The 72,089-nt window shown below is 40.6% G+C and overlaps 1 protein-coding gene across 1 annotated transcript; it reads left to right on the top strand.

Annotated features, from left to right (window-relative positions):
• The first annotated feature begins 18,126 nt into the window (after positions 1-18,126).
• Positions 18,127-49,409, top strand: LOC128076524 (maestro heat-like repeat-containing protein family member 2B). The gene is made up of 32 exons (XM_052674303.1): positions 18,127-18,169; positions 38,891-39,127; positions 39,429-39,550; positions 39,702-39,824; positions 39,963-40,128; positions 40,286-40,384; positions 40,551-40,702; positions 41,068-41,211; positions 41,699-41,791; positions 42,034-42,103; positions 42,219-42,332; positions 42,418-42,491; positions 42,810-42,929; positions 43,075-43,182; positions 43,355-43,514; positions 43,641-43,681; positions 43,917-44,058; positions 44,183-44,235; positions 44,572-44,679; positions 44,943-45,062; positions 45,186-45,308; positions 45,444-45,599; positions 45,820-45,942; positions 46,253-46,332; positions 46,749-46,884; positions 47,001-47,093; positions 47,478-47,573; positions 47,741-47,864; positions 48,065-48,174; positions 48,617-48,769; positions 49,026-49,180; positions 49,317-49,409. The coding sequence occupies exons 1-32, from the start codon at positions 18,142-18,144 to the stop codon at positions 49,366-49,368; spliced, it is 3,675 nt and encodes a 1,224-aa protein (XP_052530263.1). The 5' UTR covers positions 18,127-18,141; the 3' UTR covers positions 49,369-49,409.
• The last annotated feature ends 22,680 nt before the right edge of the window (positions 49,410-72,089 follow it).

The raw sequence follows: 72,089 nt of genomic DNA, 5'->3' as shown, positions 1-72,089 counted from the left end.
TGTTTATTCCCAGTGTGTTATGCTGCTGTTTGCTCATACATGGGGCAGTAACTTAGGGAGAACGAGCTCTCGGATAGCTACACTGTTTAAAAAAATTCTGTAGATATGCATTAAAGATTAAATTATGAACTCTTCTATATTATGAACGTGTTGTGAGACTATAATGCTTCATCTATGTCTTTATTGCAAAGGTTGAAGGACATACATTTTATTGCACCTGCTGGGCTAGTGTAGGAATCAATATAGATTAGCATTAGAAATAAAGGCTTGTATTGCAAGTAATTTAATTGAATCTGGGTGGAATCAAGTACTTGGCTTATGCATTTCATGAATTGGACTTGATGAGCTTTAATATTTCCAAAGCAGAAAACTGATCATGAAAATAAACTTTAAATCATAGATCTTGACCATTAGAATGAATATTTTGAATAAAGCTGCTACTTTTGCTTAACACTTCTCACCCCACTAAAATCCAAGTAGATTTGGATTATATATATATATATATAATATATATATGTATACGTATACATATATATAATATAATATGTATATACATATATATATATAACTGGTAAATCATTAGTAGTTTTTCAGGGTATATAATTCAAGTCTTTGAAACAAGCAGCCTTACAGTAAGCTAAAAAAAAATATTTTAAAAGGACAAATCAGGGGCATCTATTACAATATTTGATCTGTTTAAGATGAATAGTACTCTTGGATGAGCTACAGAAAACTAGATCTTCAATTACGAAAGAATAAGAAGTATTTAGGTGACATGCAATATTAACATCTTAATGAAAAGACCACACTACTATAGCAATTCAGGAGAAATAATTCAAGGATTTGGGAAGCAGACTGAGCATTGACAAATCAGATTAAACGCTCCTAAGCTATGGCAAGAATAATGTTTTTCTGAGAACTGACCACAGTTACTCTAAATGGGACCAGAATCAGCCACATATAGCTAGCAGCGATGGTCATCCTTATCATTTTCATCATTTCTGTTTGCCTTGGATAAACAGCTGAAAGCTTAGATATCTGTGAGAAGACCATCCAAGTCATTTCAATGAGGAATGAGCAGGAAATCTTTCATAAACAGATTTTTCTCACAAGATTTCTTGCACTCGTAGGCCTGACCCTAGGAAAAATGCTGTTATGTGCATTGTTTCAGAGTACTGTTTGTCTCATCAGCAAAGTATATGTAGATACACACAGATCTACCAGAAGCCAGATGTTTAAGACATCATAAATATTTATGGCATAGAAAAAAAAGTCACTTCTCAACTCAGAATCATTGAAAAGGCCATTTTATATTTCACTTTCACGACATTTGTTTATCCAGTACTTTCAATCATCATTTACTAATCTGGCAGCATAGGGAACTTAGGGGTAGCCAGTGTTGCTTAATATTCATTTCAGTAACTGGGAGCCAGGTGACAAGATTTCTGTACCTGGCTATGCTGAGGATTCAGTGTCTCTGCACAAAAGTTCACTGCTCTGTAACAATTTCTCTATACCTTATATTTGTCTATATAAACTGAAAATCCTAAGTCTGGGACATTACAGTTTTTAGTTAAATAGGTATGTTTGCTAAGCTTAAAAGTAAGAAAGGAAGCAGTATTACCAAAACTTAGCATAATACCAGTCATGAGTAACAGGAATGGCTTTCGAGGTAAGAGCTATGCAGTTTCCAAACAGGCCACCAATAATTAAAACAGTTTAAACATCTGAAAATTGATCTACTAAACAGTGAAAAAGAGATGCATTGACAATAGCAGGACCTAAGTCGCTTCTTAAGGGCAATCAGTGGGACTCAAAATTGATGAGAAGAGCTGAGAAAGTTTGTAGGCTAGCTAGAAAATGAAAAAATTAGGCACTTCTCATGTGAACACAGGAATATCATATTATCAGAACAGAAATTTTCCTTGGAGAACTGCAGAAACAAATTAGATTTTTGTATTCAAAAGCTATGCAATGTGACTTTTTCTAAGATGTCCAGAAGAGTTAATGTGTTAGCAATTTTATATTTCATAAATATATTTTTATATATCCCTCCATCTTATACACTACCTCTATCTCTGACATTTCCTTTCAGTTTCTCTCTCTTTTTCCCTTCTTCTTCTAATGATTCAGGGGTTACTCCTCTTCCAATCGTTCTTTAGTAGAATTTTGTTATAAAATTTCCATGCTCTAAAATTTGGGAATTTGTAATTTATTTCTGAATTTCCGTAAATAGACCACATTTTCATAGACCACACTTATCACTTTGCATAGCTTCTTTAACCTTTATTATCTATATTGAAAATACTGGTTATTTTTTGGACTTTTTTTTTTTTTTTTTTTTTTTTTTTTTTTTTTTTCCATCATCAATATGTAGACCCAATTGTATTGGGTTTCCAATAGTTTTTTTCCCAATAATATTTTCTGGAAACAAAAATTTTATTCCCTATAACTTAATGAAAACTGTCTATCTTCTGGTAACGTGGATTATACTCTTCCTCTTCCAACACAAGTCCAGCAGTCGCTAAACTCTGCTAGTTAAAAGAGACTTACAGAGACATGATACCACTTTGAATATTTATTTTCTTCTCCAGGAGTATCTTAATCAATTTATTATGATTGATAGGCTAATATTGCTAATATTTATGCTTTTCATCGCAATTTGTGTTCAGCATCAGTATGCATTCTCCATTATACTTGGGATTCTAAAATCCAGAGCTGCTATGGAGGCCATAACTTTCTTATATAGTCCTTGACCAAAAACCTAGGGAAAGTTATAAATAAGAGGTTTTTTGTCCACCTGAATGAGAAATAATGATTAGCCAAAACCTAACCAACAAATGTGTAACATGGGTAAGGACTGTTTTATATTAAAGTGCAGTAAAGTTAGAGTAGAAGTGTAACAGAGGTGAGAATGAATGGAAGACTGCTAAAAGTACTCTTATTTATTATTTTCCTGAAATGAAAAGAGTTGGACTTGCTTGGATTTTGCTTCTATAAGAAAACTGTTTCAGTGTAAATATGGCTTTTTGTAGGTTTGGAAATAAATCTTGGATCTGAGAAAATAAGGAAAACATAAAAATATAGCAGAGGAGAAGAAATAGTTGGAAAGGATAAAGAGTAAGCTGAGGAGTGTGCAATATACATGCTATTGCATGTACAATTTGACACATTGAATTGGTTAGTTCTAGAATTTTAACTGTATTCCTGTGGGAAGGTTTACCAGTTTTTTCAAAGGAAATGAAACTCTAATTTGTGTGCCACAGCAAGACCTAGGAAACCTGATTTCTGTTTTTTGTATTTCTGTTTTCTTTTATTTTCTTTTTTTTTTCAGTACTGTATGCTGCAGAAAACCAGTGTGATAGATATATATTTTGATTTAATGATGCTCAAAGATTGCAGAGAAGCCAGTGAAACCCTTAGCTTGCCATCATAACCCAGAATAAATAGCAGGCAAATCAGTGAAAAAGCACTACTTGTGTTAGGTAGTACAGATGCCTAATAGAATAGAAGGCCTGATAAATGCATTAAAAGCTATTCCTCTCATGTAAGAGTTAGTTTTGGAAAAAACACCAGCAGCATATTCCACCAGAACAAATAATAAATTTGTGGAAATATTCCACATTTCCAGTTTATTAAACGTGTCTGGTTTTTATATTGATTTATGATGCTTGCTTTCCTAATTATTTTGTGGGGAGGGAAGGGGGGGGTAAAATATATATATATATTTTAATTATTACGTATTTTTTTCTTTATTTATTCCTTCTAGATGACTTTCTTTTGTTATGATTCAGTCAACCACTGAAGGATTTAAAGGACTAAATAGATAGCCTCTCTCAGCATTGCCATTGAAGTGGAGTCAGGAGGAGGGAAGGGAACGGATATAGAAGTATTGTTGGGCCAGGAAACAGAGAGCAGGTAGGTAGCACAGGGGAGATAAAGGGCATTTGCAAGATACAATGTCGATATTTGTGCCCAGTAATCTTAATATTGTTTGCTACTTCATTAATCTAGAATGTTAATAAGTGAATGGTCTGTAGAGCTCTCACTATTAATCAAAACTAATTAGTACTTCTAAATCTCTTTTGCAACAGGGTAATTCTTCTGTTTTCAGAATATGGGATTTTACACTACAGTTACCATTCTCATAGAAAAATGCAAAAGCATGTTGCAATTACATTGCAAATTCAGTGCACAGGAGCTTTAAAGATAGACTAGCTGGAGATGAAAGAAATAGTGGAAACTATGGCTATAATTCTGTATAAATGGTAATTTGTCCCAACTTTAATTCAACAAGGGTGCCAGCAGAAGTGGAAAGTGCTGCCTTAGACAAAAGAAAGAATTATCAGGTTCAAAGGACATGTAACATAAATAAAAATTCATAGGGTTACATTTCAATTTCCTTGATAAGGCAGTAGATCATTTAGACAGGTTTTTAGACATTTAGATAAATTTAGACAGGTTTTCCTGTTTCCTGCAGCCAAAAGGAAGACGGAAACTTTTTATGAAGAATCAGGAAGATGGGTTGAAGAAGGAATGCCAAAAACAGCGAAGACTGAAGGGAGAGTATGAACTGTTGTTGAACATTCTTTTCTGTGTTAGTAGAGGCAGTATGTGTAATGTCAACAGTGTTTGCAGGGCGAGCTGATAATTGTAAAGAAAAGAATCATTATGATTTCCATGAATATATGGGGAATCATGCACATGTATTAGCTAAAGCAAGCCCTAAAATTTCATAGGATTTATGAGATTTATTATTTATTTAATAATTTATATATTTATTATTTATGAGATTAGAAGAATATGGGTTATAGATCAAGTTCTTGAGAAGTAATCTTGAGCAGAAGAGAAAGAAGGGATAAAGCTATTATAATACTGACATACCAGCTCTCTAAAGGAAGGAACTGAGAAAGAGGATGGCTGCCAACACAAGGATCAGTAGGAACAGCATATAGGCATACGTGATATTTTAAAATATCAAGGATTCTGATCTAACTTGTATTTATTGCAATATTTATCACTGAAAAACATGCCTACAAAATTACTCGACAAATTTAACTTTCCCCAAATACGTCACAAGTGAAGCTAACTAAAATCACAGAGGAATCACATGCACCTAAATAAGAAACGCTGCTCAGAGATCAAGAGCTGCTCTAAGACCAATAAGCTTTATGACAGTGGTTTGAGGCTCTAAAAGAGATAACTCTTGTTCTGGAAAGAGTGCTCATAGATACCAATAAACAGGTAACATTGGCCCCAAGCAGAAAAATGGTCTGCTGTAAATATGTTAGTGCCCCATTCACAACACTTTTTGTCTATGGAGAGATTCAAGCTGGAGTAAGAGAACCTCACTGAGTGATGCTATGGAACTTCATGCATTTAGTCTGTATATCTCAGAAACTATGATGTTTATTGAGCATGATTTAAAACAAATTAGAGATTTTCTTCTTATGATTTCAAAAGGCAAACTGACTGTTGACTATGCACCAGCAGACAGGTATATAAAATACAGTTTTAAACTGAAATTTAAATCTATCTGCATTATCTGGCCAAAAGGACAAGTGAAGTTTCTTCTGTCTCTTACGTTTATTTTGCAAAATATACTATTTTATTTCAGTAAAACTCTAGAATTCTGATATTGGCCTCCAGAGTTAATGTCGTGTGAAATTTGATTTATTGTATTTTTGCATCATGGTAATCCCAGAGAACCCCAGCGAAGAAATGTAGCTGATTTACTGTGTTTCTCTGCTTGTTAAAAGGCAGCAATATAGGTATTAATGAATACTGATGACTTCTGATTAAATTTGACTCAATGAGAACTTCTATGGACTGAATATGTGAAGGGAAAATGTCAAGTACAAACAATTGAAAACTTGATAGTAAGACTTTTATTTCTGAAATTCTTGTACTGGTTTTACAGATAAATCCCTGTCAGTTTTTGCAGTCATGCAGACTACAAGACAAAGCATGTAGTCAGAAACAGGTGGTCATATGCATGAAATAATCCTTTCTTCCCCTCATCCTTTCTTTCCCTCTTTCAGTTCCCTTCTCACAGCCATTTGATACAGCCACAGCTGAGGTGAATGGAGCTTAATTTGGTTTCATTTTGAATCTGGAAAAAAACATACACACAAAATATATTTTTCCCACTTACATACAAGAAACAGTTTCAGAGCGTCTTGTCAAACAGGAGACAGTTTAAGTTTGAAAATGGAAATTCTTAAGAATGTAGTTTTTTGCAATCTCGACAAAAACCAGGATATCCACACTAAAACACTCCAGAACTCATCAAAACAATGGGCCACATTGATAAAATAGATAACTTAATGGGCTTCTTGAGCTTTCGTCTGATCTGTTCTCTGAGAAAAGACTACATCATTTCTCTTGTGTATAACAAAGTTTCTTCTTGTGTAGTACAAATATGTGTGTACCATGTGCTCATAGGATTTACTGCACTGAGTTGGATTCAACCTGGCTTATTTCTGGACAGATGGAAACAAGTTCAAATAGGTCCACAAAAGCCTGTGCAGATGTCTCCTCAGCATTGGTGGGGCCACATCTGTAGTATTGTATCCAGTTCCAGGCTTCCCAGCACAAGAGAGATGTGAACATACTGGAGAGTACACCACAGAGTATCCCTCCTATGAGGAAAGACAGAAATATGGAACTGAGAAAGAAGAAAGTTTGATAGGGATCTCATACAAATATCCAAAAGGAGAGGGCAGTGAAGACAGTCAGGCTCTTTTCAGTGGTGCTCATTGCCAGGACAAGTGGCAATGGGCACAAACTGTAATACAGGAAGTTGCATATAGACATCAATGTCCTGGTTTCAACTGGGATAGAACTGGTTTTCTTCGTAGTGCCTGATTTGATGCTTTATTTTGACTCTGGGAGAAAACCAAATGCTATAGCATACTGATGTTTTACTTGTTGCTGAGTAGTGCTGCACAGAGCCAAAGATGTTTCAACTTCTTATGTCCTGCCAGCAGGGGGGCTGCGGGGGCACAGGAAGCTGAGAGAGGGAAGAATTAGGACAGCTCACCTAAACTGGCCAAAGGGACATTCCATACTATATAACATCATGCAAAAAAGCTTTAAAAATGGTAGAGAGTTGGTAAGAGGTTGCTGCTGTTGGGAGACTGGCTGAACATCAGTTGGTGCATGGTGAGCCTTTGTATCATGCATCAATCGTTTTGTAAATATGTATTATATTATTATCATTACTGTTATCATTTTCTTTTTGCCTTCTTTTTCTGTCTTAGTGAAAAGTTTTTATCTCAATGCACAAGTTCTACTGTGTTCTTTTATTCCCAGTTCTTTCACCTCTCCCATTGGAGAGGGACAGTGAGCAAACAGCGGAGTGGTGCTGATTTACTGCCAGGATAAACCACAAAATCAGGTAATACTTCTGTGCTGTGTTGGTGACAGAGCACTGGCACAGGTTGCTCAGAGATGTGGTTGAGTCTCCTTGGAGATATTCAACTGTCACCCAGACATGGACTGGGGCACTCAGCTCTGGGTGTCCCTGCTTGAGGTTGGACAAGATTGTATGCAGAGGTCTCTTTCCACCTCAATTATTCTGTGATTTATTTAAAAAATTCTATGAAATTCTATGAATTTCACACAGATACTCAGTATTTGGAGGTCTTCATTACAATTGATACAGTAGTTGAAAAAATACTCATTCACAGTGCAGAGAATGAAATATGGGCCAAAGAAGCACAGTCAAGACAAAAATGTCTTCATGATCTCCTATTCATCTCAATTAGAGTGACAAAGAAAAAGAGAAAAATGCAAGTATACAGCTTTCTCTTTAATTTAAGAAAAGACTGTTTCTTGTTATGAAATGTTATGATATATTACTACTTCCAATAATAAAATCACATTTTAAAGCTTATGTCTAGGAGAATTAAGGGAATGGAGATAAGGCTTTTTATATCTGAATGATTAAAAATATTTCAAGTGTCTTGCATATTCTGACAATATGTTTAGTAGCGGATTTGATGTACAGACACACAGAGACAGAAAGACATTTTGGAGCCTAGGTCTCAAGGGATTCAGTGATCCTTAAACTCCTAACGTCTTTCTGATTCTCAGTCCTACATCAAATGTAATGTGGATTTTTTCCAGTTTTAATCTTTAAATTACAGAATTGCGTACTTGCAAGAGTGACAACATGAAAATAATTGTGGTGCTTTTTTAAACAAAAATGAAAAAGCATAACAAATGAAATTTAGAGATTTATATGGTTTAAAGAGTTCCAAAATTAAGGCTTTACAGCCTTTGTTTGCCTGACATATCGTACAAGTACCTTAAGTACATTTAGAACCTTAACTCTCAATATTGAAGCCTGACAGTTTTCCCCACCTCTATCAATAATTCCCCATATTTCACCACCCACACATAATGGATGAGATCCTCCTGCTCCTGGCAGCTGAGCACCTCTGGCTGTTTGCTGCTTTGATCTTTGTTTCATCAGTGTATCGCTTTTGTCCCAGAGCTTTGTTTGAGCTTCTTAACAGATTTACCTAGGATAATTCGTTTTCTTCTGCTCATTTGCAAAATAAAGAATCACCTGAGTGTCAGATGGTGCTTGCTAAACACCTGTTGCCTACAGACTTCTAGTTGAGTATCCTGTGAGTTATTATGCCTTTAATTTTCATCTTTGTTTAAGCTTCAGGGTGGATGTTGGCTTTGAATTAAAGAATTGTTACATCCACGCAGGCATTTTCGTACAAGAGTACCTTTTTTCTATGTGTCAGAAACAAACTTGGACATATTCTCTCTGCTATTTGTGATCATGCATGCAGACCCTGGAACTACACCCCAGCTGTTTGGATAATGCTGGCTCATAGCCTGCAGCCTCCCTAGATGCAGACAGCTGACAGGCACTTCAGCAAGTCTATACTTAAAGCACTTTGATTCAGGAACCTTCAGTACTGGCATTTTTACCTTCAGCTACTGGGAGCCAAAAGGATGCAGCAACTAAAAAGAGGATTGCATGGTTTCTTCTGGGAGTCTGAAGTCAGCTGGTGTGGTACAGTTAAGTACAGGAGGAGTTAGTTGAGCCAATTTGTCTATTTCAGCAGTCTCAAAATCTTATTACAGGTGTAGCTCTCAGTAGTTTACAGCCCAAGAAAGACTTGGGAGGGGCCTAATGCATTGCAGATTGAGTCCTGTGGATGGCTGGTCCCCAAGCAAAATGGCAAAAACATTTCAACACATTAAATCTTTAGATCTCATTATGTCAGTACTTCACAACAACAATATAGCTGATTCACTGTTTCCTGACAATTGATGCTCCTTTGCTTGCAATGACAAACAAAAAAATCTTTTTATTTCTGTATGCAATTGCAAGACTTGCTTGTGGTCTTATGGCAGTCATTTATACCTGTGATCAAGCATCAAATGAAAACTTTAAACAGTGGTTCTATGTGTAAATTAATGGAAAATTAGATTCATGTTTGCACTTACAAGAACCAGTGGCCTTAAAGTACACTATTATAAAGATGTAGGAGTAGATTAGTTTCCTTTTCTATAAATAACAGTGGAAAATACTCACCAACACCTGCAGTCTGAATCAAGAAGTGTGACCCAGTTCTGGAAGCTGCTTTTATGTTCACACTTAGTTCATTACAATTTAAACCTATACCTGAGCCTCAGTGTGCAGATGGGTTTTAATTTATTTATAAATTGAGATGTTTTATGTATATGCATATTCATGCATATATGCACATGTATGTGTGCATGTATGTGTGTATCTATCCATGGATTAAAAATGTAGACTATGAGAGCAGTAAGCGTGAAGAGCACATTGCATCACTGATACTGAAACACTATTTGATTTGGAGTGGAACTTAATATACCACCTTGAGGGCAGCTCCATATACTCAGCTATGCCAGAAACTGAAAACTATCGGTGAAGGAGTTTGCCTGTAACTGGAGCATTGCTTTTCCAAGAGTTGTGCCTCTGAGCCTAATGTCATCATCTGTGATTACTCAGTTATTTAGGAAGCATCTCAAGGGCACTGCAAAGGCCAGGACTAATCATTTTCTATCTGTTTAATCTTTACCAAGTCAAACTTCCGAAGTGAAGGAAATGCATGTAAGCCCCATTACCCAGAGTCTCCTCTTTGTCTCCATTTGCCTCTACACATATTGACCCAGTGCAATGATAGATTAATGGTGACATTAAATGAGGTATTAAATTTAATCTTCTTTACTTGATGTAGCAAAAGTTCCCTTTCGAAATCGCCTTTCTTTAATTTTGCTTCATGATTGCCATTTTTCATTCGCTAATTTTATTCATGCTAGACTAGGCCAGTGACCTAAAACTGCCAGTTGAGAAGTGAAATGCTAATCACATTTCTGCAATTGGAAGCATCAGTGTAAAAGCTTCACATGCATTATTTACATTAATTATTTTCTGTCTTGAGTATTCTCCTGCTTCCTCCCAAATCAGTTCAAACAAAACCAATAAAAAGGCTTATTTTAACTCTAAGTGTTTATTATAGTTCTTCCTATTGACAAAATTCATCTTAAAATTGTTTACTCTGAGTAGTCTTACAAGAGCCTTTCTGGCTTTAGAGGACTTCTTCCCATTTTTTACCAGAGGGACTTATAAGCCATTTAAGAGCTATTTCCTAGGATGTTCATGTAGCCTTTTCTCTCCTTATAATGTATCAGTATTCCTAGGATAATTTCTGAGCTCTAGGACAAGTATTATGTGACAGTCTGATTCTGCTGCATATTTTGTGTACTAAGTTCCTACTGACATAAATGTTTATTGAAAGTATTAAATTTATCATAGCAATTGCCAAAACTCCAGAGGCTCCAGTCCAGGGTATATACACTGTCCTTATTGTATAAACTCTCTAACACTGCATGTGCCCTTTGCATTCAAATGCATTTTAATACCAATATAATTTTGTAAATTTTCAGAGCCTTGCTATAGCATGAAACCCTATCCGCAGGAACTCAGCATAGCTATTAGAATATTTTTATTTAACACATCACAAGCTGAATGCAATACTTTTAGCTTTTAGTCACCCCATCTCATTTTATGTACAAGCATAGTGCTAAATCATTCTTTATGGAAGCACACAATTTATTTTAAATGAACCATATTTTAATAGATCTACATTTATTTTATCAAATACCAGTGAAAGGCAACAGATTATATGTGCTAGAAGTAAAATAAACCTAGCTGCTGAAGTAAAATAAACCAAAGGATTAAATAATGGAAAGATTTTTTAAGGAGGATATAAAGCAGGTCTTGGAAGCATCAGTCATTCAGTACTGTAAACATGAAAAGGTTTACACTTCAGTTGCGTAAATCCAGAAATTATTATTGTGCACTCGCTCTGTTTATTCTCTCAGGGGTCCTTCACATACACAAGAGCTTCTACAGAGCACAGAACACAGTTAGTAAACTCCAGCGCATTTCAATCAGAAGGGAGCAAACATCAGGGGTAAGCCAGGAGGCGCTTTTGCCCATGGCACAAGGAGTCACATCTTGTTCTCTGGCCAAACTGTCCGTTGAGAGGAGAACAGGAGGTGCCCCATTATCCCCAAAGAGAAAAAAAGCTGCTGAGGAGACATGGAACTTGTAGGAGTGGTGTTGTGAGGGAGATTTGCTAGGGAGATTTTAAAGAGGAGATGAGATCTAAAAAGCTTATGGTAAAGGAGACTTTAAGTATTTCAATGAGCAAAATCTTCTAGCCTGCAGTACTAAAATATTTACTACCATGTCTTTGTTGCTGGTATTTTTCCCATCTCATCTTTGTCCCTCACTGCAACAAGATCTGAATCTGTAGCCATTAATGACAGCTTTGTCCTCATGGTATTGCTGTTAAAACCTATTTTGTCTGAAATAAACATATACAGGAGGCCAGATGAATGTTTTAAATATGAAAACATAACTCTTGTGTTTACAGTGTTGATGGTTACAGCATTCTCTCTGTGGCTAAATGCAGTATTGTAATAAATGTTGTGGCTGCTCCTTCACAGCAGCATTGTTACCTTTTGTTTTGGAAAGTTGACTGTAGGTAGAAGTCAGTAAGAGATTACAATATTCTCCTTAATTAAATATTCTATTACTGAAGCATGACTACATGAGGTTTATAGCAGATCCCTTTGCAAACACTTATTTCCTCAGACACAAGATAGTCAGTTTACATAATCACTTATCTGGCATTTTTCAATACATTAGATCCATCCTGAGAATTTGAATTACCATCTCTTCAACACAAAACTGCTAAAACAAAAATGTTAGTGAAGAGAGGCTGGTAACTGCATGGATATGTTCTCATCTATCAGCATTCTTTTCCCCCTAAATTTTCATCCATGAATAAACTCTTTCTTAATTAATCTTCAGGATTAAGCCTAAAAATCTTCCTGAAAACAGTAGAACAATTAATTAAGAACATGCACAAAGTGCATGAGTTACAGGGAATAAGATAAGTCACAGACTGAGTAGTAATCAACAGTGACACATTGCTTCCCAAAAAAATGTATATAGATTATGCTGTCTACAGAGTGTGTAAAACTCAGAGTATTTCCATTTTAATAAGGCCACAGCTGAATTACTATGTTCAGGTTACACATGACCTTTTCACAAATCCAGAGCAAAGGAAAGGAATGTGTTAGAGGCCTGTATAAAGAAAAATAGAACTGAAGCTGTTTAATGTAGAGGACAATGAACAGAGAAAAGCTGTAATAACAGTTGTCAATTATAAATACAGTGAGCGTTACAAGTTAAAAGGCAATGCATTCCTTCCAAAGGACAAAACACCAAGTAACTTAATTTGTGGCAAAGAGGATGCAGATTAGGTGGTAGATGAGAATGTGCTCAGTGTAAGGGTGAGAATAAATGGAATTAACTGCCTCCTGAAAAGGAAATGGAGTCCACATCACAGGAGATTTTAAAGAAATGATTAAACAATTATCCATCAGAAATATCTTATACTTAGTTGGTTAAATGTCTTTTAAAGACCTTTCTGATTTTACTCACCCAGCATTTCTGATTTGGAAATCTTAGGTTTAGGGAAACTGCCTAGAAAACATGCACTGTAGGAAGAACAGTATAACACTTCTCAAATTTTGTCCTCTGTGTTGATTGGATAAAAACTTTACAACGTGGATTTTTCACCTGAAAGGCAAAGTAGTGCAGGCTACTCTGTTGTGAGCAGTGACAGATTTTGTCCAGCAGACATCAAGAATTTAGTTAAAGCAGATGTGAAATGTAAAGACAACTATCTTTACAGTTAATATTCTAATATACAGCTAATACAATAATACAATACTGTAATACAGCTATACAATACAGCTAATATTCCAATGAAGAAAAAAACAGATTTTAAGTCTCAATCCTTAAGATTAATTAAGACTGGATTTATTCATGGATGAAAATTTTATTCTGGGAGAAGAATGTCAATAGATGAGAACCTTTCCATGCAGTTACTAGCTCTTCTTTAATAACATTTTTGTTTTAGCAGTTTTGTGTTATAGAGCTGTTTATCCAAGACTCCCACTATTCTCAGTTTCTCGAGCTGATCCTCATAAAACATCCTTAAAATCCTTTTTTTTTTTTTTTTCCTTTTAAAGGAAATTACCCTACCTTCACAGGAACTTTATTATAGGGGATATAGTAGAGAATCTTCTTTAGATGTAAGATATCAGATACTAAACAGGCCAGCTGTCCTCCTGAGTAAGGCAAGTTTAAGAATGAGAATGAAAAAAATAACAATAATAGAAATGTTAGTAACATAAAATAAAATACAGGTTTTTCCCTATAATTTTTGACATGGTAAGAATACTTAGCTTTTTATAGATGGTTTAGAACTGAAATTTTGTATTCAGACAGAAGTAATGAAATAAAAGATGAAAAAGGTATTTTCTACCAGCATTATGTAACATTCAATCAGAAAAATTATTCTGTTTTGGTTCTCAGTGTTCAAGTTCATTTTGTGATCAAGTTTATTGAAATTATTTTTTCTTCAGATTTTATAATTTTATTATAGTAGAATTTAACCTAAAATTTTGTCTAGGTAATAGGCAAAAAGGGAATTAAGCAGATAGTAAATTGTTAGTTTTTCCTAAGGTTTTGTTCATTCGCTACAGGTGTGTGAGTAAAACACAGCATTATGTGGTGTGGTAATGGATGGTGGATGCTGTTGACTGTTTCCAGTGAAATACCCATATTTAGAAGTATCTGTGGATTAATAAGTTCAGTGAAAACCTTCTTGCTTTTTCCTTTTTACTATCTGGACAGTAGTAACAGGTTTCTTAATTGTTCAATTGAAGAATGTGTGTTCCAGGTTTTGGGTTTTGTTGCTGTTTTTGGTTATTTCTTTCTTTTAGTTTACTTCTGACAAGAACCTTGTCACACTGAATTTTCTATTTCCTATTATACTTTGCCTAAAAATAGAATATTCTTATATTTTTATATCTATTGTATTCTAAAGCTCATTATATTACTTTTTCTACTCTCAGGATAAACTGTAGTACTTGTTTGATTCAATGCTTGTTATAGAAAGAAAAGCTATATATTCTGGAGTGCCTCTAAGAAGGGATGAAGAAAGGATGAAGAAGTCCTGTTTGTAGGCCCTGAGCTATAGTTTCACCACTAAAAACGATTATCTTATTCTAAGCCCAGTGAGAACAAGTTCTTTTTTTTTTTTTTATACCTATCTGTTTTTAAAAGGATATGTAATGTCTGATTAACATGTAACAGAACAGTGTTTATTCACCTAGGATAATCCCTGTGGTTCCGAAAATCAGCTGGGAGTGCCAGCACACTGTCCATTATTTGCTAAACTGGTGGCACTAAAAAGACCAGCCACAGTGATTACAACTAATAAGTAGAAACTTCTGCTCTGGGACTTGCAGAGTCTCCCTTGTAAGACATGGAACATGTTACTTTTTTTCCTTTTTTTTTTAGCCAGAATGAAAAATACCACAGGGCAACTAAAAATGTCTGTTTGCCGGGTAAGTGAATTGCAGAAATCTTTTAGGAAAGGCCCATTTACTTTGCTGACAGACCATGTGATACTGAAAGAGACATTAGCTGAGAATCAATAGCTTATGCTATTGATGCAGTGGCTGGGAGCTCTGGGCTTTCACAGCGCATTATCAACCCAATACCATCCAGATAAAGTACAGCTTTCCTACTGAGGTGAAAGGTATTAGGACTTTCCCATCAGGTTGCTGACACAAGTGAGGTGAAGGGAGGCACGCCACAGTATCTACAGAGACTTTTGGAGGCTGTGGGAGGTAGCTACACTAGTTCTGCTGAGAAATTTTATGCATTGGCTCTGGCTCCCAGGTCTTAGAGTAAGTGGCCTAGTGTAGGTCTTGGGTCCTGTTTATGAAGATATCCAGTGTTGGATGGTAATTGGATGGTAGCCCTTGTGTGCTGGGTCTTCCTTCTAGAAGAAAAACTTCTCCAAAGAGTCTGGAGGACTTGGTTGCTCTTGGCATCTTGAAAGCTTCTTTCTCTATCTGCACTACCTTTTTTACTTTAATGTTTTTCAAAATAAAAAAAAAAAGAAAGTGCCAATGCTGGAACAATTTATTTGCATAGCTTAGGGAATGAAGAACCTATAATATGTAATTTAATCTATGCTAGGTTCTCTTTTGCTGATAGAAAATGTGAGCTGCTTATAGTAATGGCTGCTTATTCCCTATAGGTATCAATGAACCAAATGAGGAGTTTAATGATATCATCTTGTTACTCTGTTGCCTATAGAATGTAAGCCTTAGATTCATAATTGCATTAAAAACCATAGCTTATGCTGATCATTAACAAGGAAAATTTCACACTAGAGATTCACTGTTCTAAAGACCAGTTAAATTACAGTATGTATTCACAATACAGATATTATGATTCACTTCTGGAAGACCTTCACTGGAAAAAAACTGTCTTGCATATTTCTCTCTGTGTAAAACTAGAGCCTGCAAAAAGATTGCTTGCTGTTTCTAGTATTGACGTTTTTTTCTCTGTAAAAATTTATCATTTTGCTGTCACTCCCAGATTCAATTACTCTGCCAGTTTTCCAGTGACCGACAGTATGGAGATAGACTTATTAATACTTTTTTGCTCAGTGAAGCAGTATCCCTCCTTGACTATTTAAGCAAAATAAAAAGAACCAATGTCAAAGGTGGATTCAGCGTTATGGAAAGTGGCTAGAGAAGAACAGAAAATGTAAAATAGGCAAATGAACTATTCTACACAGGTCTGCCATTCCAGTTCACTTTATTTAGCACTTCTACTCTAGAAAACTTAGAGAAAAAAAAAGTACAATGAATAGTGGATAGCAGCTTTCAAGTAACTGCATATACACTCCTCTCTTTTAGACTCTGAATAGATTGAATGGTTGATAAGATGTAATTAGGAACCCATCTTGCAGTTATTCATTTGTATGAGAAAGAACTACAGATGAAGGATCTACTAAATAATTAGTTTTTCTTAAACATTTGCCTAATTAAATTGCAAGATACAGCAACTCTGTTTCTCTCCCTAATGTGCTTCTTAAAGGGTCAAGGAATAGGGCTTCAGATATATCCTCCTTCTGGGAAATTAACACATTCCTCTTTTCCTGAATGTTGCGCAATGAATTTACTAATTAGTCAGGGCTCTCGTTCATTTTAAGATAGCCCATTATTGCAGGTGTTTTCAGGGGAGTTGCTTTTGTGTGTGTGTGTGTGTGTGTGTGTAATGTTTTGTGGATTTTTGTTTGTTTGCTTCTTTCTTAAATTGATTTATTACCCACTGTAACAGGTTTTGCCTGTTAATGATTCTTGCTTGGGTGGCAGCTGCTAACAGTTTTTAAACTCCAACCTTAGCACTGCAGTAAAAGAACTGAAAGTGCAATCCATGAGAATCAAGATGGCGTGTGATCCAGATTTTCTTATAAATACTTATAAATACTATAATATAAGTACTTATAAAATACTCCTGGTTCTCACTCTCTCTGAATCCAGGAGAAGATGCCTCTATTGTGTGCTGAAATTTAGTCTAAAAAGCAGAGGCAGCCTGAGATGAAGACAGAAAAGAAGCACTGGTTGTTGTGTCTCCAGATGTTGATACAGATGATACAGACGTAAGAAAATCTTACAACAAAAGATAATGAATTTTCTAATTCTAGAAGTAAGTGGGTCAGCTCTAGACTGCCTTCAGAGAAATGTATAGCCTTATTATCTCCTGGAGTGTTTTAGCACTCTATAACAATTTGTAGGAGGTTCAGACAAGCATATAAATCAGAACTAACATTTGCTTCCTGACCCCTGTATTGATTTGAGCCCAGCAAATTAGCAATCATAGTCAGCTAATAATGTGGATGTAGTTAATTTTGCTATGCTCTTATTTTAACAGTAAAGATATACGTAAATTGCAGAAAAAATAAAACGATTTTTACCTGCCCTTTACTACAAGATGAAGTAATTTGTCTCAATAGCAATACTCGGAAAGCTGCTGAGTCATAATCTTGGAACTGAATTTGTCTACACTTAAATATGTAGATAAAAAATTTATGGGAGCCACCAAACTGAGCACAATGTTTGAGGGTCAAATTTACAGTTCACACTATTTTTTTCGATTTATGGTAATATACACAGCTGTTTTCCTAGAATTCTTAGTGTACATCCAAGCTGGTTTCTGTTACAAAGTCAGCCCCAATACTTAGCCAAAACTATGGGACATGTTTTGAATTGCATTGGAGGAAAGGTTCTCTCTCTCCCTCTCTCAATCTTTTTCTCTTTTTTTTTTCTTTTTTTTTTTTTTTCCCCCAGTGGATATCTCTCATAAAGAACTACCATTTTGGGTGTGCTGGGAACCCTGCAGCAATTTCAGTTACTAAGTCTTTGCTCACATTTTCTGTTAGAACGAAGTCCTGCCAGTAAGACTGTCTTGAATCAGTCAACTTGGTACCATGAGTACTTTTGCTCAGTGCAGTAGTTTCTAGGTAGTGGGAGAAGAGCATGGAGCACAATTATGTCTTAATCACCAATTTACAGTTTATTTTTGGTCTTGTACTGACAATTTCTTTTTCTTCCTGCATGCTTATCGGCTCTCACTGGTGTCTTGCCTCATCCCTCGTGTACCTGCTGTGGTTGTTCAGTATCTGGACGTTAGTCAACTGGATGATGTATTTCCTCTTCCTCAAGAAATGTAGGTATATATAATATTGATATAACAATATAACTACATATATTTTTTCACTTCTCCATGCTGAACTAACTCCCATGGATAAAGTAGATGAACAGCACATAGAATAGGATAATTTTGCTCCTTGTCATTGCTAATTATTTATAAGCAGAGAGCTGCTCTGCTAGGCAAAGTTCATAGCGTAAGATGTGAAAGTTGAAGGTATGGAAATTAAGAGGAAAAAAGAAGAAAAAGATGTAAACTGTTATGGAATATCACCACTTACCACCAGATATAGTAAGTTCATGCTTCAATATGTTTGGAGTTAGACTGCGCTTACTTATAAAATCATTCATTTTTCATTGAAAACTCATTGCGATTTTCATTTAAACATAATTTCATTTAAATATATGGAGAAATCCAGCAGATTATTCACAGTTTTGTTGTCATCTATTTTCTACATAAGAAATCAATTTTCTCAACATTTGCACGTTTATGTGTTGGTCTTAGTTAAAATTAATAAAAAGATGATTTTGAAGATATTTGAAGATATTCAGTATCTGGATTACTCAATTATTTGACCTAACCGAATAATTCTGACACCTTACATATTTTTAAAGAGAGAGTTGATGTCAAAATTTTGTGAAGATTATTTTGACAATATTAAGATCCCATTAATATACATTATTTATAATTGCATATTGCCACTCATATACATGATAAGTAGACTCATTAACAAAACTGATAAAACAGGCATGAGATCACTGTGGCAGAGGGACAGGATACCGTTCAGAGGGACCTAGACAGGCTTCAGCAATGGGCCCAGGTGAATCTCATGAGGTTCCATATCTTGCACCCCCCATTACTGATAAAAATTGGGAGATGAAAGTATTGAGTGTAGTCCTGCCAAAAATGACCTAGGGGTTCTGGCAGATGGGAAGTTGGACAGAAGCCAGCAATGTGCCCTCACAGCCCACAGAGCCAACCATATGCTGGGCTGTATCCAAAGAAGCGTGGCCAGCAGGGTGAGGGAGGTGATCCTGTTCCTCTGCTCTGCACTGGTGAGGCCTTACCTGGAGTACTGTGTCCAGATGGGGAGTCCTCAGTACAGAGACATGGACCTGTTGGAGTGCATCCAGAGAAGGACCACAAAAATAATCAATGGAATGAAACACCTCTCCTATGAGAACAGGCTGAGAGAGCTGGGGCTCTTCAGCTTGGAGAAGAGAAAGCTCCAAGGTGACCTGATAGCCTTTCAATATCTAAAGGGGAGCTACAGACTCTTTAACAGGGTCTGCGTTGATAGAACAAGGTTCTAGTTTAAACAAAGTAGATTTAGGTTGGATATAAGGAAAAAGTCTTTTACAGTGAGGGTGATGAAACACTGGAATGGGTTGTCTGGAGATGTGGTTGATGCCCCGTCCCTTGAGACTTTCAAAGAGGCTGTCAGGCCCTGGCCAACCTGATCTAGCTGTGGTAGCCCTGTTCATTGCAGGGGAGCTGGACTAGATGACATTTAAAGGTCCCTTCCAACTCTAAGGACTCTATGATACTATGATTTTACAATTCTATACAAAGGGCCTCAGTGATACTTGAGAAGGAGGCTAAAATAGAGACCCAAAATCACGAGAACTCAAGTATTGCACCTTCCTTGAGGCATCCATTATGTGTGATGCCGATCCTCTTAACAAAGCTCTCTAAATGCATGAGTTGATACAGAATGGTAACAAAACCCCTGCAATCTGTCCCTTTATCAAGCAATCATTAAGAATTTCCATGGTGTGTTTTTACTGCACTTCTCTAGCTGCTGCTGAGGCTGGACAGTACCACTGCATGTACCCTTACAACAACAACTGATGATAGGCAGATGGTTGGACTAGACGATCTAAAAAGTCTTTTTCAACCTTCGTAATTCTATGATTCTATATACATATATATTTTTACGTTTTATGCATGTGAGATTACTGTCAAATTATTTCTAGCTGCATGAAGCTTTCAACATGCTGTCAGGCACACTTACTAGGACCAGCTCTACTGTCCCCTGAAATAAAATGTTGGTTTAGATGGATATAAACCTATAGCAGAGGTACAAAAGAAATGAAGTTGAAGTAGTAGGATGCTTTTTAGGTAGCAAAAGGAAGTGTGCTGAGAACAATTGTTTACATACTACAGATTGTGAGAAGTATTAAATAGGTAGAAAATCTTCACTCTTCTAGGGAGTCAAATGCAAAATAGCTGGAACAAACTATCGGTATGATCAGCAGAATCTGTACAGTGAAATCAATTCCCTTCTCTCAGTCTTCTCAGCTGCGTGTACAGACTGAACTTCATTCCAAATCCGGCTGCACAGATATGGTAACATGATACCACAATCTACAGCTATTTTTAAGAATGCTTCATAAAAGAAAATCAGAAGGTAGATCCTAGTGTTCCAGATCTCACTTCTGGATGTTTCCTCTTTCCTGCTCAGCAGTAATCCCAGCAATGAGACTTTTTTCTAATGTGAAACACAAGGCAGAGTACAAAGTAAAATATTGCTGTAGCCCTTCCTTTAAGTGAGACAACTTTGCAAGAATTATCCCACCTTCATACTGAAAGAGATAGTTCCATTAAAATCACTATCATCTTGAGCTAATTAACAAAGCAGAAGGCTGATATGTCTGATCTGTACACAGTGATATTCCAGAGCCAAACAATCTTTTTTTGTTTTCCCCCACCTCCTACAATGTTGTTGATTCATTTGCTTTTTAAATGCAATATAACTTACTTTCCAAGATTTCCTGATTTATGCTTGGGCAAACTACCAAAGCAGTGTTACTCATCTTGTCTTTTATAGGAATTCAAGATGACCTGTGAAACTGTGACAGCTAAAAAAGCAAAACAAAATAAAAATGCAATGTGTGCATATGGGTGAGGTCTCTCTTTTCCTTTCCTCATGCAACTTGTAAGGAACACTTGCTAACATATTTGGGAGCTGTCTTGTGACTGCTCCTGTCAACACCAGCTGCTGGGCTCAGGATCACATTCCTTTGTTTAATTGTTTAGGGTGGAAAATTTGTAAGCCTACGGGTAAAATTATGGTCTACTAAAACAGTAGCATTTTTTGTTTATTCAAAAGCAAAGTGATTTATCATTCTATCCTAATGCAAATCAGTACCAGGTAGAAACTGGTTAATAGGTTTGTTTTGTACTGGAATGATGCTGTTTGCTTTTTAATACAATGATCTTTTGTTACACAAAAACGAAACAAAAAATAAACATTAAGAAGAACATAGAAAAGGAACAGCCTGCATAGAATTCTGTGTCTGAAATCAGTTAGTTCTTTGCAAGGATAAGAAGTCTTCCATAGCCTTATAAAGAAATGTAGATTTAAAAAATAATTATGTTAAAGTGATGTAGACATCTTACTTTCATACCAGTTAATATGTATTCCTGTTACGAGATGGAGAAAATAATTTTTTACAGTTCATTTCTATTGTCAGTGCTAGAAACATGGGACAGTAAGCTCAGATTGCAACAGGAAACTTAAAAACACAATTTTCACCTGTTTTGAAGTCTGTTCCATTCACATTCCTATTTTCATCCTGAAAAGGCAATTTCAGTACAACAGACCCACATATGGCAGGGAAAGAGGTCATAAAGAGAGCCTTTGATTTCTAAACACTCTGCTCAGTGCTTAAGCCCCGTCAAATGAAAATAAGCTGGAGTATCTCATTTCAACCCCTGTTTATGGATATTGCAGATTTGTTATATAGTTCAACAGTTTGGCAAAAGCAGTTGTCCATGCTTCAAAGAAGCATAGAGAATGAAATAATGTTCAGACAGAAACTTTCTAGTAGACTATAAGCAGATTTTTACTGAGGCTCATCTCTGCTGGGTTGAGTGCTGACATTGGTTTCCTGCACTCCTGGACATGACGTCCTTGCACACTACAGGGAGTCTGCAGAAATGAAAGTGAGACCAGCCAAGATGGAGCTTCCTGAAGTCCAGTTGTATTCTGCTCCCATCCATCTCCCCAAAGCAGTGCTTGTTTGTTCAAACAGGATTGATAATACTGTTGTAGTTCACGCTGCACCACAAAAATGAACTCTTGGTATCACCTCATTTATTGGTCTGCAAAATGAGATTGAGAAAGGATTTCTTATTTGTTTCTGATTAAATTTTACTTCATGAGAAATTTGCTATTTCACAGGTTCATCTTGTGTACAAAGTTTGCATGGGAAAGGGAAAAGACAAAAAGGAAAATAATTAGCTGCTCCTTTCTGAAGTAATTTGGGATATTTATTAGCCTTCTTCTACTCTGGCTAAAGTAGAACTTTATCTTTCATGTAAAATAACTGAGCTTGTCATTTGTGACAGTAAACCATGTATAACCTTTCTAGTGCACTATTTTCTTCAGCTGCACTAGTTCAGATAGTTTACCTTCATTTCCAACACTATAGGCTGTACTACAGTACCAAGTTATTTTTCTTAAGCCTGAGACTCTACAGTGAAAAAGGGAAAATCACTCCCATTTTTAAGACAGGGAGAAAGGAAGACCTGGGAACTACAGGCCAGTGAGCTTCGTGTTTGTGCCTCTGAAGATCATGGAGCAGATCCTACTGAAAGAGATCTTAAGGCATGTGAAAGATGAGGAAGCGATCCAAGACAGCCAGCACACCTTACAAAGGGCAGATCATGTCTCACCAATCTGGTAGCCTTCTATGATGGGGTGAAGATATTGATGGACAATGGAAAAGCAGCTGATGACATCTACCTGGACTTCTGCAAGACGTCTGACATGGTCTCACATCACATCCTTATCTCTAAGCTGGAGAGATAATGGTTTGACGACTGAACTGTTTGATGGATCAAGAATTGATTGGATGGTCACAGCAAGAGGGTTGTTGTCAATGGCTCTATGTCCAGATGGAGGCCAGTCATGAGTGGTATACCCAGAGGTATGTCTTGAGACCAGTGCTCACCAGTGACAGACAAATTTGCTGATGATACCCAGCTGAGTTGTGCAGTTTACACAAAAGAAGGAAACTGTGACATCCAAATGGACCTGGACAGGCTTGAAAAGTGGGCCCACAGGAACCAAATGAAGCTCAACAAAGCCAAATCTAAGGTCACAAGCAGCCTGGACTGTTGTTTCAGGTCATCTGTGAGATCTAGAAGCAAACAAGCATCATGTTGTCAACCTTGCCTTGACATCCCTGAAGAACAAAAAACTAGAAACTGATTGAAGCCTAGACCTGTGTAATTTTTATTTGTTTCAATAATTCTTCACAGCACATGAACTTCATGTTACCCTACGACATCTTCAGATTGTTCAGTTCATTTGGTGTGGCATCTGCTCTCAGCTAGGAATCTGTGAAGACCTGCAGTCAGCCAGTAATACACACTGTAGAAACAGTCTCCTAGAGAGACTAGAGAAGAATTTAGACCTTCTGAATATGGCTACAAGGGCTGATACCATAATCCGGACTCCTCAGGCATGTTCATTGTTCAGGCTCTCATTTTATTATTCCATGAAGTTCCAGAATATCTCAGTAAATCTCTTTCATGTTTTCTCTTTAAACCTCTTAAAAAGTAAAATGCTTTTTTTTCTGTCAGACCTCAGCCTTCTGTTAGGAAAAAAAAATCCTCTTAAATATATGCTTCAGTTCAAGGTTTGTGTTGTGAGAATTTTGAAACTTAAATACCAAGTTCAAAGATGTAACCTATGGACTCCTTCTCATGTTTCCTGAGGCACAGAAATGATTCTTTGCTATGTATGCAAGAGCAAAACCTTCTGAATGTGGAAAAGAAGCATAGGGGAAAAAAAGGATGTTTTCCTCTGTGAATGAACACGGTGTATTCATTGTTAAATACTTTCTCTCATACAAATTCTGAATATTTTTCACATTGAAATTTATATTTAAATTACTTTTTTCTATAGAAAGAATACTCCACTCTCTTTCTGTGTTGGAATAGTACTTGCAACTAGTTGTTAAATTTTAACATTAAGCAGGTCATGACTATCTGTTATTAATATTTCCTATCCTATTAAATTACATGTAGCGGACCAATTAGATCCTACAGTAACATTCACAGATCTGGACTTGAACCCTGTGATGTCATATGTTTAAATTCTGACTATACTGATTTACTGCTAGGCATGTGGAAAATTTTGGATGGTCAATTTAGTGCTGTGCAATTAGTTTGATTATTAGATTAGCAGAGATTTTATGTTTTGCTACTATAAGCTCATTTAAAGTAAATAAAAATACTTTTTTCTCCATAACCCAGAATACGTCTGTACAAAAACTTTGTCAAAAAACAAGATCTTTGAAACCTGACTCAACCTGCTGGTCTGTTCACCATTACAGTGAACACTGGGTGGATCTATTTGACTTTTCAGTGAAATATGTGTTAGGTTATTAACAACATTCTCTGGAGATTGTCCTGTATTTTTTTACTTCAGCTTCTGCCTGCAGTTGCCAAAGCATATAAATGAGAGAATATCCAAAGGATTATTTCCTGTAGATAACCCTTTCAAAGAAAAGTTAAAATGAAGCCAAAAAATACAGGAGAAGAAATGCTGCACAAGAAAGCACAAGAAAACTCACCTAGTAGGGATGTAAATTCTTCTGAAAATATCCAGGTCATGTGCCTTTGTGTTTCTTTTTAAATTATTTTAAATACTGATTGAACTCTGTGTAGAACAAGAAGAAATGAAATCTCTAATTCATTTTGTTTTCTTCTCTTTCAAAATATTAAAATATCCTAGAGCAAAAAAAAAAAAAACAAAACACACCAGACACTCTGCTTGTGCACAGACTGGGATCAGCAAAGTTGAGGATCTTTCAGAATAATAATTTTCCTGATATTAAGCATTATTTACTAAATTGGTTTGGTTTTGACCATCTTTATTTCTGAACAAATACTTTTGTTCCATTTTCCAAAAGAAATCAGAGTTAAAGATTTGTATTATTGGTCACTGGCATTTCCTTCCCTTTCTTACCCAGATTTCAAGCACTGACAAGTCTGCAATATGTTTGACCTGATGGTATAGGTGAGAAAGAATTTACGTTTTATATTGTGAGGCTGCATCATAAAAAAAGGAGAGAAATCTCATGAGAGACTTCAGCAGTGGTAAGAGAGTGTTGCAGTGGGAGCTCACCACCAAAAGACAGAGAAGTAGCCAGGCTCAGAGTGTAACTACTCGTAGTATTTTTATTTTTACCCAGTGAATTAAATAGGTCAATATTCCCCAATGAAGATGAAGTAGATACGAAATTAGTTGATGATGAAATATATGAACCTAGAAACCACTCGAGTTACTCAACTCTTCTGCTGAATTTTTACTTTCCCTCACCCTCTGCCTTGCCTTTAGTACCACTGATCTTTGTAAACCTGTCAGATCAAAGATGTGCAGACAGTGTGACATTGATGTACAGTGAAATCATTTTTACAACAAAGAGTTTAGAAGTTGACATTTTTGTGGGCAGTACTTCTCAAAATTGGTCAAAATAACAGGAGTTGATTTACAGTCATATTGGATCCATCTTACTCAGTAGTACTGGAAGTCAACTTTCACGATAAAACATATGAGATGATTTCTTAGGATGCATAAGTTTATAAATACACAAATTGCAATTAGTTCTTGTTTATCTGCTTCACTTGTCTCCACCGGCATTCTCAATTAGTGATTCATTTTTGTTGTGACATACTATACCACTACCTACTCTCTTACAATGTACTTCTAGATATGAATTAACAGAACACTGAATGCTGAGAAGATATTTGCAAAGATCTGTTAACTTAAAACAAAAAGAGATGTTCTATTTTTAAAATTTCTCCAAAATCCTAATTGAGGTCACACCTTAACAGGTCCCTCCTAACCAAAGTTGCATCACAGATTTTTGGACCACTTTAAAGGAACTATTTTTACTAATGCAGCTTTAGTAGTAAGTGAAACAAGAATTTTAATCTGTTGGGCACATATAGTAATAGTTCCATACAATTTTTTGAGCTACTAAAGAGACCCACCAACTCCAGAGTTCAGGTAATGCAAATTCTTCAGTTTAGATGTGCAAAATAGCTCATGTTTAATTCCCCATGAAATAAAATTTTACTATTATGGTTGGCTGGGATGAGATGACAAACAGAAATAGGGAGCGAAATGAATGAAATTGAATTTATTCCCCCGAATGCTGCAATACATCATACCTTCTATTTGTTTTACACGACCTAGAGGAAAATAATTTCATGACAGCCAAATCAGGAAGACTCTGAAAAATTCTTCACATCAGACAACAATTAGGGAAAAATAGCATATGTGTATGAGTAGTTGATAGCTCAGAATATATGATTCTCTTTGTGTCTGAGAACAGACCCTAAAACTTACAGTGTCTGTTTAGAAGGGGGCTGGACAAAATGCTTTGTCACGAACTGTATCTATATTGTTGAGCTGTAGCTTTTACAGAAAACTGAAAAATGTACTGAAGATGCTAAGCTTCATAAAATATATATGTAATCATAATCATGATTCATATTACCAAGGATGTGTTGGTAACAAAAGGAAAGAATATAGGCAGGCAGGGTAGAATTTTGCTTAAACTATGGAGAAATGTATGTCACTAACAGCATTTGCAGCAGCCTTTTTGTTATACTTACCCTGCAGATCAAGTACATTAGGAGGAACATATATTAAATATTAATCTGTAAAAGAATTGATTTTGAAAAAGAATCATAGGGACATCTACATTTATACTCTATTCTGTGATCACTGTATCTCAGGGCAAAGAAAAGAGCTGTAAAGCTGAAGACATCTTAAGGAAAGAGTACAGGCTACGTAGCTGAGTATTTCCTTCTCTAGTGGCTTCTTACAACCTCAATTATGCAAACAGTACTGTTAAACTGAGGTGAAGAGTGCTTTTATGTATTTCATAGAATCACAGAATGGCTTGGGTTGGAAGGGACCTCAAGGATCATGAAGGTCCAACCTCCCACCCCCCTGCAGGCAGGGCCACCAACCTCCCCATTTAATACTAGACCAGGCAGCCTAGGGTCCCATCCAACCTGGCTTTGAACACCTCCAGGGACGGGACATCCAAAACCTCTCTGGGCAGCCTCTGCCAGTACCTTACCACTCTGTAAGAAAAGAACTTCCCCCTGAAATCCAACCTAAATCTTCCCCCGTTTCTAGTCCTTAGCCAAATGTTTGACCTTACATTTTGTTGAATACATGTTATTCTTCCTTTACTATTAAACCCTGGCACTTGTTAAAAAAGGTGGGCTGTGATGCAGGCACACTTCTCACTTCAATTATCTGAGATGGATACCTTAAAGAAAGCACTGCGTGCTTTTTGGGAGGGATTTCCATCTGAAATATGTTAAAGGGTAGCAGAGGCTTGTAGATGTTTTCCATCAAGAGCCATTGATGTGATGGTTAGCATCCACTAGTGCTACAGCTCCCACTTCCTGTCGCACAGTAGTGCCAACATAAGAAGACAGAAAGAAGTATAATGACTTCCAACTACCTTTTGCCCTTTGTATATTTTATTGCCTTGTTTGTACTGTCACCATGTATAATGCAAAGCTTTTGTGGTTGACAGTTTAAACTGCTTCTTTTATTAGCCTTTTTAATCAGTAATGCCTTTGTTCTTTCCAGAAATGTAATGCTTTGAGGCCTTATTACTCTGCATGAGCGGACTTGACTTATATGATTGTGTGCAGTCTTATAGTGGTTTCATCTTACAATTAGAGCAAATCTGCTTATTAACTCTGTCTTAGGAGGAATGCACATATCTATATAAGCATGTGAAACACCAGCTTATGTGTAAGAGACTTTTGATTCTGGTGGAAACAAAGACTAAATATTGTTACTTTAGAATATATGAAGCCTTAGGAGAAAGATGAATTTTGGATACAAAGCAGAGAACTTTGAAGCACTGGGCTAATTCTTTTAATAGCAATATGTTGTCCTAATGTAGCGTTATCAAACCTTCCAATTCAGGCTCTACTACTTGGAGGATATTTATTTAGATTCATGTGATTTTTTTACTTAGGGAGAAAGAAAGCTAAAGAGTATCTTGCTGATTTTATAGATGCATTGATATGTTTTATGTCTCAGATGTAGACTGTTAGGTCTACAGCAAGTTAGGTCAGGGCAAAAATAAGGATTTTAGAAATATGGAATATATTGTGTGGAAATAAAGAACCAAGATTGAATTCTACAATATTATCTTTATAACTTTTTTTTATGACATAACATCAGCTGCATTTTAATAGTTAACTTTATTCTGAAACTGCTTAGCTTATGTAGTCATAGCATTGGAATGCAGAAATTGGAATCAGCAGTGGACAATTCAGATGCTGATACAGATAGGAGATAATAATCCACTGCACGTCTCCTGGGAAATATAAAAATACAATAAACATAGCTTGACGCAGCTCAGTAAGTAGAAAGCATTTTATGGTTCTATAGTTTTTAAATATCATTATTAAAGATCTGAGTGCTACTGAAAATAATTTGAAGGGAGAAGTGTAATTATGTATTATATTCCCAGTTTGACTTTACTTCCAAAATGAAAAAAAGAAAAAAAAAAGAAAAGAAAAAGAAAAAAAGAGCTTACCTGCATAATGCTTGTGCTGAGTCTACTCATTGCAAATGTGCATTCAAACAAATCATGTAGCAGAAGAAGTAATGAACCCTGGTTTGTGCTAATTCTCCTCTTTATCCAGTATCTGGGCTTTCAACCCACTGATCAATGACTATTGACCTCATGGTGCTGCATTCATTTTCATGGGAAAGCCAATTTGGCCATGTCTCTTCTGTTCAGCCCCCAGCTTTCATAAAAGTACACAAAATGAAAGGGAATTATTCTTCATAAACTTAAAACAACTACAGTGCTCTGTGTGCATCTGAAGTTGTCATCCTCAGTTCCCTTTTTAGTCAGTAACTATGTAATCAGTAGAATGTTGTAAATCATACCCTGAAAGATCCTCTTTCTCTTCATTGTCACTCTAGTCTGTTTTTGTAGTTAATATCAGATGCAGACGTCTGCATTCTGTTTCTATCTCTCTACAAGCTGTGTCACACTGTCAAGAGCAGACTTCAAACTGCACTTTGGAGGAAATAGGTTTCATACATTTCCCTAAGAGGCTTCTAACATGCCTATGTGTTTCTTGGAAGTGAGAGCTACAAGATGCCATGTCTATACCTATAGCTGAAGGCATGGTACTTGAGGCACACCTGTTTCACATGCACATCACCTGATACTTAAGACTCTGATGTATCACTGTATAGCTTCACAGACCACTAGATAAGAGAGTAAGAGTGAAGCTGTAGTCCAGTTCCAGTGACTGGATAGGCCTGTCCCTCTGAGAGGACAAAGGAGGACAAAGATAAGCCAATAAGTAGTTAAAGCAGCTTTCTTGTTGACGAAGCAGGTATTGTATCTCCATGCAGAACCTCTTTGACTGTTTTCACCTAGGCAATGTGATTTTATAAAAGTGTACATGGAGAAACCTTGGTGTGATACACAGGAGCTTATCTCAGTCCTACTTAGCTTTCATCATTTTTTTTTCTTCCCTGGTGTCAGAGGGAATAGGCTTGTCCCATGCTTACATAGATTATGTTAAACCCAGGCTGACTGACTGCAGTAGAGAGAGAAGTTGTACCTGTTTAGAATATGTTTGTGAGAGTCAGGTGGATGCCTATATCAAAATAAATTAAATAAAAGGAGAAAGAGAGTTTCTGAAACTGAAGTTCTTACTCTCATATTGTAAGCAAGACAGCCAAGGAGCAAAGAGAGAGGTCTTGTGACTCCCAGTCAATTTTATATTTCCCTCTGAATGGAAAATGGAAACAGAAGATGAACAGAAAAATGAAGTCTTCTGGGAGTTGCAGTTCATTCTTCCCTTCTGAAACCAAGAGACCAAAAATGTTTATAATCGATGGAAGTGCATCATTAACTCTTTAACTCCTAGTGCACTGCGTAATGTCATGATGTGGAATACCAATGAGAAACCATCAAACCATGACATTCTGAAAGACTGATTGGTAGAAGCATGCAAGTGAAACTGCTCTTTCTAGAGAAATGAAATAAGGCTTAGTTCATAGTTTGAGAATTCAGATTTGCAGAATCTGACAAATCAAAATCAACATTCAGTGCTTAGTAGCAGAGGAAACCATAAACTGTTATTTTAGTGCCTCTTACAGTAAACAGCTTATGGGGATATAGTCTGTTAATCATAATGCTTTCCCTTTGTGCTCAAAGATTGTGGCCTAACGCAGAAGTGTAAAATGATGGAATGGGGCTCTACGTCTCAACTGCATAATATATAATTCTTTGAGTGCACAATAACAGATGGAAATGTAAGCTGTAGTATCAAGAAAGGATATTCCTTCATTTTAATGTGGGCAGGCATGATGAACAAGTGCATCTCATTCAAAATATGTCACAGAATACTTCGAAAGCCAAAAATATTCTGCAGAAGACCGCTTGTTCCACAATCTCTGTTTAAGAGGTAGGTTTAGGCTGATTTAGAAATGGCATTTTTCTGTAACAAAATATTCACACCATGTTTCCCTTACTGGTAGGGCTCTCTATCGAACCACTTACTGAAGTGATACACAGCAATAGACTTTGCTATAGTGATACACATATATGAGAAATAATTCACTACCCTTTCTAAAAATTACCATCAGACACAGTGGGCAAGTGAAGTTCTAAAGCCCCTAAAAAACAAATTGAAAAAAAAAAAAGGAAAAAAAGAAAAACAAGAACGAACTTTAAAACCAGCTGCAGGTGGTAAATGCAATCAGATGCTCTGTGTAGATTCACCGTATAATTCCCCCAAGGAAACAGATGAAATCATTACACTGAGCGGCTGCATGCTTGGAAAGTACTGTTTGTAACAGCTATTCTAAACACTGCCACTAAAAATGCATCCTTCAGATGTCAAAATCTACTCTGCCAAGGAGTGTACGTGATCCTCTGGAACAAGCCATGGCAGAGCTTGGAAGTAACTGAATGAGACATTTGATCAAAGTGTTTTTCAGTGAATAGTGTGTGAGCATTTATTTGCTACCTAACACTACTCATAATGTTCAGAAATACAATACACCCTGTTCTGCTCCCAGTGAATAGGAAGGAAAAAATACCAGGCCCAAAACCTTGTACCTTTTTTGAGAATAATGGGGGAAAATATGGTATATGGTGAGGAGAGTCCCTAACTTGAGCTCAGTGACTGTCCTATTCACAAATAAGTGTTTTTGTTTGTTCGTTTCCTGTAAAATGATGTTTTGGTAGGATGGCTATCAGAACAAGGGTTCTGTGACCACAGCAGTCACTTCCATACTATTCAGAGGAGTGCCTATCTGTCATTGATGTCTGCCAATTATTTGGAGTGTTTGAGTGGTTAGAAACACTGCTTGTCAGCACTGTTGGCTAACCTCAGTCCAGCTACTAAGAATTTTATTTGGCTGAGATACTCCATCCCTGTGTTTGTCCTAGAAAAACATTGTGTGCCAGCAGCTCTTCTGCTCTGTGACTGTGGATGCTGAGGCTGCCATCAGCTTTTGGACAGTCTTTGTTTTCCCAAAGCAAATGTGTTCTGATTATTAAAGCTGAATTACTGAAGCATTTTGGAAGGCAAAGCTTCTTCAAGTTTCTTTTCTTTCCTTGTAAAATAAATATTGTCTGTCTACTCCAGTCTGCCAGTCTGCCAGAGTCTCTCAGCTCTGCTACGAAAGTCATCATGTCTGATCCTTTAATTTTTCCTCTGGAAATAACTCTTTTTTGATAGATTATCCTCAGGCTTCTAGCTGTTCTGAACATGGGTCTTCATGTAGTTTTACTTTGCAACACCAAAGTATAAAGGCTTGCTATAGAATTCTTTAGTATTTATATAACTCTCCAACAGGACATTTCTTTGTAGTGAGACAGTTTAGAAGGAAATAGAACATGGATGGTAAAGTAGCAGTGCATTTTATGGATTTAGAATGGCAAAATTAAAATCTATAATTTAGTCACAAGGTCAAACTATTTCCACGAGAGAGCTGGGGAAAGACTTAAATCGAGCTACTTCCATTTGACACCAGTTTCTAATTAGACAATTTTTCAGGGGAGAATTTTAATTTGTAGGTTTAGTGAAACTTTTGCCTTTTTTTCTCCTTCAAAACGGCAGCAGTTTAAGGCAGGATCTTTGGAAAGGAAAAATATTTAAGGATGACAATGGATAGAAGTGCAATTTTAGCAATACAAAAGAGAACAAAAGAGTTTGAGTCAGGAGAAAAAGAAAATGTATATTTACTTATATATAGGGGGTAGAAGGGAACACAGATCTCTAACCTTCAGAAAATAACTATAATAAGTTCTTACTTAGTAGCTGAGAACAGAAGTAGGAGAAACAGAAGTGTGACAGGTAAAATCTGTATCAGTGTAGAACTGTTTCTGTTACCATCCCTTTTTGCTCCTGCTAATCTTAGAAGCCATCACAGGCCATGCAGCTCCCTCGTGTGTTCATTCCTTTCTCAGAAGCTGCAGCCTTCACAGCGCACTGAAGAGTATATTTACGGACCTTGCAGCTTGGACTGATTCCATGTACACCTTTATATGGTCAAACTGGAATTATAATTAATTTGCAATGAACAGTGAACATGAATGATGGGCAGAAGTGACAAAAGGAATGTCTTTTCTTACTGCTGAAGATAAAAGGCTCTATTTATTTAAATTCTAGGAAGAAGATTAAGAATGTGATTGTTCTGATGCTGTAAATACAAGTCTGGTATCGGTTGGTCTCACACTGCTTTTCCATCATGAACTTGCTTTGCAACCTTTATTGAGGCACTCCCTTTTGTATCCATTCACAAATAGTAAAAGGGGAACAATTTCTACAGATGCAAGTCAAAATGTATAGCCCATCCCCTCTGTTGTAAATAGGCGGTTAATGAATCTGCTGCCTGTCCTACTGCCTCCAGTGAGTCGGATGTCAGCAGGAGATCATCAATATAATGATATAGGTTAACATCATCAGGTTTTGTCCAATCAGCCAGGTCACACGCCACTAGATTGTGACAATATGTTGGTGAATGCATGTACTTGTGGCAGGACCTGAAAGCTCTACTGCCTGCCTCCCCACGTAAATGCAAACTGATCTTGCTATTCCTCAGCAATTGGGATACTGAAGAATGCATTTGCTAGATCTAGGACACAATTATAGGTTTTTATCTCCCTACTCAATATGTCCATTAGGGAGGCAATATTGGGTACGGCCGCACGAATAGGAGGTGTGACCTTATTTAATTCTCTGTAATCTACTGTCATCCTCCATGTGCCATCCGACTTTCGCACTGGCCATATGGGGGAGTTATATGGGCTGTGTGCAGGTCTTATAATACCTACTTTTTCTAATTCCTGCACCATTCTCGATATTTCATCTTGTCCACTCAGGAGTCTATACTGTCTAAAGTTAGTAATCCGGCGCGGTTTCGGCAGGCAAACAGGCTCATGATTCGCATGGCCTCTTAATATTGCCTGCACCGCCCAGATACTGATACATCTCTGTCGAAGTCTGAACTCTCCCACATTTGTTTGGAGAGCCAGACCCCATAGAATATCTATGCTCAGGATGTATTCTTGGACTGGGGCAATAGACACCTTGTACTCCCGGGGTGGGAGACGCCCAACCCCCAGTTTTAAACTTGTTTGGGTGACAGGAAAATAGTCTGTCCCCTAAATCCACCAATCATCACTCTGTCGCCATCAAATTTCCCTGGATCTCCATAGATAACTGATGTTTCTGCTCCCGTGTCTACCAATGCCATTACTCTCTGAATATTTTTTCAGGACCAATAAATCGTTAATTCTACATAGGGCCTCCGGTCCCATCTGGAGGCCCTACAGGGACTAACATCCCTTGTCACTCCATGAATTGTGCTAGGGCCAATTATTTTGCTTCCGACGGCTCAGGCATTGTGGCCGGAGACACCTGAGGTGGCTTTTTTTTCCTATTTGGAACAATAAAATCTTCTAGGTTCCATGTTGTTGTTGGAACCCTCTCTATAGCTCTTACCCTTGATTTCTTAGGGTAGCTCTGGAATTTTTGATTGTCCTTTAGTTGTCTCCAGAGCTGGAGAAGGACATGGTTGGGCTGGCAGTCGATCTTAGCAAATTGGACCCCAGCCCGAATTAAATCATTAAACATTTGTTTTTGGGATACCCTTATGGGTCCCGATGGAGGAGCTCGAGTAGCCGGCATTTTGGTTTTATTTACTGGCAGGACCTCTGCTTCCTCCAAAAACCGAATATTGCGCCTAGTCTGCAGGCGTTCTGTTTCTCTCAAGTCGGCAACTAACTGGGCAGCCTGCTGGACTACGGCTTCTGACGCTACAAGGGGATTTAATATGGAGACTCGGGTGCCGTAGAGATGGGAGGGAGCTTGCTGTAAAATTAAATCTCTCATCCCTGCTGAAAATTTAACTATATCAGGGCCATCAAATGTGTCTTCATAAATAGCCTCTCTTATACCTAGTTCGCGGATATAATTTTGAAGGTCCTCCATGAAGGACCACATGCCCGATTTATTCGGCCATACCATACGTCAGGCTGCCATTAACCATTCTAGTATGGAATGGTTTTCATCACGATATTGATGACCCACATATAACCTCTATCTGAGAGCAGGATGGACAGCCATGGTGGCCAACTTAGCTATTTCTGGGCCATTCACCAAGACACTTTCTGCCCCAGAATCCCACAGTCTTAATAACCAAGCCGGCACACTTTCTCTAGGCTTCTGCCGAAATCGCTGTACCAAGTCCATCAATTCTGTTGCTGTGTATGGCCGGGCCGTTACATGTAAATGAGTCTGGGCAGGGGACCACTGATCAGGCGGCACCCCTGCCAGTCTGCCCTGTACTTTTTTTGTTTTCTGGGTTACAACAGGACAGACTTCTACTGGATTGGTCAGAATTGGATATTCAAGGTCTGATTTGGATTTCTTGTTTGCCTGATCAACAAAGTCTGTTGATTCAGGAGTCTGGTCATCATTTATTGAAGTGTTACGAATTTGGCCTACGGGAAGATGTAGAATTGGCTTCTTCCCTGTTAAAATGCCAAGTTTTTGCTCCAGTTTTTCAATGCGGTCTTTCAAAAGCTGACTTTCAGTTTCTAAAGTATTATTTCTTATATCCGCATGATTTAAGGCACTTAAAAATGGCCACGCCACCATGGAGGCAGCCAGTTGCCTTTCTTTAGTGATGAGGACATCCTTGCCAAGTCCTAGAAAATAGTCCACCATGCGATATGGGGAGATATTGCCCATAACGAGTAAGGGACCCCATTTTTCAATGATAGCAGCTAACTCATAATAGGGCGATCCCTCAAATCTTGGGATCTGCCCTGGAATCATTTTCTCTAGAGGAGTATTGTTCCCCCCCTTGACCCATTTATAGAAATTCCAAAGAAAAGACATAATGTTAATTTTAGTATATTTGGCCTTCCTGGCTCACCAAGTGTATAATCAATGGATATCAAGATGTTGTAATCACAATATAATCAAGAGAGTTAGGCAAAGTGGACAATGATAACAAAAGAGAATAAAAGGGAAGGCTTACCCTTCAGCTGGGCTCACCACAAAACAGCAATAGAGGCGATCTCCAAAAGTATGTGTGTGTGTTGTACTCTGTAGTTGAGGCTTTCTGCTTTTGGGAGCCTCCTGCCCAGAAACAGACTTGGTAAACTTAGATGATTTTCATCTGCAGACTTCCAAACAGACAGCTGGGCTTTCCTAGCCCGTTACTGTGAAATGCAGTATCCTTGGTGCAAATCCGGTGGTTTAATGGAGCACTTTTCTGTTGCAATGCCAAAGGAAACAAATTTTCATAAACATTCACAGTCAGTTTTGTGAAAGAACATTTTATTTTGCATCCCAGCCCTCTGGTAGTATATATTGCTGTCAACTGTTACATTTCACTTGGGAAGTTGCCCTTTCAAACTTAGGGCTAGCAAAACGACAGACTTCTCCAACAAACTAAGAGGGAAGCAGTGTCATGCACTTAAAACATGTTAGAAAAAGGATTTGATCCTAAGTATTTGGAAAAAAAAAAACAAAAACAAAACCAGAAACCCACAGCATTTTTACTACATAAAGGAAAAAATTCACCCATTATATATTGCTGTACAATCAGATACTGTATCTGAATTTGGAAGCTAAGGAAAAAAGAAGTGTTTTTCTTCCTATTACTTGTGATTTTACCAAATTCACTATAGAGAATCACTGAGTCATAGAATGATAGAATCGCTCTGGTTGGAAAAGACCTTAAAGATCATCGAGTCCAACCACAGCCTGACCATACTGCCCGAACTCGAACAACCCTCTGCTAAATGGTGTCCCTGAGCACCACATCCAAACGGTTTGTGAACACGTCCAGGGATGCTGACTCAACCACCTCCCTGGGGAGCCTATTCCAGTGCTTAACACCATTTATGCAAATAAATGTTTCCTGATATCCAACCCTGGCACAACTTGAGGCCATTTCCCCTCGTCCCGTCACCTGTCCAAATGAAGATCGTATCTGATGCTATACTTCCAGAATTTTATAAGAAGCCTCAATCAAAAGAAGTAAACAGACATTCGAATGTTTCCATAGCTGCAGTTTTGTTGCACTGTCTCTTATTTGTCAGCAATAATGCAGTACATAAGGACAAATTCCAGTTTGACTGGAGCAATGAATGTTTTGTACTGCTTTCTTAAGTGGTATATATAGAATCTCAATTAAACAGAAACTGTAAAGATAAATTTCATTCCATGATTTCATATAGTATAGTTGGAAGATGGCTGGAAGATAGCCAACGTCACCCCGGTCTTCAAAAAAGGCAAGAAGGAAGACCCAGGCAATTATAGGCCAGTCAGCCTCACCTCTGTCCCTGGAAAGGTGATGGAACAGCTGGTGCTGGATGTCATCTCCAGACAACTGGAAGAAGAGGAGATTATCAAGAGTAGTCAGCACGGGTTCACCAGGGGGAGGTCATGCTTGACCAACCTGGTAGCCTTCTATGATGTTGTCTCTGGCTGGGTGGATGGGAGGAGAGCAGTGGATGTAGTCTACCTTGATTTCAGCAAGGCATTTGATACTGTTCCCCACGACATCCTTTTAACAAAGCTGAGGAAGTGTGGGATAGGTGAGTGGACAGTGAGGTGGGTTGAGAACTGGCTGACTGGCAGAGCGCAGAGGGTCGTTGTTGGTGGTGCAGAGTCTGGTTGGAGGCCTGTAACCAGCGGTGTTCCTCAGGGTTGGTGCTGGGTCCGGTCTTGTTCAACATCTTCATCAATGACCTTGATGAGGGGATAATGGCCACCCTCAGCAAGTTTGCTGATGATACGAAGTTGGGAGGATTGGCTGACACGCCTGAAGGCCGTGCTGCCATTCAGCGAGACCTGGACAGGCTGGAGAGCTGGGCAGAAAAAAAACGGATGAGGTTTAACAAAAGCAAGTGTAGAGTCTTGCATCTGGGGAGGAATAATTGCATGCACCAGTACAGGTTGGGGGATGAGCTGCTGGAGGGGAGCTCTGCGGAGATAGAAGGACCTGGGTGTCCTGGTGAATGACAGGTTGGCCATGAGCCAGCAGTGTGCCCTTGTGGCCAAAAAGGCCAATGGCATCCTGGGGTGCATTAAAAAGAGCGTGGCCAGCAGGTCGAAGGAGGTGATCCTCCCCCTCTACTCTGCCCTGGTAAGACCTCACCTGGAGTACTGCATCCAGTTCTGGGCTCCCCAGTACAAAAAAGACAGGGATCTCTTCGAAAGAGTCCAGCGGAGGGCCGCAAAGATGGTGAAGGGCCTGGAGCATCTCTCCTGTGAGGAAAGGCTGAGTGAACTGGGTCTGTTCAGCCTTGAGAAAAGAAGGCTGAGAGGGGACCTGATCCAGGTCTATAAATATCTGAGGTGTGGGGGGCAGAATGGCGAGGCTGGACTCTTTTCAGTGGTGAGTGGAGACAGGACAAGGGGAAACGGCTGGAAACTGCAGCATAGGAAGTTCTGCACAAACATGCACAAGAACTTCCTTACAGTGAGGTGACGGAGCACTGGAACAGGCTGCCCAGGGAGGTGGTGGAGTCTCCTTCTCTGGAGATGTTCAAGACCTGCCTGGATGCCTACCTGTGCGACCTGCTGTAGGGAACCTGCTTTGGCAGGGGGGTTGGACTCCATGATCTCTGGAGGTCCCTTCCAACCCCTATAATTCTGTGATTCTGTGATTCTGTGATAGTTCCTATTACTGCTACGTGTTATTGCTTTCCTCTGAGTAATCATACCTATGCTGATTGTTAAATGCAAGATTGAAAACACGTCAATAGCTAGCGATTTTTTTGCAACTGAAGAGTGATCTAAAATCATGACATTTGTTCCTGAGTTGGATTCTTTCCAAATACGAGGTATTCCTGAGAGCATTTGCATGAAATGTTTAAGACAATATAAAACATACTGGAATTCATCTGAGAACTATCTTCATAAATTCATACCACAGCTGCAGTTGCCTAATGGTTTCCGTTTCAGTCACACAAATCACGACTTTTGAATAATCACTTAAAGGTTGTGACTGATATCAATTTAATATTCATATGTTTCACGGGGGACTTCTGAAGATACTGTAATGTAAGACATGAAAAATGTTTCCACTGTTCATCCTAGATTCACTTTGTGCCACACAACGAATATAAACAAACTGATCTGTTTATTCTAAGCTGCCTTTAGCCTTTACACGAACAGGTACCAACACAGAAAACAGGCACCATCACAGGATCCCAGGACCCAGCCCAGGGCATGTCATGCTCTGTGAGGTGACACTCCTTGCTGTGATGTCACAGTTGTGGCTTTCACCCCTGTGGCAGCGGTGGGGGCGGTGGCTCAGTCCACTTGTGGGACGCGCAGGAAGCGAACCCAGAGAGAGCGTTGTGTCTGTCTGGAGGCATCCTGTTGTGATGGAGCGGCTGAGAGCCCTTCGAGGTGAGGTCCCTCCACCTCTCTGGACACCGTGGTGCTGCCCGAGCACGTGTGTGCCTCCAATGCCTGTTTAGGACGTGCCAGCAGCACTGTCCTTGCTCTGCTGAGTGCAGCCGCCCACTGTGCTTTCCCCAGTACCCCAGCCAGGGGAAGGCTCTCTCCCCTCTCCCCACTGGCCACACGCGTGCCAGCTCAGCCCACCCCGCGCTGTGCGGCTGGAGGAGCGTTCCTCCCAGAGCTGGCTGCATGCTTGGCCCTGGCTCCAAGCAACACCGGCGGCAGCTGCTCTGCTCTTTCCTTCCAGGTCTCTTTGCCTGTGTGGGCTGCATGCCCAGACGCACACGTCGCGGGGAGAGAGGCAGGGTGGAAAGCCCTGTCCCCACCTGTGCCGTGACTTTACTGCTGCAGCGCCTGCAAGACCAGGAGGTGAGCTGGGGACATCCAAGCATCGGTCCTTGCCCTGGTTCTTGTCCCGTGGCTGCCAGGCCCCGGCAGCACATCGGCATAGCGATGGGCGGCAGCGGGCGGCTCCCCGGGAACAAGGGCAAAGCAAAACGTGACCTATCCCTGTCCCCAGGGTGACCGAGAGCAGGCGTACTGCGAGCTGGAGCACGTCCTGGGGGAAGAGGACAGCCGCCCGCCGTGCGGAGTGGTGAACCGGCTGCTGGCTGAGGTGTCCCAGGACCTGACAGCAGCCCAGGTGAGGGCTCACTCCCGAAGGCAAAGGGAGCTGCCTGCCCGTGCTGCTGTTCTGCTGGCAGACGGCGCTGGCTCAGCCCTTCCAAGGGAAGGCTCGGGCAGCCTCCTGTGCCGTGTGTCACCAGTGCCTCTTTTTCAGGGCGTGACGGACAGCGTGAGGATGGCTGCCAGCAATGTCCTGGTGGCTCTGGCCCGGACTCACTTCTCCATGGTGATGGCCGAGCTCCAGGGCCACCTGAAGGCCACACGGGAGATGTGCAAGGAGTTTGTGCTCGTCACCCTGAGCAAACTCTTCAGCATCTATGGTAGAGTGCCCTCAGCCTCCTGACATCTATAACAACTAGGGAGAGGGGTCTCTCCCCTTGCGCATGATCTGCATAGAGCTGGGGGGTGCAGGGCTCTGCAGCCTCTCCTCCCTCCCTGCTGAGGCTCTGACCGTGCCCTTCTCCTTCCTCTCTGCAGCTCCGCAGTGCATCTCTTTTGTGTGGCTGACGCTGGCCGGCCTGTGCAGTGTGGTGGGCCGGGTGAGGAGTGGCCGGACCCTGCGCACTGCTTGTGCTGGTGAGTGCCGGCCCCAAGGCAGGGGGGCTGGGGACAGCCCTTGCACCTCACCCTGCTGCAGACTCTCACAGGCTCCCTTTTCTCTTCTTTTGTTTTGTTGTGTTCTTGTTGTTGTTTTCTATAATTAATTACTTGTTTGTTTGTTTGTTTCTTTGTTTGTTTTCAGTTGTGAAACAATGGATGGATGGCGTCAAGATTCACTTGTCCTCTGGAAAGCACAGCCCCTGGCCTGCCACAGAGAAAGAACAGATGTATGAGAATCTTCATGAGCTCTTCTTCTTTGTGGTCAGCAACTGGCAGGACTGCAAGGAGGAAGAGGTGAGCACTGCTGCATTCCCAGCCTGGGATGGCAGCTGGGGCATCCATGTTGGCAGCTCTGTCTGTGCCCAGCAGGCTGAGAGCAGAGGGGTGTCGCGAGGGTGTGGGCTGGCTCTGCAAAGGGCCCCAAACTGGCTCTGTGCTTGGGGCTGGATCTCCCTGCCAGGGAGCAGTCACAAGTCACAGCACTGTGGCAGGGAGAGCAGGGGATGAGGGTATGGGGAAAACCTGCCTGCCCAGGGAGAGCGAGCCCCTGTCCTGCTGGGCACAGGGGTGTGGGGAAGGGGAAGGGAAAAAGAAAGCCCTCTCTGTAGAAAGGGCAGACCTTCAGTCTTTGATGCTGGGCCTCTGCCATCCCTCTCCAGGACAGACAGGCCGTTCTCGGGGCTGTGACTGCCATGATGACTGTCCTCCTGCAAGAGGAGCTGCCCCGAGAGCACGTCTGGGAGCGGCTCCTCTGGCTCGTGCACCCGTGTCAGGAGATGCAAGACACCTGCAGGGTGGCCAAGGTAAGATGTTGCACAGGGCTTGGTGTGGACGTGGGGCCCGTGCAAGTGCCACAAGGGGTCAGGGGGGTGCAGGGAGGAGGTGGGCAGTCCTTGGAGAAAGAAGGACAAGGTGCTCAAGGGAAGTCTGAGGCTTGCTGAGCTCTTCAGTCCAGGAAGGAACAATGTGGACAGGAGCCAGGAGGAAGCCAAGAGTCACTGGTGCCCATCTCCTGGGGATGGGAGGCTTCACCACCACCACGGGGGCTCCTGAATCTGATGGGGGAGAAGAGGGCTGCGGGCGGGAAATGCCTGCAAATGATGCCCAAGCCCCAAGGCTCAGCTAAGAGCAGAGAGCCTCTCTTGGTGCTGCTGGGGGGGACGGACAAACAAGAACGCCTGTGTGGGAGCTTCTCCCAGCAGACAAACCACTGGGAAACAGTTCCTCTGCTCTGCTCCCAAGCAGCTAGATGTGGCTTCAGCGCTTTCTTCCTCTGCTGGTCTCTTGCAGAGCCTTCATATGTTCCTGGAGGCCTTACCAGGAGTTCAGTCTGTCATCCCTAAGGACAAGTTTCTGGCCGTCACCAGTGCCGTGTTCTACCAGGTAAGGGGAGCCTATCCTGGTGTGCACAGCAGTTTCCCTCTGGGCTAAGCCTCAGGAGGACTGCAAAGCTCTGAGCCTCTGATGGCTGCTCAGCCTTAGCTCCTGCATGCCTGTGGGGCAGGCTTAGTTTTGTCTGTGTGTCCTCTTCCTGAGAGTGTCAAGGGAGACAGGAGCTGGCAGCACAGTGTCTTTTCCATCCTCAATGCTCATGTGATTTTCCCAAACGGACTTTGTTCCCACAGCTCTTTGATGACGCCAAGCAGCACAGCGAGGCTGACAGAGCAGAGCTGACCCGCTGCATCCTGCTGCAGGGTAAGGAGAGGAGCTCTGGCGATGCTTGCCGGTGCTCTGGCCAATACATCTCTCTGTAACCTCACGAATGGGCACGAGCTGCTCACTAACACAGCATGGCATTTCCTTCCTGCAGCCCGAATCTGCCCAGAGGAAACGGTCCTGTTTCTGCAGTCGCAGCTGGGCGATGAGTGGGAGGCTGGATGCGTGGCAGCCCTGGGTCTGCTCGGCGCTCTGGCTCGCTCTGATGGTCAGTACCACGGGTCGCGACTTCCAGGGATCCCTTTTGCCATCTGAGTTGTGCCTCCACACATGCTTCTGTGCATCTCTTGCAGAGCCTGCGATGACAGAGAAGCTGCCGCAGATTACAGAGGCTGTGCAGCGTGTGTGCAGTGACCCCAGGACCCGGGTGAGCTGTTTGGGGAAAGGAAAGCACTGTCAGGGTGGTGATGCTGCTGCCAATACGGCAGGGCCTGGGGTGACCAGGGATGTGCTGGGGCATCGACCACATGGTCACGATGGCTCCTGTCAGGAGAGCAGGCAGAGTGGAGCGGTCGGGTCCCTGTGCTGTGCATGGAAAGTGCACAGCCTGGTGCTAAGGCCTGGCCCTCACCTCTTCTCCTCTGCTTTTGTCATCTCTGCTCATGCCCAAAGGGCACCTGATGAGCAGGTGGCTTCCCTTGGCCTTCTGAGCAGGAAAATCACACCCACAATTGACCCCTGGCAGGTGAGGAGGGCCGTGCTGCACTTCATTGAGGATCTGCTCAGTGCCAACCTCTGGAGCTGCTCAGCCTGGGATGTGGTGGGGCACATCTTCAGTGAGTTCAGCCGCACCACGGGAAGAAGGGTAAGGACAGTGGGCAGCATCTTCCTTTGGAAGACCTGTGCAGCTCATAGGCTGGCAAAGAAGCACCGGTGGGGCCACACCTGAGCCTCCTGAGAGGCTCCTGAGAACTGAGAGTAACTGGCATTTCAACACCACTGTTGTGCAGGCAGCCAGAGACCTTTCTACCCAGGAAGCCCAGGAAGAGGGAGCCCTCCAAGAGCTGTGTATGGACATCCTGGGGTCACTGGATGTCTCTGCGAGAGGGATCTCCAAAGTAAGTCACTCTCTGCCCTGCTGCCACTCCTTGCCTTTGCACCACGTGTTCCTCGTCCCCTTCCAACACCTCAGGTCTGTCCTCCAGCGTGCTCTGAAGGAAATTCAGAGTCCTCTTTATCTCTGAGCGGAGGCAGGAATGCTGACATGCTCAACTGCCTCGTTCCCTACAGCTCCTGTGGCCAAGGCTGCTGCTGTACGTGGTGCCAGCCCAGTACACCGGCATGCTGATCCCGGTCTCCCGCTGCGTCCAAGCCCTGGCCAAGAGAGGGGAGCTGACGGTGCGGGACATGGAAGATCTGGATCCCCACTTCCTCAGCTCCATGTTTCAAGGTAGGAGCAGAAGCTCCCCTGTGAGCTCTGCTGACCCATGTTAGCACCCAGAAGGGAGAGCAGAGGTGCACGTGGCAGGGCACAGAGCGTCTTGGAGTCTTACTCAGCACTTCTTTCTCCTCGCAGGCCCACTGCTGACTCCCCAGACACTGCTGGCACGTCTGCTGGTAAGTAGATGCTCCTGAGGCCGGTGCCACAAGCCCCGAGGAGGAAGCAGCATGGCCAAGCATGCCAGCACCTGCCTCACTCCTGGGGATGCCGTTCTCTTCCTAGCTTGCAATCTCATGGGCCAAGCTACTGGCTGCTCCTTGCCCATCAGGGCAGAGCCAAGCTGCTTTCCTTCTGGGGGAAGCCGCTTCTCTTGCAGCAGAAGTGACCCTGTTTCTCCTTGCTCTCGCACAGGTGGTGGCAGGGAGCCCTTCCGCAGGCAGCGAACTCCAAGCCGCTGCCTTGCTGCTCCTGCAAAACCTCCACAGCAAGATCCACAGAGCTGTGGGGGCCAAGTGGGCTGCTGAGATCCCCCTGCTGCTGCAGCATCTTGAAGGTAAAATGCTGGTGGGGAGGGAGAGGGAGAGTGGGCGAGTGCCCAAGCCAAGCCAGGTTTGGTGCAGCTCTTCTTCTGTGGCTTGATTCCAAGCAACGCTCTTTTGCTTCTTGTTGCTGTGCAGGGAAAGATGAGAGCTTCCCGAACTCTGAAGACTGGGAGCACCGTCTGCTAAAGGTACAGCACTGTGGAGAAACACGGTGCAGAGAAATGCTTGCCTGCCTGCCACAAGGAGCCCCGCTCCCATACGAGCCACCACGGGACAGGAGCAGCCTCTCAAAAGCTGCTGTGGAGCAGCTGCTCGCCTTTGCAGCGCTGCCTCTTCCTCTTTGTCCCAAGCCCAAGGGGGGTCTTAGGAGAGGAGCAGTAGGTGGCTTTAATGGAGGGAATGGTGGGGGGAGCTGGGAGAGGGGCTGTTCTTCCAGGCACCTCTCCCCAGAAGGCTGCAGTGACTTGGGAACGCGGGAAGAGGCAAAGGGCAAGGGAACATTGGCTTCTCCTGTTCTCCAACAGTTCCTGAGGGCATCGCTGGACGTCGTGGAGGACGAGGCCTGGACCAAGGCCCTGAGCTGCGAGCTGAGCCGGCGGCTGAGCAGCTCTGCCAGCAGCTCTGCAGAAAAGGTGAGTTCCCCGCGGCTCTAATCAGCAGTGCCCAACTGGGGCTGGGGCTGAGGCTGGTGCTCTGCCACACGGGCTGCTCATGCTGCTTCCCCAGCCTGTGCCCTCACAGGGCGGTTCCCTGCAAACTGCCTGGGGCTGGCTACAGCTCTGCTCCACAGCTGCTCTCAGCGACCCCCAGGGAGTGTGGGTCCTTCCCATCTAGCCCTCTCCCGTAAGGTCAGGCTGCTGCCACATCCCAGCTTACTCCTTCCCTTCCCACGCAGACCTTCCTGTACAAGGCTCTGGGGACCGTTCTGGGAGCTTGTAAGGAAGTCCTCCATGTCCAGCAGAAGCTGCTGCAGCACCTGGAGGAATCCAATGCAGAGGAGCCATCTGAGGCCCAGGTGAGCTCTCCTCTCCTCCAACTCTGTGAGCATCCCCGCTCTGTCCCTGGGGCACAAGGCTTCTCAGAGGGCCGTGCCAGTAGGTTCAGGCCTGCGCCAACTGCCCCTCGTTCTTTTGTGCAGGGAATGATCTCTCTTGTCAGCCTTGCTGCTGACAGCAACTTCCACACAGTCCTGGACACACTCACCATGTTTGCGTCCAGGCTGTGCAAAGGCCGGAATGGGAGGATTTCCAGGCGCAAGAAGGTAAAGTGCTACGGGTTCCCATCTTGGCATTCTTCTGCCTTATTTTCACAGCAGCTCCTGCCCTGGGAGCCCAGGTGCACCGCAGGGCACTGGGGGCTGCTGAGCGAGTGTCTCAAGGCATTTCTCCTCACACAGACGGAGCTGGACAGCGCGAGAGCTCAGGCTACACGCAGCGCTCTCATCCTCGCCCATGGCAGCTTGGCACTGCGAGCCTCCAAGGAGCAGCTGCTCGCCCGCCTGGAGGGAGACATTGTGGGCAACATCCTGCTGCTGTACAGCTGCAGCTGCCAGGTGAGAGCTTGAAGTCTGCCAGGGTGTCAGAGCACCCAGCTGCCGCCCTTCCATGTGGGGGGATGCTGAGATGGGCCTTCTCTTTCCAAAGGTCCCTCACAGAACGGTTTGTGCCCAGATGAAGATCCAACCCCTTCCCTTAGCGTTGCCCCATGTGTCCCCCTTGCAGCCACTGACCCTTCCCACACTTCAAAGAATGTTCTTCTCTCTTGGGCCCCAGGACTTGCAGAACAAGCTCGCGCTGGTGCAGAGCATCACTGATTTCAGCTCTGCTGTCCATGCTGTGGGTGGCTCCGCCTTCTTTAATCCCTCATTGAAGAGCAAGCTGCTGGAGATCCTGATGGTGAGTGCCTAGAGCCAGGGCTCTCTGCAGAGGAGTTCCAGGCTGTGCCATGAGGCTCCCATCCCTGGAACCATGCAGGTCTCCCTCAGCCACAGGCCTCCAGCTGGTGGGGACCTTGGGTGCTGGCAGGCAGCAGTTGGGCAGTGGGCTAGGTCCACCAGCTGTGGAGCTGCTGCATCCTGCAGTGCTTCCATGGGAAATGTGGGAACAATGGGGCTGGTGTGTGGCAGTTGTTTCAGTCTCTGGGCCAGGCAGAAGAGCTCTCTCTTGGCCCTTGCCCACTTTGACAATGTTTCTCTGGTACTTGCAGGACTTGCTGAAGAAGTATTACATGGGCACCCCTGTCTCCCCAGTGCCCCTCAAGGTGATTCTGGCCCTGGAGCAGTTGAGGTAAGGATGGGAGCCTCTAGGCTTGCAAGGCAGATGGTGGTCCCCCTTTAGGGTAGCTTCTGAAGGCCTGGAGGGGGGAGGGTGTAAGGAGCTGCATCTACATGAGAGATGGCTGGGCCGTTGTGGCCAGTGAAGCTGAGATTCTGGGCAGGGAGAAAGGCCTGGTACTCCTGTCCCCAGGCACGGAAGAGAAGGGAGACCTGGGGCCTCTTCTTCCCTTCAGAGCAGGAGGTGGTTCGCTGCTGCCAGGGAGGAGGCGGGCGCTGCTGGAACTGAAGACAGTGCTCAGCAGCACGGGCTGGGGGTGTTGGCTTTGCAGCTTTTGACTGGGAGAATCTCAGACATTGTCTGCACCAGTCTGGAGAGCAGTGGTAAAGGCCCTTTCTGCTTTCTCTTCCTTTTGTTCCTCTTGTCAGCAAGCTGAAGCCCTCTTTAGGAAGCAAGGATGCAGGTGAAATGTTGGCTCTGTGCTGCAAGAACATTGTGTCACACCCTTCAGCAGAGATGATGCTGAAGATCAAGAAGTCACGGCAAGCAGCACAGTACCTGCAGGTAACCTGCCGTAACTTTCCCGGCCACCTCTGCGTCAGAGCCCTACCTCAGCACACACGGCCTATGCTCCGGCAGCAGCCGTGATGCCACACCTCAATCCCCTCTCCTGCTTTCAGCTTCTGCAGACATCGTTGAAAGCTCTGGGCCGGCTCATGGTGGTCCTGCTTGAGACAGAGACCATCCGTGGATTCTTCCAGAACATAGTCCAGGTGAGTACGTGTGGGGCAAGGGAGGAAGCATGGTGCCCGTTGATAGCAGGGACAGAGATCTGGGGACTGAGAGTGTGATCGAAGGGGGAGAAATCTCCTGCTAACAGGCCAGCTCACTGCGAGCTGAGAAATGGGCAGAGAAATGGGCTCTGCAGGGGGAAAGGCAGGAGCCAGCCCCTGGTAGGGCACAGCCGAGGAAAAGCTCCTGGGTTAGGAGGCAGCAGTATCTGCAGAAAATGGGAGCAGCAGTGTCAGCGCACAGTGAGGCGGGGGTCCACGTGGAGCCACAGGGCAGGACCTGAGGGAAACTGTTGGGAAAAGAGGGACAGGGAGAGGGATGGCAGGAAGGGAAAAATGTCCATGGTGAGACATGCTCTGCTTCAGGTCCTGCAGAGATCACTGACCTCAAACAACATGTGGGAGCGTAACAGGGCCCTGCAGACCTGCTCCCAGCTGCTGGCTGCTTGTGAAGAGCTTCTGGTGAGTAAAGAGCCCCACTGCATGCCCCCTGCTCCCTCCCCAGTGCCCCTGAGCTGGAAGGCGAGCTCTGCCCAGCTGTGCATGCTGGCATGGGGAAGGCACGGGCAGGAGAAGCTAGGGAGAGCTGGGGCTGCCTACAGCTTTGTTCCTGCCTCTCATTCCTGCAGAGAGGAGATGCCTGTGAGTCCTTTGGCTCCTTGGTGGGATTGCTGGCTCCGCTGACGTGTGACCCCATGCCCGCATCCCGCCAGTTGGCCGCCACCTGCCTGAGCTCCCTTCTCCGAATGCAGGGTGAGTAGAGCGGGATGCACCAGCCCTGTGCTCTCCTCCGCAGCGCTACCAGAGCCCCACGGGCTGGGCCCTGTGTACAGGAGGGAGATGCACTGTGCACAGCTCTCTTCTTGTCCCCACCCTGTCCTCAGTCTCTCCCCCATGGAAAGCAGTTCTGTTTCCAGAAGCATGACTTCCCTTTTTCCCCGTGCTCTTTCCAGCCAAGGCGGCCAACAGAGTCATCGAGACAGGAGACACTGGGAGCCTGTGTGAGGGGCTGAATGACTGCAGCTCCATCACTCAGCTCCAGACCTCATCCAAACTGGCAAGGGTAAGTGGACCCAAAAAGGGGTGGTGGCATCTCAGTGCATAGGCTTCTGCACGACCCTAGGCTGTCCCCAGCCTTTCATACCATTTCCAAAATGAGCTGTCACCCTGAGACCTCTTTTCTCAGCAAGTAGCAGGAGGCTCTGAGCTACGTCTGCCCTTCAGGCCCCCCATGCAAGGAGCTGATTCCATGGTGTGTCTGTGTGTGTGTGTGACTGTGGCTGCTACGTAGGCTTTGCATGTAAGCAGAAACCATGGGTGGAGCAACTGAGAGAAGGCTCAATCGCCTTCCGTATAAACAGCAGGGTAGGAGAGCAGGAGCGTTGTGATGGCCCCTGAGTGACCGGCAAGCTGCTTAACTAAGAACGCCCTCAAGACTGCTTTCTGTTCTGAAGAGCTGCCGCAGAGCAGTGATGAGATCTCTCCTGCTTCTCTTTTCTCTGCAGATGGTGTGCAGCAACTTCCCCCTGGAACGCACCGTTGACTTCCTGATGGCCATCAAGGAGACCTTGCGGAAAGGCAAAGGAATGCGCGTGCGTGCAGCTGGGAAGTGGATGATCACCTTTCTGCAGATGTACGGGAAGGACATCTGTCGGGACGTAAGAGACTTTCTTCCACCTCTCTTGGACTTTCGCTGGCTGTTGCACTACGCCTTGTGCCATTTGCTTCCTGTGCTAAAGAAGCACAGCGTGAGGGCAGAGCCAGGGCTTGGACAGGGTGGCTGGCGTGCAATTTAGGCTCAGGCCTTGGCAGCATGTCAAGGGAGCAGGCATTGCTCATGTGCTGACTGTCCATCGTTAGGCCCTGCAGAGTCCAGGATGCAGCAAGTCATTCTTTCTGCCCTTCTTCTTTCAGGTGCTACCAATCCTCCACATCCTGCGCAGCTGCACATCATCCGCGCAGCACAGCACGTTCATGCCCTTCCTGTGCCAGGCGGTGGTCATCCTCATCTGCTGCCACAAAGAGGTCATGATTGACAACTTCTCCCGGCTGCTTGGGCCCACAGACAGGTATCGGCACTCCTGCCTTTGCTGTTGGTGCAGCCCCAGTTGTAGCTTGCCTCTGTCAGAGGAAGTAAGGAGGAATGCTTCCCGGGAGGAAACACAGCAATTTCCTAGTCACAACTTGTGATTCTCCTTTTTCTAGTGAGATGTGGAGGAGAATAAGAGAATTTTGTCTACAACGGTGGAGCCGATAGAAGAGCGAAGCGAAAAGAGAAAAGGAAGAGAACAGAAAGAGAAACAGAAAGAGAAAAGAGAAAGGGAAGATGAGCTTAAAAATTGTATCATTTATTAAAAATACATAAATAAATTAATTAATTAATAAATAGTACTCTTTTTTTTTTTAACCAAGTCTTCATTTTAATAGCTGCTGTCTCTTCTCCATACCAGTTACAGAATCACAGAGTCACCATATGTCAGGGATTGGAAGAAACCTCAAAAGCTCATCTAATCTAATCCCCCTGCTGGGAACACCTAGGTTAGGTCACACAGGAATGCGTCCAGGCAGGTTTGGAATGTCTCCAGAGAGGGAGACCCCACCACCTCTCTGGCAGCCCGTTCCAGTATTCTGTGACAATTCTCACCATGAAGAAGTTTTTTTCTAGCATTCATGTGGAACCTCTTCTGTTCCAGCTTGTCCCCATTGCCCTTATCCTGTCACTGGATGTCACTGAGAAAAGCCTGGCTCCATTCTCCTGACAGAAATCCTTGACATATTTAGAAGCGTTCAGTAGGTCACCTCTCAGTCTCCTCCAAGCCAAAGCTCCCTCACACTTTCCTCATAAGGGAAATGCTCTGGTCCCTTCCTCATCTTTGTGGCTCTGTGCTGGACTCTCTCAAGCAGTTCCCTGTCCTTCTTGAACAGAAGGGCCCACAACTGGACACAATACTCCAGATGCGGTCTCACCAGGGCACAGTAGAGAAGCAGGAGAACCTCTTTTGACCTACTAACCATGCCCCTTCTAGTAGGCCCCAGGGTGCCATTGGCCTTCTTGGCCACAAGGGCACAGCGCTGGCTCATGGTCACCCTGCTGTCCACCAGGAACCACGGGTCCCTTTCCCCTACGCTGCTCTCCAACAGGTCAGTCCCCAACTTGTACTGATACCTGGCATTGCTCTTGCCTAGACACAAGTCTCTAGCTTGCCCTTGTTGCATTTCATTCCATACAAAATAACTATAAGATAAATTAATGGAGGAACAGAATTGCAGCATTTCTTATTTTCAATAGTTTGTTGTTTTTCTGCTTGTTGAAGCCTGTTGTTCACTTCTCAATTAGTAGATGTGAGGTATTGCTTTTGGGCCTTGCATACATTCCCGACTAAATTTATTCTATGAGTCTACAATAACACTTGTTTTCAGTGTTGCCACCTCCTTCCGTATGGTAAAAACAAGCAGCAATAAATTAACCATTTTTAAAATGTGAACAGATATTTTCCTGCACTATTTTCCGTGCTCTCAGAACTGGATTTCACTCATTCTCTCTTACCGCGAACGTACAGTATTTAACACTGTGCCTTGCAGTCTATACACAGGGAGGCCATGAAATGAACCCGGCAGTTTGTGGGGAACGTCAACAGTGTGTTGAGAGCCCCATCCAGTGGCTGAGTTGTGGTTCAGCACAGAAACGTGTTAAGGCAAAAAGCATCCGATTTTCAACTCGATGTACAGGAGCAGCTGCATGGCACAGCGGGAAGCTAAGGGTCACCGCTCAAATCCCAGATCAGAACCCACTTAAAGGTGCTAAGTAATCGATCATGAAAGACTTAGTCCTACTCTTGTTTACTTAGAAGAGGATCTGTGTGTTCAGCTCGACTTACATTGTAACATATCTATATATAAATTGAGAAATGTATAGGCTTACAATGACTGAGCATGATGAAGATAGCTTTTGCTCCATGAAAAACTGTATTTGTTACAAGTCCTAAGTACTGATCTGCACAGACTGTTATTAACTGGGTTTCCACACAAATCTACTCCAGGCCCTACTACTAGAAGAACAGTATCTGAAATATTTAAGCAACCTAACATAAAGCTGAATCCTGAACTTTATCTAATTGCCTAGAAAATTGTCTTTTTGATAATTTAGACAGTGGGAAATCCAATTAATAAGAATAGCCTACCTCTTCTTTAACAATCCTCATTTCTATAGAGCTCATGGATGAAATCTTGATGCCTATTCTTTCAGCAAATCACCTGCGGTAAATTAAAATCATATAAGCATTGCTACCATCACTGCTGCATTGGCAGCAAATTTGCTGTGTCCTCCCTGCTCACAGTCCTCTTTGGCTCCCTTTGCTGTGGTAATCATGCACAGTCAGTGCACTACTTCAATCTCTCATTTCAGTGGGAACAGAACATTTCAATCTCAAACATGGCTTTGAAAATTTCAACCTAACACTTTATAATAATTCCAAATCTAGTAAGCATTGCAAGTTGACAAATGATGAGAAACACTTTCCCCTGATTCCAGCAATCAGGTTCCTTGGAGACCTTTTCAAGACTTCTTTCATCTCCAGAGTTGTATGGCAGAAGGTATAACTGTTTAACCTAAACAGTTCCTAAATTGGACCTTTTATAAGTAAAATGAAAAAAGACTATAAAGAAGAATATTCATTGAAGGTAATTTATTTGCATACTGTCAAACTAAATACAGCATCTGACAGTGGGCTTTGCAGTTAAATGGAGAGCATATCTCAGAGTATTCTTCCCACTGTTGTACAATCATAGAAAAGAGAGCAGAGATAGAAATATGCAGCTGGAGCAGGGGTATGTGGGGAAGGTGAAAATGTGCTACTGATTAAAACAGTGCTGTTAGAGCATCCATTCAACAACAACAACAAAAAAACACTAATTCCCTGTCAGGTGTGTTTGTTCAAAGGACTGCACAAACAACAAACAGCTTTTTTGTGTGTGTCTAGAGGACTCTGAGCTTGATAGCAAGGACCAAAGATGTGAGTTGGTTCTGTGTTTGAAACTGATTTTAGCACTCATAGCATTCATAACTCTTCAGAAGAATTAATACTTAGCAGAAGCCTGACTAAAAAGACCATACAAGTAAATTTCACCTGAATTACAGTTTCACTGATGGAAAGCAAATTTGAAGGCTGTAGCTTGTAAAACAACTATATATCCAGTATAAAAATGCTCCTCATTATACTTTTGTTGAAAATCTGGTGTTTGAATAGAAGTGAAAAATATTAAGTCAAACAAGACAAAGAGGGAGGGAAGCTCTAATCTAGTTTTGTCTTACTTATTTCTATATTGTACTAACTACTAACTACTGTAGTGAAAGTTCTGCAATTTATCCCACACCATTCTAGCACCTCATTCCTAAGGCCAGCAGGTCGAGGGAGGTGATCCTCCCCCTCTACTCTGCCCTGGTAAGACCTCATCTGGAGTACTGCGTCCAGTTCTGGGCTCCCCAGTACAAAAAAGACAGGGATCTCTTCGAAAGAGTCCAGCGGAGGGCCACAAAGATGGTGAAGGGCCTGGAGCATCTCTCCTATGAGGAAATGCTGAGTGAACTGGGTCTGTTCAGCCTTGAGAAAAGAAGGCTGAGAGGGGACCTGATCCAGGTCTATAAATATCTGAGGTGTGGGGGGCAGAATGGCGAGGCTGGACTCTTTTCAGTGGTGAGTGGAGACAGGACAAGGGGAAACGGCTGGAAACTGCAGCATAGGAAGTTCCGCACCAATGTGCGCAAGAACTTCTTTACAGTGAGGTGACGGAGCACTGGAACAGGCTGCCCAGGGAGGTGGTGGAGTCTCCTTCTCTGGAGATGTCCAAGACCTGCCTGGATGCCTACCTGTGCGACCTGCTGTAGGGAACCTGCTTTGGCAGGGGGGTTGGACTCCATGATCTCTGGAGGTCCCTTCCAACCCCTAAAAAAAAAAAAAAAAAAAGTAAGCTTGCTGGTACACATGCACTGTGCCATGCACCCAATACAAACTTGGACCCCAGAAACCTCAATGAAAAAGCCCCATTTAGTTGTAAGACATGCTTCAGACACTTTTATGAAGCAAGGGAGTAAAGCTTCTACTTAGTGAGTAGTCATCAGGAAGCGAAGGACAAAATTGAGGAACCTTTCAGAAGAATGAAAATACCATTCTGAATGTAACAAAGGGAAGAAGGGCAAAGATCAAATTGCTTGTTTATACCACGGAAGAAATATCATGTAAGCTTGAATAGCAACTCTTTGTAGCCTCTTCTAAAAATGACCCTAAACAAATTGACATTCAAAAAAAGCTGTTATACTAAACTCAGTGTTCTTAGTAGGGGCCTCCAGTTACAGCAGTTACTGTGCTAGCACTATTCAAATCTAGGTACCCAGTAAGCCATACACCATCGTCTGTTCGTTTCTCTTGATTCCTATGAGGATGGACAGCAAGTAACTCCGAGTGCTTGTATTAGGGTCTAAGTTTGATTCATCCTCTGTAAGGATCACTGCTCTGCCAGTGGTGGCTGAGGCAGCTAAGTACCATAAGCATTTGTAGCAAAGTGCTGTGAAGTACCTTGTGACAAGCCTGCAATTATGTCTTCCCACAGTGACTTGACTTGTCCATTATGGACATTACAGCTTTTTCAAAAATTGCACTATATTTCTAAAAATATACACACTAAGATAGGTCTGGCAGAAGAGTTATGCTAAAGTGAACACTACAAAATCCTTCATATCACCTTGCATGGATATAAGTAGTATTTATTAGGGTTCAAATTCAGCAGCTTCTTCACAGGAAAGAGAATTGGATAATAGCTCAGCTCCGCATTGCTTTTTAAGCCAACGCATACAGGCTCTGACAGTTATTTCCAAGAGCCAACTGAAAGTTCAGAATAGCATTTCAGTAGAAAATGTCAACAAAATCTAAATAGTAGCTGAGGACAGAAGGTTATTCTTAGAAAATTACCACAAAAGCTAATTACTAAACCTGCATAGGGAACTCTGATTTCCTATAGCTGTTGCTCTAGTAGAGAGCTGAAATTATCCAAAAACATTTGCTTTAATTATTCTGTTCTTAGGAAACTACAATTTGATTTTTTTTAATTTTTGATTTGAAGATGAAAGGATATATCCCCAGAGCTCCCTTTCCAGCAAGAACTTTTATTTTTTAACAATCTCTGCTTCTTGTAACATAGCCTCTAATACCATTCAAATCTATTAGAATCTTATGTGGGAAGCTTAACTATGTAGGAGACTCTTTTCATCGCATGGTCAGGGATGTATTAAGTTAACACATTCAAAACGCAACAGATTGTGTTGTGAATATATTGAAATATCACTGGTAGACTTCATGTTGAGGATATCTGCAGCTTTTTTGCAATCCTTCTAGAAGATTCAGATCCTTCTACAATATTTTTAAGAGTATCTTATATATTTAGCTAGAGGTATTCTCATTTTACCATGGAAAAACATTGTGTATGTAACACTTGTCCTTGATAGAGAAGGAATAACAAACATAAGAATGAAAGAAACATGCACTCAGGATGATCACGTGAAATGCAAGAGGCTCAGGTTCAACATGCATTCTGCCCACTTAGGCCACTTACTGTCACAGAATCACACGGGATCATGTGACTGGGAACATAATGTTCTCAAAGATGTTTTGACACCAAAGAAACACTTCTCATTACAATGTTCTAATTAAAGGGAAGATTAACTGTGATGATAACCTAGCTTATCTGGTTTGCTGTGCTGCAGATTTTGTTTAAAGGGAAACCACAAAGGAACTGCTCTTACAGACAGTTCAGAAGTAGGTTCAGGGTTGTTGCATAGCCAGGAATGCAACCTAACTGTCATGCATTTCATTCATGTAAATTTGGTTTGAATTTATGTAAATCAGTCAAAAAAGCCACTTTTAATTACACATCCTAGAGTACTAGTAGGTAGAGCTGCATGTTTAAAGTTTCTTATAACTTTTCATCTAGAGCAATAGGCCTAGTTCTTTTACTGTATGTTCCTGAGGAGAGGATAAAAAATCTGGGAGCAGATTTAACAGAGCTGGGCTGAATTCTGAAGTCATCAAAATATAGAAATTTCCTTGGTGAAGAGAGACTGTTTTTTGAAAAGAACTCCTCAGCCTTGAAGAACCAATTCAGATTTTAAAAAATAAATAGAGGGATTGAAGTTTCTAAGAGATTAGTCTATGTTCCACTGAAAATGCTGTGAAGCAACAGAGTGGTTGAGTGGTTTGCATCTCCAGTGGAAGATGTTGAAGTGAGAATGAAATTTTTTAAGGGATGAAATAGAAATAACCAGATTAGACTGGACATAAAGGACACCACAGTTCTTCAGAAGACGGTCCACTACTGATTAGACGGTAGACACACTGGGAATTCTGAACAGAGGAAGATGTTTAGAATAAATCAATACATATTTTCAACAGAAGTGATTATTTCTATATTTCCCTTTGTACAATAAAGAAATGGCAAGTAATAGGAAAAAAAAAGAATTCCTATCGATTTTTGTTTAGCAGTCCTTTCCCATTTCTACAGCATTAAGAGATAATGAGATTAGTGCATTTGTTTTAGGAATTATTATGTAGAGACTATTCTGAAGTCCTATTGACCTGTCTTGTGACAAGTTAGCAATCTAGTTATTCATTTATAGATAGTTACACCTTCATATACTTATGATTTATGGTGATACCACAGATCTCCTAGTTTGAGACTAAATAAGAATCAGATGTGGTTAAGGTTTTTGTGCATAAAATCAGACACTTGAACACAGCTTGAGATAATGTTGGAAGAAGAGGAACTCATATTTGTTTGATACTTCTAAATGCTGGTAAAACTTTCCCTTTTTTTCTCTCTAGCTGCCCGAAATGCATGACCAGATGTAGTTAGACATGACCAGAATGGTTCTAATTAGTATCTGAAGACTAAAGCAGTGCTGTACTATGAAACTTAGATTTTGCTAGATTCAGAATGCTTTTGATTTTTGACAATTCAGAAAATCACAGAAGAAATAAACTGTTATTTTTACTGCCTGCATTTCATGTATTTAAATTAATTTTGGTTTAATTGTATCACATATCAATATTGTGATAGAGCCAAAATTCATTCATTCATTCATTCATTCATTCATTCATTCATTCATTCATTTTGTGAGCTGCTTTTGGGAGTCATTTGAACCCTATTTTTTTAATTTTGACTCATCCCCCAACTTTTACATTAAAAGAATTACACACAAAAAAAATATTAAATTAGTAAAAAAATTTTCCAATTTCACAAGCTGTTTTGTCATGAACATCTGGTATTATTTGGAACAAAACAACAAAAAAGTAGTACAAATTTTCCATTCATCTTTGCTAATGAATTATTTGCCCTTCATCCGCCAAAATTTTCTGCATGTGTTAGTTCAGCTGTTGTCAAATATTTTATACTGTCAGTGGAGTAAATAAAGCTAATCCGATTGTTGGTCTGATGATACAACACTGATTTTCACTACAGTGTAGCTGTTTCTTAAAGGTAAAAAAAAAAAAAAAAAAAAAAAAGTGTGAAAATTCAATACTTATCAACTCTTAAAAAGCATTTAATCAAGAACGCAGATTCCATCTATTCTATTCTGCTTTTCCTGGAAGTTTTCTCATGCTTCCAGTCAGTCAGTGACTATGATTTTATGATTTGAATGTAGAAGAGCTCTTGTTGGAGTTACTATCTGATAATTAGATCGGAAGGCTCCTCTTAGGCATATCAGTATATATATTGCAGGCTTAAACAGTAGCTCACTTCATAGAGTCAGTATTGCAGCAGTTGGAACTGTCAACATTTTTGGTTGATGAAATCAAGGGATGTTTGTTACTCTTGTTTTTTGTTACACTTTTTCCTGTCCTCTCTGCCACAAGCGCATCAGGAATTCTTAGGTGCTGCACACACTCATTTTTCTATGTTCTGAACATTCATTGTTTATATTCTTTTTTTGTAACTTCTCATCGAACAACATCATGGTCTCCACTTTACTTTGAGAGCTGTTCTTGTCATGAAAAGGATAGGAAGATGCTCCAACGTGATCCCCAGCATCTCCCTTCTTGCTAACGGGCCTTATTGGCTACCACCAGAAGCTGCAAAGACCTCTCTTTGTCTTCATCTCCTGATCCTTGTGAAATGATCATTCCTCTTGCCCTGGGCACCTTCTAAAGGAATTAGCTATGTGACTCTTGAATACTCTGGAGAATATGCTAAGGAACAAGAATGCTTTAAGGCACCCCAGTGCCCAGTTTAAAGATGTATTGGACAGCAAGTTTTGCTGCTATCCAGTTACAATGAGAATTCTCTTTTCTCAGCCAGGCTAAATGTAATTGTAAGTGGCATAATTTATTCATAACACTAAAAACAGACAACAGAGTTACAAATGCTTATAAAAGGTGATATTATGTAATATAATTGCATTAAGAATTAGATTAGCTGGAAATGTCCTTCCCTTTTTTAGGTAATTTATTTGTTAGACACAAAAGTGACTGTATCTTTGCATACAGCTTGGACCCTTTTGGTGTCTATTGCAGAACAGCTCTCTTCTGTGGAGTTTTTACGGATGGATTTTATCTGTCTCTTTTCTAATGGAGGAGATAGAATCATGATAATTTAGAAAAAAACTGTTGTTTTGCTCAGATAATATATTCTTTTTCATTTAGACAATCTCATGTGTTTCTCCTGCATTGAACTCCCTACTACTGTGAGACACAAAAAATGCTTCTCCTCTATTTAGTGAGCATTTTTCAGTGTGAAGGGTCCCAGTACTCAGGGCTAAACTCTGAATTATGTAAATCACAAAATATGATACAAACCTGTAAGTGAGAGAGCTCATTACTGGCTTTTGACTGAGAGGAGACATGGCAGTCATTAACCTGTTCAAAGATCTTCAGATTGAGGAAGCTGGCTATCTCTTTTCCTTCAAGCACACTGGAACTACCTCTTCAAATATTTGTATATATAGATTTTCAGTGATTAATTGGACGCAGTTATACTGAGACCATAACAATTATAGCAGCCCATAAAGCTTCACACTCAAATAAAATGGTATATTTTGGGGATTCAGCAAATCAAATAATGAAGTAATAATTTCTGAGGTTGACTGAGGTAAAAGTGAGATGATTACAAGGCAAACGGTCCTGCACTGTCCCTCATTATTTTAAAAGAATATGCCCAATGATTAAACAGTATAAGCTTTTGCTTTCAAAACAGAGGGGTCTACAGTCTTCACATTTTGGGATGCATGGTACATGTCTCCTCCTCGCTGAAGAACCACGCAGATCACACAGATTACACAGACCATGAATCACAGATTAATGAAAGAGGAATAGTTTCCCACCATGTTAGAACTACTGTGATTGTAGTGTTGAAAATATCAGTGTACTGTGTGAGAAAAGGCCATGGTGTACATGACTATCATTGTCAGCAAAGCCCAAAATTCATATTTCAAATTATGTTCTGCTATGTGTTTTGCTTTTGTCAATGTGGACAATTATCTTTGTAGTTTCTATTCAATGAATTTAGCTTTTTTATTTTCTTGTGAAGGAGATCTTATATACTGTGTTCTTCAGCTATTACAACAGAGCTTGTTGTTGACAGGCAATATCGTTTTCCACCTATTCTAGGGGCAATAGTTTACCCTGGAAAAAATATTCACACTTGGTGACTGAACAGCATTTATTGATACGGTCTGATGAACAAGAGAAAATTGCAAGTTTTGTCAAATTGTTTTTATCTTCTCTCTTTCTCCCTGATAATACTGCTGGTACTTGTTTGTTGCCTTTATTTCCTACAACCAGCTCCAGAGTTGTTCAGCAGATAATCGTATTTTCCATCTTCTCAACTTGTTTTTTTAATACTTCTTGTAAGCAGTAGACTGGAAAACTATTGTTAGACTCTCCTGTGAGGAAGAACTGTGTACATATTTAGATCCAGTGAGGAGAAGCATCCATAAGGTTGAGGGCTGCTGTTTCCTAGCCACAAGTTCTTAACAACCAAGGAACAATATGGAAAAGCTGAGCATTATGTAAACGATAGGTAGGAAGCATAAAGTTATAGAATCATATAATCACCAGGGTTGGAAAAGACCTCCAGGGTGATCAAATGCAACCATCAAACCACCAGCATTTCCCCACTAAATCATGTCTGTAAGTGCATCTAAATTTCCTTGAACATCTCCAGGAACACTGACTCAACCACTTACCCAAGCCGCCCGTCCCAGTGCCTGGCCACTTTTTCAGAGAATAAATTTTTACTAATGCCCAACCCAAACCTCCCCAAGTGATTGAGGCCATTCCCTCCTGTATTGCTAGTTGTATGGGAGAAGAGGCCAACCCCCACCTCACAACAAGCTCCTTTCAGGCAGTTGTGGAGAGTGATAATCCCAGCATATCAGCAGGAAACACAGATATGTGCAGGCTAAATCTCAGAGAGTAAAGGTTTAAGTGTGGGAGCTGCAAGTAGATACTGAGGAGAATAAGGATATAAAATGAGATGGCCATTATTCAGATATTAGTAATTTGATGGTTTTCAATTGAAGTGACTTCTGTTAGAAGCATTCTGATTAATAATCCCCACACAGTACAACTCAGTGTCATAGCTTCCCCAGGGAGTGCTCGAAGAGCACGTGCTGCACACACCTGACTTCCAGCATGCACAGATAAGCTCTCTGTAGCACTGTTGGGGAGGATACACACTGTTACAATGGCAAAGACCAGCACTGTGAATCACTTGTATCTCACGTCAACCTTATGTAATTTTCAGCTTGCTTTTTGTTATGGATTTCCTTGCTACTTCAGAGCATTTTCTTCTCTGAAGTGAAAATGTTGTAAGGAGGAGAATCTCCATCAGAAAGAAATAGATATTCTTATTAAAGAGGAAAATGTCGTGTGGGTGGGGAGGGAAGAAAGACTGTAAAGCTGAGTGTTACACTTTAATATACTATATTATATACTGTTTTTCGATGTCTATTTAAGGAAAACAACAAAAAAAAGTAACATTCTCCTAGCCTGTGCCTCTGCTGATTCAGCAGCATTGAGAGATGTGAGGGATGTTCTATGAATACTATTATGTTGTCAGGCTGAAATTAAATGGCAACCTTTGAAAAGAAACCTTGATTTGATACAACTAAAAACTGTGATATCAGACATAAAGAGAGTTGTCACATTTCTGTCATTAAATGCTGACACAGAACTGCTTAAAATCTTCAGTTGTGTCTGATTTGTTACATCAACAAATAGTTATCATGGACTCTATTGATTTGAGGCAGAAATTTTATACACACAAACTGATACCCTCTGTCTCAGTAGTATTGTGCAATGTGTGTTACTGTCTCTGAGATGCAAATAGAAGTTCAACAGTGAAAAGTGAATTTTAAAGGAAAGATTGCTTTTGCAGAATTACACTTGTATGGTCACACATGAGCAGACCTGGACAATAAATGAAAAACTAATGCAGAGAAAAGCTAGACTGGAGTTTACAATTCTTAACCCTTCATGCTCAAAGAAGACACTGAACAGTGTCTATGCTGGGATTACATATCTTCTGGTACCATCTAAAGTATCATCTGCCATTTAGGGTAGATTTTTTTCAGTGTAAATATAAAGTTATATATTAAAAGAAAAAAAGAATTCTGAACAAAAAAAAAAAAAAAAAAAAAAAAACCAAAAAAAAAACCCAAGCATAAAAATGTATGTCTTAATGTTTTTTTTAGTTTTTCAACTAACAAAAATATAAACATGTCTTCTACGCTGTCTTTTATGACTGCTTCCATATCCTTCCAAATGCTATTAAAGTGTGTTTTGCTTGCTTTTAAAGGCAACAGCAATAGAAGTATTTCAGTCAAAATGACCTTTACTTTCAACTTTCTTCACATTATATCAGTTAAAACCATGCATCAGTTTTGGTTTCTTTGCCATTAAATGGTTCTATCAAACTAAAAATAATCCATTTTGACCTTTCAAAAACAGTGAAGGGGTTCTCCAGAAAACTTCAGTCTGGAAGATTCTTTTGTTACTGTAGCAAAAAAAAAAAAAAAAGAGAAAAGACAAAACAAAACAAAAAGCCCTCTCTTGAATAATATAACACAACGTCTATCACCTTCATACCAATGCTTTTCATACATGGTTCATCCTTGTAATTCGTACAAGGGAAACACATTTTTCAATTTTTGTATGTTGCTAATCTTTCCTTTTCCCCTGAAAAAGCCCAGTTCCCCCAAAGTTGTAAACAGTCTGAGTGTCAGAGCATAAGGTTATTTGTTTTTACAGGATGCAGGAGCACAGCTGGCTGTACTGAAAATTTCAGAGAGAAATGCAAGGTAGAGCAATTAAGGGCAGCTGGCTTTGAAACGCATGTGAAGTCTTTAAATCATCTTGATCATCTCTTGCTTTCTAAGTAAAAAATGCATGTATTTTTGAGGGAGTTGGAAAAAAACAATATTTTTCAGCAAAATATACTTGTCCATGGAATGACTGATGAAACCTTCCCTCCTGACCCTTCCTTGCTGCTGCATGGAGTGGAATATATTTTTCATTTAGTTTCCTTTATAACCTCATAGAAGTTATGCCTTTGAAATGACTTCTGTTGATGATTAACAACATCAACAGCATCTGAGATGAACATGTTACAAGGATTGACTGTCTGTTTTATCCTGAGAGCACTATCCAGTGGTAAAGCAAAACATAGACTGGTTATGAAAAAGAATGGCTCGTATCTATAATAAATAAATAAAGATGTTACAAGTTGTAAGAAGCTGTATGAAAGTACCAACTACTCAGGAACTGCTTCATTGGTTATAAGTCTGATTTTCAAGTTCAAAAAGAATCAAGAAAGGAGTTCAGAAAGAACTTTACCTCTCTGCTTATAAGCAGAGAATCGCTTGAATAGCTCTGTACATATGTGTACATAATTCGGGCTGTGTGATAGCATCATTGTTTCTGGTAATAAAATGACATCACCAAGTATATGTTGGTGTATACATACGCTTTCATTTTTAAGAAAAATTATACCTACCTTGCTATATCAGAAAAAAGAGTATTGTAGAACTTGCTTTAAAATAAAAACAACTAGGTTTATTACAATCAGAAAGGCCACGTAGAGTGTGAAAAGAAGAATTTAATATATGTTTAATATGAGCAATATATGTCCAATGTGTACTAATTAAGAAATGAGTACATCAGATGCAGCTTGCACTCATTTTCATTGTTGTTTTTTTTTCACATCCAGTAGCATCCTGTCACACAAAGGTGACTAAGGTGACTAAAGGAAAGGAACAGAAAACAAAAATACGACATATTTCATTTCGCAAATAAGCAAAAGCAATGAAGGAAAAAAAGTGTTTTGATATACTGGCAACTAATAGAGTTGTATGCTTAACTTAATGTATAGGTCTCGTGTGTAGGAACTAAACTTAAAGCATAACGTGGGCAAGCTCCATGTGTTTGTTCAGTATTAAAAATCATCTGACCTAGGGACAAATGGTAAATTACTTTCAAACTGCTGAGGGATCATTTGGTTGTGAAATATAAAACATTCTTTGCCAGGTTTCAATTAACATAGTGTAAATTGAAACTTTGGACATCCAAATGGAAAACTGAGCAAAAGTGGGATAAAGGAAGGCCACCCCTTGAATCAAATGTGAAACTCCTCTGACTTAGCATCCGGTGCTTCTGAACCAGAGCAGCTACACATCAGTGAAGCAATCTCACTCACATCCATTATCTGAGAAACCTTGCTAGCATTAAGCATCCACCAAGATCAGACATCAATAGGGACCTCCAAGTTTCCAAAGTGAAAACCCTTCCTTTTTCTTCTTGGCACAGTTATGAACCCCAGAGGTTCATAACCCAGAGGTACCTATCATTATTTCTCACACTTTCTACTCTATATGCATTAATTGAGGCTAAAAGATTGCTGGAGACATGAAAGCCATAGAAATCTTTGTGTCCAGAACTACTGGTTCACTGCTGATGGAAGATACATTCTATGTTTCTTCAGAATTTTCCTTTCACAAAAGCTTCACACATTCTGTAATTTGTCCTAAAACAAACAAACAAACAAAAAATAATAGGTGCTGTGTAATTAATTTGCTGCTGAATGCAAAGCTTTCTCTTCACAATTAATTAGCAGGGAAGAAACAGCATCTCATTACCCTGGATAGTGTATTCTGGCCATCTGTCTCTGTGCTATAGCAAGTCTGCAGGTACCAAATACATCTAGCCCTATCTCTTTTGACCCAAACTGTTAGCCAAAGTTCAGCTCTCGTACAGTTTCCGCTAGGCAGAGAAACTGATACAGGTGCTCCTATCCATTTTAGGGGACATGTTTGTAACCCCTTTCTCCACCTGAAGTCCTGCACTCACATTTTTTGACAAATTATTTTTGTTTCTTTCTAAATTTTAAGGGGAAACATATAAAACTACATAGACTAAGGACATCTTCAAGAATCACAACTAAATGGCAGATTTCAGTTGGCACAACCATAATTAAAATGACAACAAAGAGGGCCTCTAGCTCGTTCTTCACATAGAGAGAAATAACCAAAATCATAGACCAAAAAGTCCTGCCAAGTAGTAAAACTTGTCTTTTTGTCCCACTGGCCTTTCAACTGCAGGCTATTATCACAGCAGCTGGTAGCAGAGACTGTATTTCTCCTTTGACTAAAAGCTTATAATGTCAATCCTATGCTTTAAGTGTAGCTCTGTAGGCAGAATTTCTTTTGTAAAGGCTTTTTAGGCTTTCCACAAAACCTTTGCTTACAGCATGATTTGATATGTCATTAAAGATGAAACCTCCAAATTTTGATAGTAAATTAACTTTCATTTTGCTTCCAAAGACGAAAATGTGAATTTCCTTTCAAAACATAGAAGGCTAAAGAGGTAAATCACTGATAGTTTCTGACTTGAATGCGGATTTTTTTTCTAATTAGTAAATCTTTAAAAACCAAAGATCTAAAGCTTAGTGTTTAATGTTAAAAGATGAGCATAAGCACTGAAGAAACAACCAAATCCAAAACCTGCCTTACTGTCAAAGAGCTGTAGTGATGAATCTTATGTATTCAGAATATTGTTTTCAAACCAAAGCTTGATTGTCCCCATTTTTTGTAGTAAGTTATCAAGACTGTCTGCATGACAGACGGTTGCCCAGACAGATGTTTGTTCGTCCTTTCTTCATTTAAAGAACACAAAGAAAATCAGAGGTAAGTTGTTGTAAGTTGTAAGTTGTAATGTTTCTCTAAAAATGGTTTCCTATAAACAACCATGTGGCACTTGAACAAGTGCTGTTTGTCCCTCTAAGCCCCGGGAGGAAACAGGGCAAAGTTGGCAGATAATACAGTAACAGAAATTCAAAAATTAATTATTTTGTATCAGAAACTATTCTCAGCCAAATTGTAGCAAGAGTGGGTAAGTCCCTGGGTCCCTGAACTGTGCTGCCTGCTGAGATACTCCAACTGGCTCATTATGTCTTACCATACAGGTCTTGTCATCAACTCCAAAAAGACCTTAGGGACGGCTCTCTCCCACAACATGATGAATGGCAATGCCATTCCCACCAGTGCTCACCACTTAGCCATGCAACAGGCTGAAGACAAATAAAATGCTCAGTTTGAAAAGATGTTCCTCATTCTCTCCAGGAAAAAATGGATGCTTAGATGAAAGCATTGCACAGATAAGATATTTGTCTGCACAAAGACATAGTTAGATGGGATGTCCAGTTAGAAAATTTGCTAAGAATAGACCTGTCTTAAAATATAACTCATTGGTGATACAACACTAAATTCCCTGCAGACCGCTGAAGTAAGACGGAGACCTCTCGTGTCTGTAAACTGTCTGACTAACTTTCATGTCACTAGAAAGATCATACAAACATTTAGGAAAAAAATATGTATTTTGTTCAGGACTAGACTCTTTTGTTTTTATGATGCACAAAGTAGGAACTTGAATGGAGTTGCATTATTTCACGAGGAGTTTATGGAGGCATCCTTTTATGGCAGTTGTCTCCCTCTCTATACAGAGAAAGATGAGTAGTTCTCCCCTGAGTTGATATGACTAAGTGGCAACATAATTCTGACTGCTCCTGCAGAGGGAGAGGCTCCTTTTCTCCATCCTTATTTCTCATCTGTTTTGGGGGAATTTATTGGTATGTTAGTCTTCCTACTGAACCATACTATTTCTTCTTGGGAAATGACTTCTTGCTTGCTGTGTCTGGAGGTTTATGCATTCTCTCCTTCTTTTTTTTTTTTTTTTTTTTTTTTTTTTTCCAAAACAATCCATATTGGGAGTCCTAATTTGACAAGAATGTACCTATCAAAATTCTAATGTTTAATTTATACCTTCTGATCTGGCAAGATCCTTTCCACAGAGGTACTGTTTTCAGCTATAATAGGTAGTTTTCATGTTTTCTAGTAGTTTACATTATACTAAGTTTTAGATTTTTGACAGAAGCAGCATTGAGAACACAATTTTTAATTGTTCTTGCACAGTCAAGATCCGCTCTGTTTGTCACGCTGTATCATCAGCAAGGAGCTGGAAAGGACAGCTGACCTAAAGTGGTCAAAGGGATATTCCAAACTGCATGATGTCAAGTTCAGCAATAAAATTAAGAAGGTAGGGGGAACATTCAGAGCTGGCCTTCCAATTAAATCTTATAACACGTGATAAACCCTGCTTTTCTGTAAATGTCTGAGCACGCACATACCAGTGGGAAGTATTGAGTAAATTCTTTGTTTTGTTTTGCTTGCACACAACTTCTGCTATTTTTATCTTAGCCCAGGGATTTTCTCTTTAACTTTCCCCTATTCCACCCTAGGGAAGTGAGCAAGTGAGGATGTGTGCGGGGCTTAGCTTCTAAGCAGGGCTAACCCACAAAAGTAGCATAGAGAAGGTACTAAGTTATTACACCCAGATTTGTTACTGCCTTAATTTTCTACTAATTATTACTTTGCCACAGTGCAAAACACTGAGGAAAGCACAGTGTTTTTCTGAGGTTTCCCACGTGAACAGGTATATGACAGACTAAGCATCTGCCATCAGACATGCTGAAAGTGGTGCATGCAGACTTTTGCCTTAGATTGTGTAATGCTAAGCAGAAATGATTCTTTTTCTGGAGACAAGATGTCCCTGGTGATAAAAGACAGGTTGTTATGGATCATCTGTTACACTGATGTTGACTAAATAGAAATTTCAGAGAAGGCAGCAGTCACTGTTTCTGTAATTTACCTCTCACAGTCTGCCATCACATATGTGGATCTCAATTCACCAGTGTGTCACAGCTCAAGTTTTCAGGTTTTTTGGGCTATTCTCTGAGTCTATGTTGGTTATTTAAAGTAGAATTAGGCTGAAAGTTGCTTTAACCTGTGTATTAAGCATATGAAATACAGATAAACCCAGATACAGAATTGTGGCATGCTATACAACAAAGTATAATTCCCTTGTAGCACGTAAAAGGATCTTATATGTGAAATCTGAAAACTCTTACCACCTCAAGTCATCATTTCACTTCATTTTTCTCTTTGTACAACATAGCTGCCCATGTCCCACATAATATGCATAGGGTGCCTATTCTTGCTCAGTCAGAGTTGTAGTTGACGCCGTATCTTTCCTTTTCTAAACAAGTGAAATACAAGTGAGAGAGTCCACTACCCAGTAGGCCTATGAATGCTATTAAATGTAATCTAAAGTTTGATATTTGTGTTTTGATGTGCATTGTTCGTGTACTGGTAAGAGGTTTTGGTCTGATAAACTTGTAAAGATCAATAGAAAATAGAAGGTGTTTTCTTTTTTTTCTTCAGCATCTCAGACTACTGAAAGCATATTTCTTTTATAGTATTCTGCTAACACATTAGAATAAGTTTTTGATTTTTGCTGGTATAAATTTTATCGTCTGGTGTTTAGACAGCTAGCAATAGTTGGGCATCAACATTTGTGTTCAAATGACTTGAGAAAAGTTCTTTCTAATAATGCTTCTTCATCTTAAGCACGCTATTGTATTATGCATGGATTTAAGGAAAGTGATGAGATACATGTCATAGTATAGGAAAATCATATGAGTCTTTCATGACGAATCCAAAAAATACAAGATAGCAGTATTTGAGAATAGAGAAGTGTGATTTTTGCAGCAGGAAAAAGTAGCAAACTAAAGAACCTTTGAAAGAAAATAGCTACTTTTTTCTTAATGAGGAAATGGGACATACAAATAGGTCTGAAAATACAAATATGTATGAACATACAAATATGTATGCATTTTGTTAAACAAAGAATTATCCTGAATTGCTTAGCACTTAAAGCTTTAAAAATTTAGAAGTTCTGAGTCTGCTCATGTAGACCAACATGATGATAGACTGCATGGTATCTTGTGGCTTCACACTATATCCCCAGCCAGTAATATATTATCCAACACATGGGATGAGCTTTTTCGTCTGTTAAACTGAGCACTATGTACTCATTTCCAAGCCCAGTTCACAAGGGATGTAATTCCACAACTATCCTGCATGTGCAACTTTGCACTTTAGTAAAAGCCAAGGAAATTTTTGCTTTTACCTTGAGAGTACTCTGGTTCTGTTCCCAGTATCTGGCTGTCACATCTGCTGTTATCTCAGTTTCATGACCTCTTCGAATACGGAAATCCTTTACAGACAGCACTTTCCTTTGGAAAGAGTTTGTGGAGTGCAAACAAGTTTAAGTCAGCCTGCAGAGAAGAGGAAAATGTAGAACTGAAAATATGCATTACTTCTAAAATATATTGTCAACATACAATCCCAGTAAGTCTGGTACACTGACAGTTAGAAAATCCCTCTCATTTAACAGACCATGGAACAATTATTTTTCAAGAACTGACAAACTACTGAACTGCATGCTACTCTTCAAGAAAAAAAAACGTGCACCTAACCTAAGGATAATACATAAATAAGTATCTGTAAGTGAGCAGAGTGTGACAGGTTATGAGAGAATAAACGCTGAGGTAAAAGGCAAAATTCTGGATCACAACTCCTTTAAGATGAAAGAAACTCAATGCTAAGGCTACATGGCAAACATTCAGGGTGCTAAACTAAATCTAGGATTTTGTATATTTTAGATGATAACTGGAAGGACAGGAATTTTTTAGTCTTCTTTAAAAAAAAAAAAAAAACAACAGAGATTTTTTGAAGTAATGTTTAGCTTACAATGAAAGCATTATTTTTATATCTGAACTTAGAAACTTCTGATGAAAACCAGAACTTTGCAGTGCAGAGGACCTGGCCAGTGGAACAAAAAGGATTTGGCTTCTGACGTAATAGTCTCCAGCTATAGAAGTACTTATTAGCTAATATCTTATGTTGGTAAATAATGCCTTATTATGAAGTTTTCCATATCTGTCAAAGACCAATTCAGTTTCAAGCTTTTGTGAAAGCATTTAAGAGCTTTTTCTCTATCAGTCTTCCATCCTTGCCTTAAGAGCCCTAAGACTGACATGGGATCTTATTAATGCTTACAGATATCTAAAGGGTGAGTTCCAACTGGATGAGGCCTGTTTTTTTCTAGGTGGTGCCTGGCAACAGAACAAAGAATAATGGGCACAAACTGGAACACAAGAAGTTCCATATGAACATGAAAACAGGCTGCTCAGAGTCTCCTTCTGTGAAGATACTCAGAACCCCCGTGGACACAATCCTGTGCAACAACCCTAGGGAACCTGCTTTAGCAGGAGAGTTGGACTAGGTGATCTCAGAGGTCCCTTCCAATTCTTACACTTCTATGATTCTCGAGCCTTTCTGGAAACAGTTACAGAAAAGGTCCAAGTTTAAAACAGCAATAAACAAAATACAGCTCTTGATATTTCAAATATACTTTACATGAAAATAAATCCAGTAGAGGAATAGTAGCAACACTGAATTTTTATGTCTAGAGATGTGATACAGACATATTAGGTAAAATTTTGCAGAGAGAATCCACTGGTTACTCCTTTAAAAGCAATTTGTTGATCTGCTATTTGAATCCAGAGCAACTCTTGAATGATGATGGCGTTAATGCCCACAGGTCTGAATAAACTAGAACATCTTCTGCTGTCAATAGAAAGACTAATAATGTGAAAGCAGACTTCCATGTGAGGTTATCTTAATGTTCCTGTTAGGTGCATGTGACTTCAAGTTTGAAGTTTGGTATATTGTTAATTTGTAAGTTGAGAAGGACAGAAAAGAGGGTCAAGGGAAGGAAAGAAAACATACTTCAAAAATTGACTGAAAAAAATTTTTTTTTTTCATTTCATACATCCTTTCCATTATAAATCAGTCATAACAAATGACCTAAATCTTATGTCAGAAAAGAGCAAGGTAGTGGCTCAAAGTATTATCCTTTGATGGCTTTTTCTTCCAGTTTTTGTTTTAAAATGCTCTCAATTGCATTTGTATTAAAATCTTTCCTTAAACAAATATTTTCCAAGAGAAAATTCCATTCAAAAACTCCTCATGGCTGTCAGTGCAATGTTAGCTTGACAGTTTGTCACTTTCAGCAAGAAGGATGAATATGAAAACAGGGTCCTCACCATCGGCTACTTCTGCCTCTTAGTAAGATTTGTGTGAAGAGTTCCTAAGAGCATTAGGGATATGTGAAAGAAGACAGACAGAGGATTAGCTGGAAAGAACACAAAGCTAAACTTTGTGAAGAAGTGAGGCTGATGACTCTCAAGAATCAAAACTGCAAAACTGGGTATAATTTTGGCAGAGAAATACAGAAGCAGGAGTTTAATAAGTGAGTAACTATTTCCCCTCCCGGCCCAGCTGATAAACCAAAAAAAGAGCAGCTTTAAAATTCAAGTGTGCTGCCAAGGACCCAAACTGGGAACTTGTAGGCTTTATATAAATCTTCTTAAGACCTTAACAGAGAGTAGAACTTAAAAGGCTGGGATTATTCTATGTGAGATTACTTTCCCCACTTGGATCCTCGGCTGCCTCAGGCCCCCAAGACTTAGTAGTTCATAAAGAATGTTCAGACAGGTTGAAAAGTATGAAAATGAACATAATATCCAGTATTTTTTCAAAAACAAATAATTGAATCAAAACATGTGATTTAAATGTTTTTCTACTAAACTCTGTTTCTGCCTTTTTAAAAACTGCTGTTTTATCAATACTATACTGGCATAAGAAAAGTCAGAAAGGTGCAAGGAAGAATTCTTCTGGGTATGAAAATAACAATTCACTGTGAAAATCAAAATAATTTCTGGTATGATAATTACCTTAAAATAACTTTTTGTTCTTTAGGAAAGTAAGAAATACTCTTTTAGCTCCACTTATTGTGAAGGAATAAACATACCGTTACAGATGCCTGGTAGAGCACTTCTCCATCTACCCTAACATTGCCTGGGGCTGTGCACAGAGACCCCTATCTTCACACATAACACTATTTTCTCAAAGCATATTAAAAATTCCATATAATCATTAAGAAAATTGTATTTCTCTCAGAATAAAAGCAGTGCAAAATGAAACAAAGAAGTCTAAAACAATGTTTTTCATTTTTTCAGTGGGCAGACATTTTTTCAGTGATCCTTCAACTGAAGATCTGCTATGATTGCGTTCAACTAAGGTTCTGCAATGATGAAAGAATTCCTTCTTAAATTCTGTAGAATTAGTGCAGCAATATCATGAATAAATGGTTGGATGCTTCCAAGAACACTGTTTTCAACAAAACCCTTCACACTCATACATTGCTGACCTGTGAGCCATTCCTCTCACTTCCATTGGCAGGTCTGTTTCTCCTTATAGATCTATTCCCATGTTCAGGAAATTGTTATTGGAAACTGGGACAGCTTTTACTATGGATACTCCTGTTGCACTAACAATTCAGTGTTAAGTTTTTGAACATAAAGTTTAACAAGTAATGACTGTATTGTTTATTAATTCATAGTACAAGCAATATTTTAACATCGACAATGCTGAAAGAGTGATGGAACGTGAAAGAAGACATAGATTCTTCTGTTTTTAAGAAATTGTAAAAGATACGTAAGAAAACTCTACTTTATTATTTTTTTTTTAGTTCTGCTTTCCATTTTAAGACTTGTACTTACTCTGACTACCAACAGTCAACTATACTCATAACATGACTCAGTGTAACCTATAGTCTTTATCTGTATGTTAGAATTCACAAGAAATCCAGGCATTCTCACATTTACTTCATACAAGTTATACATAGAAATGAAAAGGAAGAATGAGAATGGAACTTCTGCTCTGCAGTGAGACAACGGAAGTTAAGGACAGGGCAGCAGAAATGAAATAACTTTCAGAGGTTTCAAGTCAAATTTAAACTCCTGAAAACACACTCCATATCTTCTAGTGTGCTTGATAGAAATGGCCTAATACTTTCTAGGTCTGTTTTCTTAAAGCTAATTCCGTATTAGCATTAAGGCTATTACAGAATCGTGCTGGTAAAAACTGAAAGACTGCTGTGAGTTCACACAAATGAGGAAAAACATCTGTGAAAGAAAAGTGAAAAGAAAATTGACCTTCTAAAAACCGTCTTGAAATATTACTTCTGTATGACATTGTTTTACCTTTGACTCTCTGGAGCTTCAAGAAGCAAATATCACCTGCTAAGAGCATAAACACTGCAGGGAAATAAAACAGTTTCTGGAGAACAAAGCCCTCTTTTCTATTTGTGCATGTCTTCAAACAGCTTTTCTGATGCTTTCAGATCCCCCTTAACATAATTTCCATATTAATTTCACGAAACAACTGACGGCTCAGTAGAGCTCACAGTCATTTTCCTTCTACCTCTTACTCATCAGCTTAGAGTTTCAGTAAAATAGCAGAAAAAAAATTCTATTTTTTGAAGGAGTTACAAAGCATCAGAGCAGTAAATATCCTGCATTTACCATTCTGGGGGGGCATGTTTTCCATCTCATCTGTAGGAAGGTTCATTACAGTAGAAGCATAGAGTGTACTGCTAAGATTTGTCAACCTGGATGATGTTCTGTATACTTGAA

The sequence above is a fragment of the Tympanuchus pallidicinctus genome, unplaced genomic scaffold (genome assembly GCF_026119805.1).
Source record: "Tympanuchus pallidicinctus isolate F22 unplaced genomic scaffold, pur_lepc_1.0 scaffold14, whole genome shotgun sequence".
Classification (NCBI taxonomy): Eukaryota; Metazoa; Chordata; class Aves; order Galliformes; family Phasianidae; genus Tympanuchus; species Tympanuchus pallidicinctus.
This window is presented reverse-complemented; position numbering and strand designations above follow the sequence as displayed.

Coding starts and splice junctions, on each gene's coding strand:
- LOC128076524 (XM_052674303.1), top strand. CDS start 18,142: ATGATGTATTTCCTCTTCCTCAAGAAAT. Junction 45,063..45,185: donor AGGAGCCATCTGAGGCCCAG/GTGAGCTCTCCT, acceptor TCTTTTGTGCAG/GGAATGATCTCTCTTGTCAG. Junction 45,943..46,252: donor AGCTGCTGGAGATCCTGATG/GTGAGTGCCTAG, acceptor TGGTACTTGCAG/GACTTGCTGAAGAAGTATTA.